General features: G+C 41.5%; 3 protein-coding genes and 1 pseudogene across 4 annotated transcripts; all 4 read left to right on the forward strand.

The window, feature by feature from the left end:
* The first annotated feature begins 25,134 nt into the window (after window positions 1-25,134).
* On the forward strand, window positions 25,135-25,738 carry LOC147452796 (uncharacterized). The gene is made up of 2 exons (XM_086519299.1): window positions 25,135-25,272; window positions 25,346-25,738. Exons 1-2 carry the CDS (start codon window positions 25,135-25,137, stop codon window positions 25,736-25,738), a joined length of 531 nt encoding a protein of 176 aa, XP_086375425.1.
* A 9,480-nt stretch (window positions 25,739-35,218) lies between these two features.
* LOC147452797 (uncharacterized) lies at window positions 35,219-35,780 on the forward strand (annotated as a pseudogene).
* On the forward strand, window positions 35,219-50,609 carry LOC147452798 (uncharacterized). The gene is made up of 3 exons (XM_086519300.1): window positions 35,219-35,845; window positions 45,618-45,620; window positions 50,038-50,609. Exons 1-3 carry the CDS (start codon window positions 35,791-35,793, stop codon window positions 50,607-50,609), a joined length of 630 nt encoding a protein of 209 aa, XP_086375426.1. The 5' UTR covers window positions 35,219-35,790.
* A 10,474-nt stretch (window positions 50,610-61,083) lies between these two features.
* LOC147452799 (uncharacterized) lies at window positions 61,084-65,045 on the forward strand. Of its 2 annotated transcripts, none has more exons than XM_086519022.1 (4): window positions 61,084-61,192; window positions 64,174-64,364; window positions 64,449-64,588; window positions 64,687-65,045. In XM_086519022.1, exons 1-3 carry the CDS (start codon window positions 61,093-61,095, stop codon window positions 64,560-64,562), a joined length of 405 nt encoding a protein of 134 aa, XP_086375148.1. In that variant the 5' UTR covers window positions 61,084-61,092; the 3' UTR covers window positions 64,563-64,588; window positions 64,687-65,045. The 2 variants fall into 2 exon arrangements, with proteins under 2 accessions (XP_086375148.1, XP_086375150.1); XM_086519024.1 differs by having other exon boundaries at window positions 64,497-64,588.
* Window positions 65,046-72,089: the final 7,044 nt, after the last annotated feature.

The raw sequence follows: 72,089 nt of genomic DNA on the forward strand, positions 1-72,089 counted from the left end.
AAAGTGAAAAGAAAAGGGCACGCCCTTGGGCTTGGGAGAAAGGGAAAAATGATAAAGCAAATTGATTTTTTGTGGATTGCAACCTTCTTTATGTTTGTGTTTAATGGTCCACTATGTAGAATGTAGGTGTGCCAAAGGGAAAAATCGGCAGATGCCGCGTGGAGGGGAGAGAGAGAGAGAGAGAGAGAGAGAGAGAGAGAGGCTGATTGTATTTCCATGCGTCAAAAGGTACCGCAAGATAGATATTTTCTCCTTTTGCGTACGTGTTGCAGTATAGCAGAGTAGAGATGTGTCGTTTGAGCAGATTAAGGAAGGAGTCTCTCTGTCCGTGTCCACGTTTTCTCACTATAGGGGAGAGATGACGTCTCCGTCAAGAATGGCAGGAGACAGAGGGAGCTAGTAGGCAGTCTGTGTGTGTGTGTGTGTGTGTGCACGCGCGCGCACGCGTACGCCTTGTAGGTGTGCAGGCAGCAATGGAGATGCTGTGTGTGTGTGTGTGTGTGTGTGTGTGTGTGTGTGTGTGTTTCTGTGTCCACGCTATAAGAGTGGAGCCGAGAGTGAGTGGAAACCATTGCACCACACGGGTGCTAAGCCAAGCTCCAAGGCTTCATGGTGAATCTAGAGGTGCTAATCCAGACCTATAGAAGTTGTGGTTGATGACATGGGCAACACGGAATCACTGGCGTATCCAGTGAAAGGAGTAGTAGTTGGTGCACGAGGGGGGGGGGGGGGCACGTGGGGGATTGGCCGATAGGTCTGCTCACATGAGATGGGTGATGGAAGGCGAGAGGACGGAAAGGGGGGAACGAGGGTGTGGAGGGAATGGCATGGGACGTGCCAACTAGAGTTTTCCTTTTGTCTTTCTATTGTACGTGGATTATTAGCAACTAGTACGTGACCCGCGCGTTGATGCGGCCAAAGAAACATTGAAGCTATTCTCCTGGGGCTATTTTCTCTTCCAAGTGGAATACTATTAATACTTCCTTCCTACATGTATAGTCTATTGCAATTTTTTTAACAATTTGAGTGTGGTGATGGTAGTAGGGAGAAACTTTACACATATCATGTACAACTGCTCACTGTTGTACATTACACCTTCGAGGGGTAATTGTGGGAGCCACCTCCCAACAGGGAAGGAGGATACACCCAAGAGAATGCAACCCACAAGCCCCTCAAACCCTCATCCTTTGGGTTACTTCACAAAGGTCTCACCAACGGAGCTACACTTCCTACATGTATAGTCTGTTGCATTTTTAAAACTGATGCGTGACACGACCTCTTGATAGATTCTAATAAACATGGTTATATGTAATCTGATGTGTCATAAAATCTAATATCTAACCAACCCAAATGATTTTCTCATATTAAATTGATCACTTAATGTGGGAGAAGAAATGGGAACAAGTGTTAAGATATAGATATGTGCTTATAGATCTATCTCAACACGGGGCCAATAGTAAAGGGGCCCGAATGGGAGATGGTCTATCAAGAGCAAGGCTAACCAATGGAGCATAAGACCTTAGGGTTAGCTTCATTGAAGACCTCCAATAATGTGTGTAAAAGTCCTTTGACCTTAGGTAAGCTAGGGCTGAGCTTGAGGTGGGAACCCGGCCCAAGCTCGAGGTGCTTGTCGTGCTTGAGGTGCTTGTCCTGCTTGAGGTGCTTGTCATGCTTGAGGTGCTTGATTAAGATGCTTGAGGTTCTTGACTGGCTCCATGCTTGAGGTGCTTGACTTGGTGCATGATTAAGGTGCTTGAGGTGCCTTGAGAAGCTTGCCTGAGATGCTTGTGGGAACACCCCCTACTTCAAGTTCTTAGTCATGCTTGATGACTAAGGGGCTTGCTCATCCAAAGTCAAAAATATCCCTACAAGGAGGCGGGCGAGCCTACAAGGGTGGGGGGATGAGAGAGAACACACACACACACACACAAGGGAAGCCCCAGCTTGAAGAGGCAGCAAGGACACTTGTCAAGTTCCTTCCCATGTTGCCCTCATGGTGTGCCTGAAGCCTATTGGTTGGCCACCCAAGGGGTCCAATGATAATTTAGGATATTTAATTAATTGATTTTGCATTTATCAAGTCCTCTCTCTCAAAGGGGAAAGGGGGACACTTGTCCCAAGGCTACCCATGTTGCTTGTAATGGCTCCTGCTTGTGATTGGCTAGGCCTGGAGGGGTCCAATGAGCTTCAAGCATGAGCTACAAGGGAGGGTCGACCCAAGCAAGCTAGGGGGGTGCTTAGGGGGTATACTCACCCACACACACTCACAAGCACTCTCATTGTGTACTATGCAAAGTGCAAGAGCTCCCTCTCCTTCTCCAAGCAAGTAGAGGTTGAGAGCCTACACCAACACTCTTGGCTATGGAGTGCAAATCCAACCAAGAGCCATGCTTCAATGCTTAATCTTGCCATCTCCTTCTTCTTCATTACTATGCTATTATGTATGCTAGCAACAAGAGTATGATAAGTGAGGAACTAATTCTTTCTCCTACGAAATGTTTCTTCTTCCTCTTCCCTACCCTCATTCCCTGCTAGCTCTCTCCACCTTCGAAGGTGTTTGAGGTCTTGGGACTGAGGCTTGGGATAGTTAAAGCTTTCTTCAATTTTATGTTATGTTTGTGATGCATGAAGCCTTCCATCTTCATGGCATCACCTAGGTCACAAGGAACACAAAGGCTGTATTGTAACAAGTCTCTCTTTATGGGAGAAATCATAATACAAATTCCTATTGGACGGGGGATCGGCTCCACATAAATCCGGTCCTCAATTGTTGTCATGTTCTCTAAACTCTCTCTCTTGCAAAAGTATTGTCTATGCCAAGTTAACTAATTGCTATGATTATGTTGCTATCTTCAATTATGTCAACCTGCTATGCTCACAAAATCATTTCTTGAAAGTACTCTCATTAAATTCCGCTACTCTCACATTGAATAGGAAAATTCCATTACATGATGCAAAGCATTCTTTGATACCAAGTGCTTGGGAGCTTCTCATAGGCATTATTTTTCATGAGGTGCTTGACAAACTTAGGAGTGCTCTACTTCTATTGAGAGAGAGAGAGAGAGAGAGAGAGAGAGAGTCCTCCTTTTGGTCTACCTTTGTCTAACGATGTTACCAAGCTTGATTATATATATAAGATAAGTTAGCATGGTGTTAAGAGATGAAATCTAAGATAAGTCACTCAAAATTTGTTTGGAAATGGAGGAGGCTCTAGAATGGGTTTTAGCAATGGGAACAAAATTGGATTCACAGTCTCTTCTCCACTCCCTTACTTGATTCTATCCTTGTGTCTTTCTTGTGAGCAAGGCATGGTAGTGGTGCACGTCATAACCTCCTATATAGAAGGAAGTAAGTCTTCCCCTTAGTCTACCTAGGGTTGGCAAAGTGCTACCAAGTGAAAAAGTACAAACTGAGTAAGTTAGCAGGTTTTGAAAGATGGCATGTAACTATAAAATTGTTCGTGTCTAAGAGTGGAGTTGTGAAAATATTAGGGATCATAGTCTCCAATGTACCATAAATGCTTCTCAAGTTTCAAAAAGATGAGGTGGATTTCTTCTAATATCAAGAATGTGATTGACCCTTCTATCTATGTTTCTCTTTGGATGCATCACTTGCTTGCATCTTTATCTATGTTTTTTGAGCAAGCATGGTAATGGTGCTCATCTTTATGTAATCAAAATAGTAAATTAAGAGTCTAGTACGATAATGTGCACACTGTTTTTTCACGTACACTTTCACTCCATTTGCACCTTAAAAGTGATAGAAAGGAAATCAAAATAAGGTCGTTCAAATGCTTATTTTGTAGAAGTTTTGGCTATTATGCTAAATTGAAGGACATGGTGCAAAATGCAGTTTATGACCTACAATCATTCAGGTCATTAATCTCTCTCCCCCCAAATTACAAAAGCATGTCCTCTTTGAGAGAGGAGATTGTATTCAACCATTTACATGCTTGAGCCTAATGGAATAGGTCATTAATCTCTCTCCCCCCAAATTACAAAAGCATGTCCTCTTTGAGAGAGGAGATTGTATTCAACCATTTACATGCTTGAGCCTATTCCATTAGGCACAATCTATACCATGAAAACCATTTGGCTTAGCTCTTACTTTCTTAAATGTGAGACAGGACATTAAGGTAGTGTAGGAGAGCCTCTTTTAACATACACATTATGTCCCTTGAAAATTTGAAGAGTATGGGTATCATACCCTCCTTGAGTGCTCAAATGTTGATCGCATCAACCTTGCTTTTCTAACATTTTAGTAATAGCCCTAGACTACATTTGTTTCTCTCCTAGAAACCTCATGGATTCAATTTATCCATTGCCTACGTTACATACATAGTCTTCAAGCATGCTACATGTTGTAGGTGGTCCCATAGGTCAATTTAACATTTGAGGTCATTGTGATTGTTTTCACAATATTAAAAATCCCCCCCCCCCCCCCCCCCCCCCCCCCCCCCGCCCCCTCCTCTTGAGAAAGTGAGCAAGCATCTATACATGCATTCAAGAATCAAGACTCATGGGTTACATTTTTAAGGTCTCTTGTGTACTTCTTCTTCATGTTACTTTTTTCTTCTTCTTCTTTTCTCTCTCTCTCTCTCTCTCTCTCTCTCTCTCTCTCTCTCTCATATATATATATATATATATATATATAAACTCACTAGATACTATTTGTCACTCAATTATTTATTTTGGTGATGTCAAACATTCTCTCCCCCCCTGTGTGTGTGTGTGTGTGCGTGAGCGCGTGCACGTCCATGTGTGTGTTTGTGTGTCTTATTTATGTTATGCAACATGATAACTCTTTGCCAAAGATGTTTTGAGAAGGTTTGCCTAATCTTAATTGTTGAGAGTCTAGATTGGCCAATTTCAAACCAGATAAGCCAAAATTAAAGTGGCTAAAAATTAGTAAAAAAACTCTAAAATTATAAATTTTATTAGTACTTTTGGTGTACTTCTAAATGGAGAGGAAGAGTCTTAAGGGCTTGGAGAGAGAGAGAGAGAGAGAGAGAGAGAGAGAGAGAGAGAGAGAGAGGTGGTCCCATAGGTGAATTTAACATTTGAGGTCGTTGTGATTGTTTCCACAATATTAAAAATCCCCCGCCCTCTCCTTCCTTGAGAAAGTGAGAAAGCATCTAACATGCGTTCAAGAATCAAGACTCATTGGTTACATTTTTAAGGTCTCTTGTGAACTTCTCCTTCGTGTCCTTTTCTTCTTCTTCTTCTTCTTATCTCTCTCTCTCTCTCTCTCTCTCTCTCTCTCTCCCACAAGAACTCATTAGATAGTATTTGTCACTCAATTATTTATTTTGGTGATGTCAAACATTCTTCCCCCTCCCTGTGCGTGTGTGCGTGTGCGTGTGCATGTGCGTGCGTGTGCGTGCGTGTGTGTGTGTGTTTTATTTAAGTTATGCAACATGATAACTCCTTGCCAGCAATGTTTTGAGAAGGTTTGCATAAGCTTAATTGTTGAGAGTCTAGATTGGCCAATTTGAAACCAGATAAGCAGAAATTAAAGCGTCTACAAATGGTCAAAAAACTCTAAAATTATAAATTTTATTAGTACTTTTGGTGTGCATCTCAATAAAGAGGAAGAGCCTCAACGGCTTGGGTGGAGAGAGAGAGAGAGAGAGAGAGAGAGAGAGAGAGAGAGAGAGAGAGAGGCACATCACCAGTCAAGTGAGACACACACAAAATTGCCCCTCTTTGTTGTTGTTGTTTGTTTTTTTTTAGCAAAACTCACAATTGTGAGTGATTATATTGAACAACCCAAAAAATTATAAGGTCTTTTCATGCTCTTGTTGAGCCATGACATCATCCAGGGACTATAATTACATCGGTGCAGCCAGCCCCCCAACCCACTGCCTCCTCCTCGATACACAAGGTCCATTAACTTGTCCTTATGAGATCTTTTATTTACCGATGGCCAAGATTTTCCCCCGTCCTAGGAATTCCATCTGCTGACAACAAGGCACAAGTAGTCCTAGGCCAATCCTCCGAGTGTTGCTTGTGCCCGACCGTCCATATTAGCACTTTTCTTTCTTGAGTAAGTTCTGCAAAGCTTGCCACCTTAAAACCTCCTTCAAACACACGGTGGTTCCTTGTCTGTCATACATTCTGTAAGAAGAAGTATGAAAACCGCTCGCAGACATATAGACAACACAATGGAGATTCATTTGGCAATAGGGCAAGTCATAGAGCTTGCTCACAATGCATATGCCTTGTGAGCAAGCTTTATGGCTTGCCCTATTGCCAAACGGATCGCCATTGTGTTGTTTTTAGGGACATGAGGTAATTTTAGCGCTTGAAATCGCTCGCAAACAGATAGACAACACAATGACCAGTCGTTGGCAATACGGCAAGCCACAGAGCTTGCCCACAATGCATATGCATTGTGGGCAAGCTCTTTGGCTTTTCGTTTTGCAAAACGATCTCCATTGTGTTGTTTTTAGGGCTGCTTAGCTATTATAGGGCTTGAAAACTGCTTGCGGTCCTAAAAACAACACAATGGCAAGCATTTTGGCAATACGGAAAGTCATAGAGCTTGTCCTCAATGCATATGCCTTGTGGGTAAACTTTATGGCTTGCCGTATTGCAAAAAGGATCGCCATTGTGTTGTTTTTAGGGACACGAGGCAATTTTAGCGCTTGAAAATCACTCGCAAACATATAGACAACACCATGGCGAGCCATTTGGCAATATGGAAAGCCATAGCATATGCATTGTGGACAAGCTTTATGGCTTTCCGTATTGCCAAAAGGCTTGCCATTGTGTTGTTTTTAGGACCGCTTAGCTATTTTAGGATTTGAAAACCGCTTGCAGACATATAGAAAACACAATGGCGAGCCGTTTGGAAATACGTCAAGCCATAGGGCTTGCCCACAACGCATATGCATTGTAGGCAAGCTCTATGGCTTGCCGTATTGCCAAACGGCCCGCCATGGTGTTATTTTCAGGGCCGCTTAGCTATTTTAGAACTTGAAAACCGCTCGCGGACATATAAACAACACAATGGCGAGCCGTTGGCAATACGGAAATCCATAGAGCTTGCCCACAATGCATATGTATTGTGGGTAAGCTTTATGGCTTTCCATTTTGACGAACGGACCGTCATTGTGTTTTTTATAGAGCTTACCGTATTGTCGAACATAGCTTAACCTAACATAACCTAATGTAGCTTAACCTAACCTAACCTAACATAGCTAAACCTAACGTAGATCAACTTAACATAACCTAACATTTAGGATAACCTAACTTAACTTAACGTAGCTTAACATAACCTAACTCAATATAACTTAACTTAACATAGCCTAACTTAATCTAACCTAACGTATAAAATAACCTAATGTAACCTAACTTAACCTAACATATAACTTAACCTAACAACGTAACTTAACTTAACGTAACCTAATGTATAAGATAACCTAACATAACCTAATCTAACTTAACTTATAACCTAAACTTAACCTAAAACATATACCCCATCAATTGCATAATTTCAAAAACAACATAATTCAAAACAAGATTTTTTCATAAACCAAAACAAATTTTTTTCATTATTTAAAATGAAATTTTACATCACAAACCATAATTTCTTTTAAAGCATTGAAGATTTAAAGCATTCAAAGTTTAAAGCATGAAATTTTCTTTTATTAATATACAAAGTAATTTAAATAAATATAATATGCATATAAAGGTTCAAGCACTCACATTCGTCGTATTTGAGCAATGAAAGTTGTTGTAAAAGTCCTGGAACCTGCAAAAATGCACACACAAACACAAAGTTAAACCTTAAACCCTAAATCTACAAGTAAACATGAAAACATCTCACCTTAGTGTTATGCGCTAACCCACAAGCAAGATTAGCACTTCCGACGGCTTGTTTCGCACCAGAGCTATTAGAGATGGGGAAGAAGAGAGCTTGAGAAAACGCGCAAGAATAAGAGAAATGCGCAAAGAAAGCCCGCGGTTTTCTTTTTTGCAGGTGTCATCGATACAGATGTCGGCTTAGGCGTCGGACCAGCTATCGGAATAAGCATCGGAAAGTCTATTCACACTCACATCGGAATACGCGTCGAAATATACGTCGAAAATTTGAAAATCAAATCTTTTAAAAAACTTTAGCTCCTCCAGATATACACACATATATACCGACGGCCGCCAATGATGCCGGTGATGTGGCACCGGAATTTAAGTGACCTCTTGTAGTGTATCTAATTAACCCAAATGAATTTCTTATATCAAACCAATCATATAATATGGGAGAATAAATAGGGAACAAGGGTCAAAATATAGACACGTGCTTATGGATCTGCTTCAACACGGGGCCAAGGTTAAAGGGGTACAAATGAGAGATGGTCTACTAAAGAGCAATGCTACCTAATGGAGCTTAAAGACCTTAGGGTTAGCTTCATTAAAGAACTCCCCCAAGCTTGAGGTGCTTCTCATGCTTAAATGACTAAGTTTTTTGATGTGTTCAATTCAAACATAATCTCTTAAGAGGCATAAACAATTTTCATGCTTAAATGACTAAGAGGCTTGAAGTGTTCAATTCAAACATGATATCTTAAGAAGCATAAAAGAAATATGTAAGGATTCTTCCCATTTGGCCTAGCATGATGTGCTTGAATCCTATTAAATAAGTTTAGATGCATAAAAATAAACAATTAAGTTCTTTCTCTCAAAGAGGAAAAAGAGGACATATGTCTAAATGATATAATTAAATAATATAAGAGACAGAGAGAGAGCGAGAGGTGGACCAAGCAAGAAGAGGGGGTATACTCTTCCATTCTCTCTCTGTCTCTCTCTCTCTCTCTCTCTCTCTCTCTCATTGTGTGAAATGAAAAGTGCAAGAGCTCCATCTCTTTCTCCACGCTTGTTGAGAAGTTGAGAGCCTACACCAACACTCTTGGCTATAGAATGCAATTCCAACCAAGAGCCATGCCTCAACGCTTAAGCTTGCCATCTTCTTCATCTTCATTACTATGCTATTATGATATGCTAAGAAAGAAGAGTGATGATAAGTGAAGAACTATTTCTTTCTCATGTGAATGATTCTTCTTCCTCTTTCCTACCCTCATTCCCCACCTTCGAAGGTTTTTGAGGCCTTGGGACTGAGACTTGGGATAGTTAATGATTTTCATAAAGTTTATGTTAACAAGGAACACAAAGATTGTATTGTACCAAGTCTCTCTTGATGGGAGATCTATAATACAAACACCGCTAGCTCTCTCCACCTTCAAAGGTGTTTGAGGCCTTGGGATTGAGACTTGGGATAGTTAATGATTTTCGTAAAGTTTATGTTAACAAGGAACACAAAGATTGTATTGTACCAAGTCTCACTTGATAGGAGATCTATAATACAAAGGCCCGGCTCCAAGTAAATCCAATCCTCAACTATTGTCATGTTCTCGAATACTCTCGATTGAGAGATTATTGTTCATACCAAGTTAATTAAGTACTATTTTTATGTTTCTACCATCAATTAAGTTTACCCTCTATGTTCTCCAAGTAGTCTCACAAAAATGCTCACTCTAATTCTCTTAATTCCGCTATTCTCAAAGTTCATAGGCCATTTCCATTACATTGGTATCAGAGCATTTCGTTTCTCTTTTCTTGCTTAAGAAGAGAGGTACTTAAATATCCTATTAATGGTTGATTTTTTTAATTATATTAGGGTAAGTGGGGCTGGGATCTATTATCGGTCTTGTTGAGCCCACTATGTTAGATATGGTGCACACCTCGAGAGCTTTGGTCTTAATAATGGGGTATTTTTAGACATGCCTACGGCTTTACCGTTATTGAGCCATAAGAAGTCCGAAAGGAGCTAACCCTTGGCAATTCTGCAATATTAGAACCACTTACAACTTTCTATAATTAACCAATTCGAGCCGTGGGTGTAGATACTTAAGTGCTTATTTTTAAAGGCTAAGAGAAGTAGCAACTAAGGTTTTGACTTGCCACATAATAAACTAAGTAAACATATAAGTATAATTAGCATGGATGACAATAACCAACAGAGTAGAATAAACATTGATAACTTTGATTTTGCACATGAAGTTGCTAATGATGATGCCCCCATGTTTGTCAATTATCTTGTTACTAGGTTGCAACAAGCTATGGGCAACCCTGCTTTGCAAGCCCAAGTTACTCAACAACTTCGTGCTTATGGGATTTCCCTTTCTCTCCAACACGAGAGAGAGCTTAGGAGGCCTCTTGATGAGACCCCCAAAAGAAGACTCGCTTCCGTACGAGAGGAGGAATCCAAAGAACAAGAAAGTTATGAATCCCTAAGTTCCTCTGAAGATGTGGCTCCCGAAGACACCGGTCTAAACGGTCGTCAACTCATCCCAAGAGGAAAGGGTCAACCCATAGTCCTTCTCCTCGTCACTCCAAAAGGGAAGAGAGGAAACAAGGAAGAAAAAGGCAAGAAAGAGTTCACCTTCCTCCTCTTCCGCTGAAAGCAAAAATTATTATCCTAGAGAATACATTAGGAGAGGACATTGCAAAACTTACGTTGCATGGCAAAGGTCCCAAAAGCTCAAGAAATTCAAAGAGGGAGGAAAGAGTATCTCTTTTCTTACCTATGATGGCACCTTTGGTGCCATTGACAAAGTATTGGCCTGCATTCAACAATTTGATGCGGCCTTTGGAGACGAGGGCTTCACGGAGTCCTCTAAGCTACGCCATGTAGCTATGCACTTCCAAAAATTTTCTCGTCAATGGTGGGCTAGCCTTTTTGAAATGGTGAGGCCCCCAAAGACATGGAAAACTCTACAAGTTTCCATCATTAAGAAATTCGTTGCAAGCGATGCAAAGGACAAAGTGCTTAATGAATGGTGGAGTTTGAAGATACTCTTCAACGAGTCTATCCACAAATATGCAGACAAGATTTGGGATTTACATCTCAAAGCTATAGTCTTTCAAAGGATAGACTTTGCCAAAATAAAGTAATAATTTTGTGTGGGATTACTTGAAGAAATGGCCGATTATGTCAACTCACAACGGCTTCTCACTATCACTGAAGTCATCCACCACACTATGGTTGCTTCAAGGATAAATTTCCAACAAGGGCGAGAAGAAATTTCAAGCCCATGGAAAACAAAGATCAAAATGAATCCAAAGGGAAGAGCAATGCTAAAAACTCATCCCAAAGCAACACCAACACCAACAACAACAAGGCCAAGGAGAAAGGAGCTTACAAAGGTAAAAATAATCTCTCTCCCAAAGAATTAGAGGCCTTTCATAAAGACCATAAATGCTTTAAGTGTGGGGAGCAAGGACATGGTTTCGTTCTTGCCCCAAATGAAACGTACACAATGACACTCCTAGTGCTTCCATGGTTGAAGCTCCAAAAGAGGATACTCATTGTGCAAAGTATCATTCTCTCCTATTCTTGGGGAAAGGTACGGGAACATGATGCCTTCATCTTGTTTGACCCTAGGTCTACTCACAACTTCATATCAACAGAGTTGGCCACCAAGTTGGTCATTCAAGCTTTTGAGATGGGAGATATTGAACTGCACACAGCTTTCAAGGGACAGCAAGCCTCCATTACTCCCTTGATTGGGAAGTTGAGGCTTCATGTCCAAAGCTATGTCGACAAAGAATAATTTTTCATCCCTCGTCTCCAACATGAGGATGTTGTCTTAGGGGCACCATGATTCAACGGCATGGCTGCCAACATGAAGTTTCCTGAGAGGAGAATCTACTTCACGTACAGGGGAAAGAGCATGTATATAGATGCTAATGAGTTTGGTCGTACTATACTACTTGTAAATTCACCGACTTTTGATAAGTCAATGAAAAGCTCAGTTTTTCCGTACATTATTTTTGTCAAAGAATCCACTAATGATGCTAATGATTTATCAAATGAAAATGCTAGGAATCAAGAAGAGTTAGAGCTGTTTACTTTTCTAAATGGATTCCAAGATGTTTTTATCGATGATATCCCTATGGACTTACCTCCAAAACGAGGGGATGATGACCATCGAATTGAGATCCTACCAGGAAGCTCACCGCCTAACAAGCCTCCTTATCAAATTTCCCAAGCTCAAAAAGAGAAGATTATGAGGCAAGTACAAGAATTAGTAGACAAAGACATGGTGAAGCCTAGCTCCTCTCCTTTTTGTTCTCTAGTCCTTTTAGTGCAAAAGAAAGATAGTACATACCATATGTGTGTGAACTATCGAGCACTAAACCATATCACTATCAAAAACAGATTTTTCGTGCTTCAGGTAGAAGATCTGTTTGATAAGCTACAAGGCTCTACCTACTAAGTAGGATTGACCTTAAAAATTTCTATCATCAAAGAAGGATAGTGGATGAAGATATCTTAAAGACCGCGTTTCGTATAACGTTTGGTCTTTATGAATATCTAGTCATGCCTTTTGGCTTGACCAATGCACTAGCCACATTCAATTGTTTGATGGAGAAAACATTCAGACCCTATCGCAAGTTCACTGGAGTGTTCTTTGATGATATCATCATCTACTCCAAGTCCTTGGAGGAACACTAGCAACATCTCCAAGTGATTTTTCAAGCATTGAGGGAGAACAAGCTTTTTCTCAACCAAAAGAAAAGCGAATTTTTCCTTCAAGAGATTCAATACTTAGGTCATATTATCTCTCAAGATGGTATCCATATGGATCCATCAAAGTTAGAGGTAATAAAAGCATGGCCTAATCCAAGGAATCTACATGAGCTAAGAAGCTTTATTGGTATGTGTGCATACTATAGACGTTTCATAGAAAAATTTTCTCAAATAGCAGGACTAGTACATGATTTAACAAAGAAAAATATTAAGTATTCATGGACTGCTAAGGAGAAAAATTCTTTTGACAACCTCAAAGATAAGCTTACCTCTCAACCAGTCCTCATGCTTCCGGATCTCTCAAAGCCATTTGAGGTCCAATGTGATGCTTGTGGTGATTGCCTTGGAGCGGTCTTGCTTCAAGAGGGGCATGCCATAGCATATGAGAGCCGAAGCCTTAATACGGATAAACGGGTCTTGGACATTTATGAGAAAGATCTTTTAACTGTTCGACATGCCCTAGACACATGGAAGCACTATTTATTGGGGACTCCACTCATTTTACAAATAGACCACCAAAGTCTCTAGTACTTCATGATGCAAACCAAGCTTTCCGACAAACAAATGAGGTGGGCAAATTTTCTTTCGTAATTTTATGTTCATATTGATCCATTGCTAGTAAGCACAATCAAGTGGCTGATGCGATTTTACGACGACCAAACGTTAACGGCGTCTATAGAAACTCACAATGATCTATCTTCTATGATAGATGAGTATGCGACTGACCCTGACTTGATGTAATGTCAGCCCTTGTTATGTTGCTACCACTAATTAAGTTCACCCTCTATGTTCTCCAAGTAGTCTCACAAAAATGCTCACTCTAATTATATTAATTCTGCTATTCTCAAATTTCATAGTCCATGTCCATTACACACTCTCTCTTGAAGAGAATAGCTACAACAACATGACCACATGGAATTTCAAATGTTTCCACTTATTATATGAGCATGACCTTGTAGATACATCAACCACACATGTTTTTGTACTTGTCAAGATCTCAAAAACCATATCACTAGAGGGCAGATTTGGTATTTCCAAGCAATATTTTCAACCTTGCACCAATTCTGCTCTACATTTACAACCAATATCTACCAAAGACTCACATGCCCTCTTTCCCTCCATTCCACTTGCATAGAACCAAGTTGTTAGCTGGGGACAAATGATATCAAGCATAGATATGATAGTCTTATCTCTACCCTCAAGCAACCATGCATTCAATAACTTAGCAATGTTGGATGTAAGATGCCCATAACACTTTCCTTTAAAGTGTGTCGTCACCTAATGAGATGGGGGTGAAGTGGTCAATAAGCAGGAGAGAGAGTGAGAGAAGACCATCATCAAGATTCAGATGTGCAGTAGAGAGAGAGAGAGAGAGAGAGAGAGAGACAAAGAAACCCATCATTGCCATCGATCATATGTGCAATAGAGCGAGTGTGAGAGAGAGAGGGGGAAAGAGAATCATGAAGCATAGGGGCATGGCTACCAAGTTACAACACAGAGTCCATTTCATGATTCCCTTTTCATCGAATAAATGGTCGCTAACTCCTTCCACCAATAACATAATTAATCAATTTTTAAACAAGGTGAGGAGTCACAATGGCCTGCAGAAGGTTGGGGGGGGGGGGGGGGGTGGGGGGGGGGGGGGGGGGGGGGGGGGGGGGGAGAGAGAGAGAGATTTGTCAGAAGTAAGTCTTAATCCGTGTACAATTGTATTGTTTTAACATAAAATTATATTATGCATATACACACATAATTACAAACTAGCAGTTACAAACCGTCCTACCGGTCGATCTGGCCCCCACCACTGCCTTCAATGATGGATTATGGATATGGCATTTTCCCTTCGTCCCCAGTCCCCCACACACAAATGTACACACATCTACATAGAGGAGAAGGGTGGATGCATGAATAGGTGGACCAAAAACCTTGTTCTGGACAGAGGTTTTATAACCGGTACATAAAACCATCTATATTAGTTCAATTCGATATATTCTTTTGAACAGATTTTTAATTAAATATAGAATTTCCACAGCTTTTTGTTAAATATAGAAGATGTCTCTGTACCTCTGAACTATGCACGTTAGCCAGCTCTTTACACAATTACTATTTCCACACCTCTTTTTCAAATATAGAAGACGGCTTTGTAGCTCTTAACTATGCACGTCAGCCAACTCTTTGTCTTCCCGCTCTCTCGTTTTCCTATCTCTCTCTAACTCTCTGTGTAGGAGCACAGATTTTTGTTTTACTTTGTAGGCCTATCACACATCTATTGCTATCATATACTGCTCTTGCTCTCTGTAGGCCTATCACCTCGCTCAATCTCTCCCTCTCTAGCATGGAGCAAGAATCTCACACTGTATGTGATTGCTCTCAGCCTCACTATGAACTGTGTGCTAGGTATGTTGTTGATGCGGTCAAGGAATATCATGCTAGGAGAAAGAGGGAGCAGCGTGCTAAGAACAAGCTTGAGCAGGTAGCACGTGAGGAAGATAATGATCAAAATGGTGCTGATGATGCAAAGCGTCAAAGACTTTGCAATGACCTTGTTATGCTCTTCAATTGGTGTACAAAGGCCCTCGATGTTGCATCACGCTCAGATATTTTGTGCAAGTTTGTCAATCATCCTTCTCTTGGAGACCTTGAAATGCCCAGGGCACAAACAACCTTCGTTGAAGCCATACACAACACGATAGATGAAATCAAATTACCCAAGAGCGGACAGGAGCTCTTTCTTAAAAGGTTCATCACCACAATGCTTATGAATGTTGAGTGTACATCTACCTCAAAAGTGATTTTTTCAGCTGCATCTAAATTGCTAAATTTTCACAAGAGGAACTTCATAGCTGCAAAGAATCGGTTGAGGGCAGCAGGTGATGGCAATTTGCCAATCTCTTTGTGTGCTCGACAGCCCATGGATCGTGGTTTCATAACACCTGATGAGAAAGAGTTGATCTTCTCTTTTTGGATGTCTAACACTCGTGTTTCACCCAATAAGAAGGATGTGTACAGAAAGCGTATTGGAAGAAATTCATATGTCAAACATCCTGTGCATCTCTTGAACAATGTCAGGTAATAACTTGCTTCACTATATCCATTTTTGTTTTCTAATATTTGCATTCATGACTTATATTCACTATAATTGGGTTGATAAGAGTAGATATGAAATCGGATATGACGGAAGTTATAAATAGAAATAAGGGGAATCTGTATTTGTTCCTAGATTAAGAGTAGATAAATATTGGATGTGAAGGAGAATATAAATGGAAACATAGTTTTTATCATACGCGTATGTTTGCTGAAACATATGTTTGCAGACGCATACTTTCACACGCGTATGATATGTATAAACAAACGGGACTAAAATTAAAAAACCAAAATTTCCTAGCTTCGCAGCCTTGCCTCATCTCTTCCACATGGTAGTTGCTCCCCAATATTGACAGGTCTGAGTCAACACTAGTAGCGAATTCAGTATGCAGGTTTGTGCTAGGTTCTTTGTGCTAGGTTAACCTAACCAGTTATGTAATAACTAATACCGATTTTAAATGAAAAATTTGTTTTACATAGCCAGTAGATTAATTTTAGCTGGTTAACACTTTTCCCACTAGTATAGAACTTGGTCAAGTGTATATATGTGGTATGTGAAAGATGTACTAGTTAACCCGACCAATTATGCACTTACTAATACCGGTTTGAAATGAAAAGACCGGTTATATAACGAGTAAATTAATTTCAATTGGTTAACACATTTTCACAGTAGTTTATAGCTCGGTCAAGTGTATATGTGGTATGTAGTAGACATACTACATAACTAGTTATATAAAAACTAATAGCGGTTGATATTACAATACCGGTTTACATAACCAGTAAATAGATTTAAAACTGTTTACGCATTTTACGCCAGTAAACATCTTGGTCGAGTGTTCACATGTACTGTTTGTCATACCAGCTAGGTAAAAAACTGGTTTACATAACCAGTGAAAAACTTTTAACACTTATTTCTCACTGGTATACATCGTGGTTAAGTGTTCACATGTACTGGTCGAGTGTTCACATGTACTGTTTGTCATGTCAGATAGGTAAAAAACATATCGGTTTGAAAGGAAAATATTGGTTTACATATCCAGTAAAATTTTTTAACACTTCTTTCTCACTGGTATACATGGTGGTTAAGTGCTCACATGTACTGGTTAGGTAAATAACATACCGGTTTTAAATGAAAAGACTAGTTTACATCAGCAGTAAGAACATTTCAACTGGTTGACACTTATATACCACTGGTACGTACCAAGGACATGTGTTCAGTTTTTTAAACACTTATTTCTCACTGGTATACATCGTGGTTAAGTTCTCACATGTATTGGTTAGGTAAATAACATACCGATTTTAAATGAAAAGACTGGTTTACATCAGTAGTAAGAACATTTGAACTAGTTGACACTTATATACCATTGGTACGTACCAAGGACATGTGTTCATTTTTTTTAACACTTATTTCTCACTGGTATACATCGTGGGTAAGTGCTCACATGTACTGGTTAGGTAAATAGCATACCGGTTTTAAATGAAAAGATTGGTTTACATCAGCAGTAAGAACATTTGAACTGGTTGACACTTATATACCACTGGTACGTACCAAGGACATGTGTTCATATGTACTGGTTTGCCTAACCAATTAAGTGAAAAAAAATACTGGTTTGAAACAAAAATATTGGTTTATAGTAATGTAACAGTTTTCTTCAAAGATAATAAAAACCTGCAGTTTTCTCCAATGTTCTTTAACCATATATGTTTTTCGTTGTAGGTGGCGCTCTTTCTCAACTTCAAAGAACAATACCCTGAAATTGTAATAAGGCAGCGTGCGTTTGAGTACATGAAGCCATATTTTGTGCGGAAATTGAGAGACCGATATACTTGCTGCTGCATTTCACATGTTCAAATGTCCTTCCTACAGGATGCCATAAATCACATGCAAAGTTCTATATTCGGTCTACATGGAAAAGCTTGCCAATGTCAATGCAACATATGCAAAGACAATGGTGGATGCAAGGCACCAAAAAACCCTATCAAGAGTGTAACAGCCTTATTGGACTCTATACTGTGTCCAAAATCAAATACGTCCACCTTCCATGCCCTTGCCTGCTTGACTGGTCAATGTAAAAGGTGTGGCCCAGATAAGTTAGATTTTTGTGCTGTAGAGGCTGCATTTATTGCTAAAAATATTGTGGTGAAGATTTTTGAGGACCTAGAAGTAGGAATTGCACGTGATGGTCAGAAGAAGAAAAGGAAAGTCTTGTCGCATAAGGAAATATCATGCCAGGATCTCTCAATCATGTTCAAAGACCATCTTAAACTACATCATGCATAATTTTGTATATAGTTTGCAAGCAGAACAATATAAGGAATGTATACAAAGATTTCCAGAAGATGTTGTTGTGTCAGTTGTTGACTTTACTGAAAATTATAGTTTCAAAGAACACAATGAGATTCAGTCCATGCACTGGTATTCAAATCAAGTAACTATTTTTGTGCACATAACATATTTGTGAATTGCAGGTAACGACATCACCCTAGATCAGTATTATTTCTTTTGTATTAAGCCTTCAATAATTTATGATTTTTATATTATGCAGGTGACATCCACAAGAGAATTCACTTCTTCATTTCAGATGACAAGCAACATGACACACATTTTGTTCAACACTGTTTTCTGAAACATGCAGAATGGCTAAAGCGATTTGGTCTAAACATAAGGTGTCATTGGGTATGGTCTGATGGAGCCGCTTCACAATTCAAAGCAAGAAGAACATTCTATTTCCTTGCCAGGTATACCATGTTCTAACAAACATTATCTGAAGGTGGTTTTAATATAGAGATCTATAATATTGGCATTAAAGTTGTAATAAAATGCTTGTCTAACATCAATATATTATAATACGTGTTTTTTTTGGTAATTTTATTGTGCCAAGAGTATATTAATCTTCATCTATCCATTGAATAAAATGCAGATACAGTGTTTTTACGGGATGGAAAATGTCTTGGAACTTTTTTGGATCCGGCCATGGTAAGGAAGAGCACGACGGTGCGGGAGCAGTGATAAAAAGGTCTTTAACTCGCAACCAAACCGCCCAAAGATAGACTGTGCTGCAGATGTTGTGGCATTATTGAGATGGACCTTGTCAGATGGTGCTAAATAGCCACCTATGCATCCCAGGCCCGTTATGTAAGCAGGATTTTTTGGGTGATTGAATTGGGGGATGTCAAAAGGGGAAAAAATTGGGATGTGAAGGCTATAAAAAATACCCGCTCAATGCACTCTATTTCTGCATATTCAGAGCATGATACAACTGCTTTGAGAACACGTTCACTGTCTTGTTTCTGTAGTGCATGTAAACGGGAAAAGTGGAGGAGATGTGTGAGCAAGTCACACGTTCCTTTCTTGACATACCTTATTTTGGAGCCTAGAGAAGAATGGGAAGACGATGATGACGAAATAAATGAGGATGCAGCGTATGAAGGACACTATGACACCCTCAGTCAAGCTCTTATTGTTGGTGATAATTTGTTGTTCCCGCACCAAATGAAAATGAAGAAAAAGTGGATTTCTATATAGTGAAATGCACTGCAACTATTGAACAGTTTCATTCAGACGCTGAAGATGACTGGGGCAATATCATTGGGCGAGGATCCTATGCTATCAAAGGGTTTTACTATCATATGATAAATGAGTAGACCTATGAGCTTTTGGACAAAAAGCCAGAGGTGTTCATATATTCACATCTTGTTCGGGCAATCAAAATACCCATGATACCCCATCCCAGCAACTCAAAACTATATACAATATCACTTGATGTCAGTGAGTCTATCTACAATAGTATGCCTTTTGAGTTGTAACCATCTTAAGAAATACATAATGCATAATTTTGTGTATATCTGCCTTTAACTATAAACTGAATTGTGTTTGATACCGGTATCATACAAGTCCCTCTCTCTCTCTCTCTCTCTCTCTCTCTCTCTCTCTCTCTCTCTCTCTCTCTCTCTCTCTCTTTGTCATTTCTTAGTCACTTCTCAGTATCATACCGGTATCATACCAGTCACTTCTCATTATCATACCGGTATCATATCGGTATCATACCAATCATTTCTAAGTATCATACCGGTATCATACATTCCCTCTCTCTCTCTCTCTCTCTCTCTCTCTCTCTCTCTCTCTCTCTCTCTCTCTCTCTCTCTCTCTCTCTCTCTCTCTCTCTCTCTCTTTTTCACTTCTCAGTATCATACCAGTCACTTTTCAGTATCATACCGGTATCATACCAATCACTCCTCAGTATCATATCGGTATCATACAAGTCCCTCTCTCTCTCTCTCTCTCTCTCTCTCTCTCTCTCTCTCTCTCTCTCTCTCTCTCTCTCTCTCTCTCTCTCTCTCTCTCTCTCTCTCTCTCTCTATCACCTCCCAGTATCATACTGGTCACTTCTCAATATCATACCGGTATCATACCAGTCACTTCTCAGTATCAGACTCTGTGTGTGTGTGTGTGTGTGTGTGTGTGTGTGTGTGTGTGTGTGTGTGTGTGTGTCACTTCCCAGTATCATACTGGTCACTTCTCAGTATCATATCGGTATCATACCAGTCACTTCTCAGTATCATGCCGGTATCATACCAGTCACTTGTCAGCATCAGACTCTCTCTCTCTCTCTCTCTCTTTGTCCCACTCCCTCTCTCCTTTTATTTGCAAGATACTTCAAATATAAAATACAACGTATTTCCGTAAAACTTTCTTGTAAATGTATTATACATGAATTCGGTTACATTGATTGACAAGAAGGCTGAGTAATTTTCCATTTACATCCATCGACAAAAGTCGCCCACTTCACATACTTTATGAAGCTTTTTTTATATTAAAAAAATTGTTCCTTTCTTCTTGAAAAAGTCAATCCTCCATTTCCAATAAGAACGACGCACATAGGTGTCGTCAGGTTGTCCGTCTTCACAAATTATAGTCCTCTTTGTATACTCAATTCTGTCCTTAGAGATCAACCAGTGTGCCAGCCAGTTTATGACAGTGGTTGACAGAAAATAGGCGCGTACTTCTTTAGACTGCTTTTCTAGCTTGGGAAAAACAAGAAATTACCCCAATGGATTAAACATTAGCTTATATCCAGAATCATCAAAGATAAGTGTGTCAGGTGGTAGGTCAGGAAAATTTTCGAGATTCTTGTGGAACACCGGTTTATCTGTCACGCCCAATTTAAAAGGGGCCCTTGTGCAACTCGTCTGACTTACCACTCTATTGAATCTTTTGTGGTGGTCAGGGAACACTGTCGCTAGCGTGCATTTGAGCTTCTCAAACTCGCAGGAGCTCCATATCCACACTTCGAACCATCTGAAACAAAAAATCAGAACCACTTTTGCATCGGGCCTTACCCAAAACTGTGTATCCCCTTCAACAACATACCGCATTTCTGGCCAGTAGGGCAATTCTTCACCATATTTTTCATCAAGTTTCTTGAGCAGTAATCCATAAAGGTCCAAAATGGAAATCCTACGTAGGACGCTCAACGTAGGTGGTGGCCTTGGCCATATCAGTGGGATTCTTTTAATTAGTCTATACCATAGAGGAAATACGAGTACTGCAGGAGACAACACACAATTCCATATTGCACGAATGTCAGCCCTGCCATTCTGCTTTTCAGCCCTAAACCTATCTTCAAGGCGCCATTCTTCAACTGAAAACATATTTGCAGATGCAAAATTACACAAGACTCAAATTTAAATATGCAATTAGGACATATCTACAGATTGAAATCATACAATAAAAATACACAATGTTCAAAAATTAGGCACAAGATGAAAGAGACGTCGAATGGGAAAGAAAGTTATATTAATTTCAGAAGTGGTTACATAAAAAGAAACATAGGGGGGGCAAACTATAATCTTTTGCAGGCTCTGGATGTAGGGTCAGAACTTGTGTCGGTATTTTGCATCTCCTTAGTGTCTTCTATGTCCATCTCCTCTTCTGGCTGCCCCTGGGTCTCTTCCTCTTCCTTGCTTTTTTGCTCCATTTCAGGATTCTCATCTGCAGTCTTCTCGATTTTATTCTTTTTTTCCTTTCTTATATGCTGAGCAAGGGTCTCCTCGGGACTTCCCTCCAGCCTGACATCTACACGACCATCAGCTTTAGAAAGCTGTGCAGCAAAAGATCACTTATTAGAGCCTTAATCAATGAAAAAACTTACTCTTGCCACGTCGGCCTCGTTTTCTCGGGGTCTTTGATCTTGTCACCCGCACGCCAGTGTCTAGCAACACATCGTCTTCCTCATTCTGGGTTTTCTCTTCAGCACCAGTCGTACTCTGCTCCTTTACCTCAAAGTTTTGTTCTTCTTCTGTTGTTTCCAAAATAGGTTTCTCAGCATTACCAGGGACACTTTCATCAAGCAAAACCTCCACAGGTGTCTTGTATACAGGCGTCACTGCATCGTTCCCTGTGTCTTTACCGGCAGTAGTCCTAAAGCAACTTGACTCTGAAAAAACATCAAAGAAGACAAAAATCAACCTGATTAAACAAATGGTGTGTTTATTACCCATTGAAACAATTTTCTCATCTATTTTTGGGCATGGTTCAACTAGCTTCTTCTTTAGAAGGGATTGGTCTTTTGTAGAATTAACTCCGGGGCAATCCTTAAGCAGGAACTTTCCTTTCTCAGCCAAGTGAGCATAGCAGAATGCATGGTATGCATGTGAACAAGGCCATAGAACAACATGGCTTGAGCGATTGTGATCATGAATTTTTACACCACAAGCATTGCACACATCAATGAGAACAACACTATGTCCAAGAGCTGAAACTCGTGCAGGCAAGACTATGGTTTCAGGTAGCATTGGTTGACTAATCATTTCTGTCACAAACGTGACACAAAGACCAAAGGTTTCCTCACTCTCCAAGCATTTGGATAATTCTTCCTGTAAGCAAGAGACCTCTATTATCAGACAATGTCAAACAGGTATAAAATCGGTATGAATGCTTGAAGATCGATATAATGATGTTATCATACTGGTATGATGTTATCCCACCGGTATGATGTTATTATACTGGATAGTATAACATCATACCGGTAGGATAACATCCAGTAACATCATACCGGTACGATAACATTATACCGGAAGCATAACATCAAACCGGTTGGATTTTATCATAGCGTTAGGGTGTAATCATACCGGTCGGATCATACCATACCGGTCGGATGTAACCATACCGGTAGGATATAATCATACCGGTAGGATATAACCATACCGGTAAGATGTAATCATACCGGAGGATATAATCATACCAGCAGGATGTTATCATACCAGTAGGATTATATCCTACCGGTATGATAACATCCTACCGGTCTTGTCATCTACCCTTACCGAATTGATGTTATTGACATACTATTATGTTTTTTTATTATTCGGTTTTGTGGTACCACATTCTACCCATCCCGGTATGATAGAGCCATAATACCGGTATTGTAAAACTTATAATACCATTTTCACTATTAGAGTTTCAGTATAGTATGGTTATTATAATCATATCGTATGGTACTTTACAGGTATTATACTACAATCAGATGGAGTTAAAAGCATACATGTGCCTGCTGCTGTAGGGTGGCTTTTGCTTAGTCAAATTTTTCTTGGAGGCTGTCAAGCAAGCCTGTTGGTACATTGGCATCGTCAGGGAAGTGCATTCGGATGGTGTCAAGGGCATCCTCGCAACGGTGCACATCAGCAACAGATTTGACCACAGTATCCTTAGCCTTCTGACACTCGGTTGATACATTGTCATGAGATTTTCTAACCTCAACAAGTAGTTCTTGCAAGGAAGTGGATATTTCAACACTAAACGCAGACTGAGTAGTCCCAAAAAGCCCACTTTCGGCTGGTGTACTTTCGGCTGGGGTATTTACTAAGAAGATGGTAGAACCACTTGGGGTTCCTGTGAATACTTGGGAAGTCTCTAACTTCCATTGTTCTCTTTTCCTATCTAAGTGACCTTCATTGGTCCCATTATTCACCACCTCAGATGCAAACTCAGCCCACTTTACCGGACCTGTGCATACAAAATAAACATATCCGCGTGCAAACTTGACTCCCAACAGATAGTTTGGTGGTTTGGATTGGTACACCTGCTTGTAGAGCTGGTAGAGTGCCTTGTAGTGATCCGGCCTTGATGTTTTTATCGACACTTTTTTCTCCTTCACTGGAAGACATGTGAAAACTTTCATCCAATCGGATATGGGCACATCTGCATCTGTCAACTTCCTAACATCTTTCCCCTCAAGACTTAACCGATATTCCCTGTGAAAATCCTCCTTTGTCGTGCAGAATTCCTTTAATGGCACCTCCACATCCTTGGGATGAACAAAGCGGCTGATTTTGGGAGGAGGCTATAACTTCTGTCTCTGAAAGGAATAAATCCATATTCATTACTCAATGTATCCACATCCTTGGGGTGAACAAAGCGGCTGATTTTGGGAGGAGGCTATAACTTCTGTCTCTGAAAGGAATAAATCCATATTCATTACTCAATGTATCCACACCTCAATACTCTACTACACATACAGGTCCGTTGTACACAACACAGAGAGAGACAGAGAGAGGTGACATACCTTCGTGGGAGAATGTCGGGTCTTTGTGGGGGAGACCTGTCGGGCTGCATTCCTTGGGCTCTTTCTTAAGTTGCTATCCATAGCGAAGGATAAGAAGCGTGCACAGAGGGCTGTAGAGTGAGCTGAGAAAGGTGCAAAAGGAGAAAGGCACAGAGATATGGAGAAGTACAGTCACGAAAACATTCGACTGAACATTCATCTGACGTGGGCTCCACACGTGTTTTTGAATCCTCCACACGATTTTTAAGATTTTGTATCCTCCACACGATTATTTAATTCAAACAATTCTTGCCCATAACACCAGTTTCATACCCTGTAAATTTTAAGCCTCCAAAAGCAACTTTCAACCAGTTAAAACCGGACCACCTATTCATGCATCCACCCAAAAATGGTCAACAAATAGTGATGTTAAAATTTGGTGTAAATGTAAAACAAAAAGGAGACTTTTTTATGACCTTTGAAACGATAAAAGTGGAGTCACCCTTAAGTTGACACTCGGATGCCTAGAGGTCTCACCAATTTTTACAAGCTTCATAAAGAAGAATGCCATCATGTTGAGCCCTCACGGTGGAGCCTTGCTCCTTTGTGCTCTGTTTGTCAACAGCCGCAACATCTCCACACTCGATTGGGGGAGGGGGGGGCATTTGGTGGAATGTCTAGGGATTGTGGATGCGTGGGCGTTGGGCCTTGGGCGCACTGCAGGTGCAGGGACTGTTGGGAGGGTTTCGATTCTGTGTGCGGGGCAGAGTGCTCTAGGGACGCGATGCCCAACTGCCTCACCCCTCTTTGGTGTGTGAGGAGGGCTCAACACGGCAAATTTTTGCAGCTCGGGCTAAGAGCGCTGCCCCCATCTCTTGTGGAGAAAACATGCGCACTCTTTTTTATGCGTTCTGGCTTCATGCGTTTTGGATGTGTCTCTTGGCGTTGTATGTTGAAGATGATTCTGGTTGCCGTTAGTTTGGCAGGGATTGAAGGTTGCTTGGTTGGTGGATCTGTTGTGCATGGTTCATGGAGGCTCCTTGCATGTGGGCCTAGGGTACTGCATGTTGACGGATGTGGTTCTGGTAAAGCTGTCTTGTTGGCCTCGGATGTTTTTTTGCTTGTTTCAGCTTGGGTCTTCCGACATGGAGGGTGCCCTGTGGGGCAGAGGCTCCTCCCATGGTGGCAGCGGAAGTCTTTGTTTGACGGCATGCGCTCCCTTACTAGCCTGTGTATATGTGGATGGAGGTTCCGGTTTTCCTCTGGATGGTTCTCCTTGTCAGTTGTCTGTGCTTCACTATCAAAGTGATGGAGGTATTGACTCCGCCCTTATACGGCTTATGGTGTGCAGGTTGGGATCTTTACGTCCTTGTTTCTTTTTTGGCTTTGTAGGTTGGGTCCCTATAAAACCCAGTAGTTCGATGGTGTATGAGGATGGTACTGTGCTCCTTGATTTACCTGGAATTACCTTTGAATCCATAGCTTGGTGTGAGCATGGTCCAATTGTACTGTTTTGTGCCTAATCAACTTCTCAAAATTGTGTAATTAAACTTTTGCATCATCTTGTAACCTATATTGCAGCAGCCGCAACAATATAGCTTGGTATAGTATAATGCACAGTAAGCAATTGACTCCAACTTTTCAATAAACCTTTGTCCATTTTTATTAGGCAATCCATAAAACTGTGGGAACTCTTCTGTCATGTTTGATTGCCACAAAAACACTTACATGTGACGTCGGAATCTCAAGGGATGTCAATGGATCGCTCCAGTACCTAATCCACCTCACACTGGGTAGCCCCGCCCCCAGTGCTCGGCTTCACAAAATCTCACGAACCTCCAAAGTATGCAATCCAATTATACGACCGCCTCAAGTGCTGTCCACAATTTGCACATAAATAGGCGGTTGTCCATAAGGACCCACATCCCTTTTACATTCACTGCCTGCAAAATAGACATATTTCATACAAATTGGGGCATAGGAGCACTTGCTCCTCCATGGGGGCACCAAAACAATGTTAGCGTGCAAACAAAAATGAAAATGAGAACCCCTATAGCCTTGCACACACCACACCATCGGAAAGACACACCACAAAGCTGCAACAATATAGCTTGGTATAGTATAATGCACAGTAAGCAATTGACTCCAACTTTTCAATAAACCTTTGTCCATTTTTATTAGGCAATCCATAAAACTGTGGGAACTCTTCTGCCATGTTTGATTGCCACAAAAACACATACATGTGATGTCGGAATCTCAAGGGATGTCAATGGATCGCTCCAGTACCTAATCCACCTCACACTGGGTAGCCCCGCCCCCACTGCTCGGCTTCACAAAATCTCACGAATCTCCAAAGGATGCAATCTAATTATACGACCGCCTCAAGTGCTGTCCACAATTTGCACATAAATAGGCGGTTGTCCATAAGGACCCACATCCCTTTTACATTCACTGCCTGCAGAATAGACATATTTCATACGAATTGGGGCATAGGAGCACTTGCTCCTCCATGGGGGCACCAAAACAATGTTACCGTGCAAACAAAAATGAAAATGAGAACCCCTATAGCCTTGCACACACCACACCATCGGAAAGACACACCCCAATGCTGAGGAAAACACCTATATCGAATACCTGTAGAGTCGGGCAAAAAACAGCTCTAACCCGAACCATGATTAAAATTGATGAAAACCAAAATAATAAAGATGAAGCTTGTGTCATGTATACATCTGTAGAGTATCCATATGCTTGATTCCAACACCAGACGAGAGAGTTACAAGCTTTCGAAGTTGAGGTATCTTTCAAAAGATCCAAAAAAGCTAGTCTTTGTTAGGAAAAAGGGTGTGCAAGGAATTTCCGCCAGTAAAAGGGGATTTTTTTCACTCTTATCCCAAGGTATTTTCTCTCTCTTCTTAGCCAACGTCATTTCTCCCTTTGAGCACCTTTTAATTGGTCCATTTTAGGCCTTTTTTGGGTGAAAAATGAGCTGTCGCCCACTTTTTGACCAAGGCAAGTGGCGAAAGGGGATGTCCAGTGGACCAAAAAGGTGGGCAGGCACCTCGACAATTGGTGTGGACTGAAAATGGCACCCCCTCTCTCCCCCAACACCCAAAACCCCTCACAAGCAAGTCAAGGAAGCTCCATTAGCTCCTTTGATACACCCTTAGGGGATACCCACTCCCCCCCTTATACCCTCCAATTTTCACTTGCTCCCCCCCATGTGGGATTACTCCATTGCCACTTGGCACCATCCTCCCACCTCCCCATTTAAGCCTATAATTTATTTTTTTTGCTCCACACACTGAGCAATCTTGGCGGAGGTGTGGCGGGTAACACCGACCACCAAATGCAATTTTGTGAAGCCCGTTGGCTCGGAGCTTATCACTTCGGCTATTTCCAGAAATCCTCACCCACACATTTTCTATTGTTTTGTTTGGTGATTAATTCAATCTACTCACTCTGTTGAGTGAGTTTTGCAAAAAAAGAAAAAGTAGTAGGTGAGTACCCGTGTTTCGTTAGCAAGTATCTCAGAAGATACCACTAGTTGCATAAGAAGAGAAAAGAAGGCTTTTGGGTAAAAAAAGGGGAAAGAGTACATGTGCAGCGGAGAGAGAAATTGAGAGAGAGATGACTCACGAGTTGGAGACTGAGACTCGATAGTTTTTTTCTATCGTGCCGACAGAGCTACTGAGTCGTCAAAGATGTAGATAGCGACAATTGCACACATTTCTTTTGCATGGGAATATAAGAAGATGTTAGTGGGAGGTTTAAGTAAAATGTAAAGCAAATGAAAGGAAAAAGGAAAGGCGGAATGCACATGGCCAAAGGAGCTTGATGGAATGCCATGTGTGATGCCACACAAGAACGCAAGCAAAGAGTTGACGGGTCTAGCTTGCGCGTGGCAGCACGGACTTGCATCGACTTGCACATCCTACACTAGGCAGCAAGCTAAAGCAAAATAATTATTGCTGCTTATACATAACAAATTACTGCAAGAGAAAATCAACTTGCAAAAGCATACTCGACAAAACGTGTTACATAACTGCTTTGTTCTAAACAACCATTATTAAGAATGAACATCACACAAGAATAATCGAGAAAAAACCACTTTAGAAGAAAAACCCTTTGCATCTCTTGAAACCAGGGGACCTTTCCCCAAAAAAAAAGACTTCCCTCTCATGTTTGTGCCTACACCTCAAATCTCACCCCATCATTTAATTTGATTGCTTAAAGATTGTTCAAGCAGGGATCTTATATGCCATGAGAGATAAAGAGAGAGAAGTGAGATACCATGACTACCCAAGTTATTGAGAGAGAGAGAGAAGATGACGAAGGGAATTTTTTAAGTCGTAGGAAAAACTATCCCAAGCGATCTTAAAGATCTATTCAACGAGGAGAGTTGAACTCAAGACTTGTTATTCAAGAGAGAGAGAGAGAGAGACAGAGGAAAATTTCCATGCTTCTTTTAGGGAATTTTGAAAATGTGGAGGACTAAGGCATAAGTGAGTGAAGTTCAAATATTTGGAGCCGATTGCGTCTCGTTGCTGCCCGATTGCGTCTCATTGCTACAGATAAATCTTTTAATCATTCTTTAATTCTTTAAAACACCCCCCCCCCCCCCCCCCCCCCCCCCCCAAAAAAACAAACACAACACAGAAAAGAAAAAACAAAACCTTCTTTTAATCGGTCTTTGAAAGTTCCCAGTGTTAGGCAAAAAATGTGTCTTAGCTTGAGCCCCTCCCCCCCCCCCCCCCCCCAAAACAAAAAAAAAAAAAACTTCTTTTCATCATTCTTTGAAAGCTCCCAGTGTAAAATGTGTCTTAGCTTAATACCGTGCCGTTTTCTGCTTGAATTTCCTCTTGGCAAATTCAAGGAAAGGAATTGTGTATGTTTGGAATAATTAATGTTTCCGAACACTGCTTGGCTCTGTGTGAAGATGCTAAACTACTTGTACGACTACTACTGGGTCTAATTCTCAAATAAACGTATTAATTCTTCGGATTAGATTCCTTTTGGAATCTTCCAACTTAAAGAAAAATGAGTTAGAGGTGATTTTTGCGTGTCTTTACAGGAGCAATCTCCCGTCCGCTTGTTGCTCCTGAGTTTGCACTGCTTTGTCTCCTATCGGCCCTCAACGGACTGTCACAGTTTTCGTGTTGATGTTGCAAGCATCACAGTTGTCGTGTTGGTGCCTGTATGCTTGCAGAAGAGAGAGAGAGAGAGAGAGAGAGAGAGAGAGAGAGAGAGTCTTTGCCCCTGTCCATTTCTAGCAGCAAGATCTTGCTTGCGCCTCACTCAACACATCCTCTTTTCCGCGTCATCGCCACTAATCTAGCATCGACGAGATAGAGAGAGAAAGCACAACCACCAGAGACAAAAAAAAAATCACGGAGCTGCTACACTTCTAGTTGGCAAATTACATAGTGTTAAAATTCTCTTCTTCTTCTTCTCTGTGTCGCTATCATTGGCTCATCTCTGTTGTCCGCCTCGCAGCTCTCTCTCTCTCTCTCTCTCTCTCTCTCTCTCTCTCTCTCTCTCTCTCTCTCTCTCTCTCTCTCTCTCTCTCTCTCTCTCTCTCTCTCTCTCTCCCCGACCTTGCACGCGATTGCAGCTGCTCCCCCTCGAGCTCCCTGTCATGATCAACTGATGTAGCATCCCGGATCTCTCTCTCTCTCTCTCTCTCTCTCTCTCTCTCTCTCTCTCTCTCTCTCTCTCTCTCTCTCTCTCTCTCTCTCTCTCTCTCTCTCCCCGACCTTGCACGCGATTGCAGCTGCTCCCCCTCGAGCTCCCTGTCATGATCAACTGATGTAGCATCCCGGATCTCTCCTCTCTCTCTCTCTCTCTCTCTCTCTCTCTCTCTCTCTCTCTCTCTCTCTCTCTCTCTCTCTCTCTCCTAACACATGCACGCTCTCTCTCTCTCTAGCTATCTTTCAGGTCCAGACACGCTCCACCGCCAATGCTCTTTTTAGCCTTGCTGCACACCTCCGTGACTCCCTTTTCTCGCTATCGTGCCGGCTACCTTACCCTCTCAGGTGCAAACAGAAGGGGAGAGAGAAACAAAGTGGCCCTCTATGGTAGCAGCAACACTCCCTTTTCACAAACCGCCTATGTCTCCTCCATGTATATGGAGCTTCCATATTTGCTTCCTCCCTTGCGATGCTCTGCTCCCTCCTCACCATTGTCAACCCTGTACTGGCCTATCACCCTGTCGTGGTCTGCATCTTCTGCGATCTACCACCTGCAAGCCAATGGAAAACCCTGGAGCCGAGCATGATCACTTGCCAAGCCTGCTCCCATCAACGAGCTTGTAATTGTGTGTGTGTGTGTGTGTGTGTGTGTGTGTGTGTGTGTGTGTGTGTGTGTGTGTGTGTGTGTGTGTGTGTGTGTGTGTGTGTGTGTGTGTGTGTGTGTATGTGTGTGTGTGTGTGTGTGTGTGTGTGAGAGAGAGAGAGAGAGAGAGTTATAAGCGTTCACGAAAAACGTGCGCCAACTTAATATCACGCAATTTTCAATGTCCAAAATAGGAAAACAAACCTCTACCCCAAAATGGAAAAACAAGCCAATTTTTTGAAATCTCCTTTCGAGAAACTCAAGAAAAAGAGCCAACTGTCTCCTCTGCGTGTTCCATCTGTCACCTCCCCCCCTCCTTTTCCCTTCCCAAAACACCATCGGATCTCCATTTATTCCCCCTATAAACTCCTTATGAAAAATTGGTTGAACCTACTTGCCTTTCTACCCTAAATTTTGTTGGCCTCAAGTCCGCGGTCTTCTTCTTCTAACCATTCTTTAAAAGCTGGTCCTATAAATAGTGGCCCCCCTCCCTCCCCGCCTCAGAAAAAAAAACTTCATTTTTTTTTATAGCTTGGCAATGACAATGTCAGCGTTCGGCAAAAATGTGTCTTAGCTTGACATCATGCTGTTTTTTGCTTCAGGGCAAGGGGAAAAGGAGTGTTAAAACCCGAAAAGTAAACTTCATTTCCTATTGGCAAATTCAAGGAAAGTATGTTTGGAATAATATTTTTTCCAATTCTAAATTGACTAAATTTGAAGGTTTTCTTACTAAATTTCTATATATTTTGAAGGTCTTTTCACTTTCAAATTTAAAATGTAGAGATAAATCTCAAAATTTGTAAGTGGGATTACACTAATCGGCCTTTTTTTATCATGATGGACTTTGAAGGTTTCTACACTAAATTATGTTGGCATAGATAAAAATCCTTCTTACTCAAGAAGGAACTTACGCATCTTGTAGTCATGGACTCATTATGGATTGATGTTATGAAGAGTTAAGGGATTATGAGCATGTGTATGATAAACTTTGTGTGTGTGTGTGTGTGTGTGTGTGTGTGTGTGTGTGTGTGTGTGTGTGAGTGAGAGAGAGAGAGAGAGAGAGAGAGAGGAACTTTGGTCCCCATAAACGAACAAATCCTTCCCCGTGTCAGGACATATCAAACCTACAGACTTGGTGACGTTGCAATGATTGTTTGCCATGTGTTAAAGATGCTAATATTTTAAATCTGTACTATACTTTTGACTGTTCTTTGGTTGCTAGTTCAAAATGTCTCTTCAAAATCACTTGTCCACTAGGCTTCAAAAAGATGGAGAACGAGCTTTCTTTATACGAACATTTTCTTGTGAGCTACGAGAAGATCTAGCATCACAATATTGCCAAGATCTTTTGCAACGCTCTGAGGTAAAAGTGTTATGGCCAAAAATAAGATATAACTTATTTTCTAAGGGGAAAAAAGTTTGGAATATACAAAAGATTTTTCTTGATGGTTTGGTTGATTGGGATGGAAATTTAAACTTAGTGTTGGCAAAAGAAAAGTTAGGCCTAATCAAATATCACAAAATGACCCACTATGGAGGTGGAAACATGCCTTTATCATTGATGCACTATAGAATGAGTATGATAATCCGTCTCATTCCATCAAAACGACTTTGTACTTATGAAAAGCCCTGGTAGATTCAACATAAGTTACCTAGAAGAATGCTTTTATGAGATCATACTTCTTGTGAAGTTAAAGTAATTTATGTATTTTCATGTTTGTTTATTTCTCAGAGCATTGAAGTGCTTAACCTTGTAATGGAGAGAGAATTTGTGTTTGATGAATGGGCTAGTACCTCTTGAAAGCCATAGTTTATTTCTCTTAGAGCATGTTGTGTCGTAGCTTAATGGATATTACAAACATGGCTAGTTATTTTTCTTCGACAGTTATGGAGAGAACACAGTTTTGGAAGTGTGATTGCAATTATCTTTGGAAGCATTCCAACAATGGTTGGTGCCTTGTAGCCAAGTGTACCTTTTATCACCACAAACAACAAGATGTTCTAAGAAATCTCCATCCTTCCATTAGCAAAAAACAAAAAATGGATTCAGAACAAAGACTAGATCTTGCCAATGACCTGAGTGATAGTAGAGAAATTAACCATCTAGCCAAACACATTGATGGACCCCATAATGCAACACCTACCCGAGCCATGGGACAAGGCAAGAAGCCCAACAATTCTCAAAGAAATACATGGTGCACATGTAACATGTATTGTGCAGGTGGTAGACAAGTTCATGCATCAACCTATTATCGCCATCAAGCTTTGGCACATAATTTTGAAAGCTTCAAAAATAGTTTTGGTTTATCTTCTCCACTAGATTCATAAGGAGATATGGAAGAGAATGATGAACATCAGGCTCAAGTCTCTGAGGTTGATGATGATGGCAATGACATCATTGATGAGCCGATGTCTATTAGTGAAAATGAAGAAAATCAATCTTCTCCTCTATACTTGGAGCTAGTTGAGAGGATACTAGAGCTCCAAAATTTATGGGATGAACATAAACTACCAATAGGTGTGCAAGATGCATTGCTTCGCATCCTATTTGGAGACTTGGGGGGGGCTAGAGTGATTAAAAATGCTTCCAAGAGAAGGATGGCTAGGCTATAGTTCAACTTCCTCCTACATGGGAAGGTGACCTTGGAGGGATTCAAATTCCGGCTTGTTGGGATCAATTGCAAACCATGCTTAAAGGTCTTGGCATGGTTTCTTCCTTGCGCTATCGCATCTGCACAGGTAGTGATGTAGCCAAGCATCCACCCAAGCTTCTTCAACCAAGCAATGAGGACAACTTTATAGGAGAGGTTCTTAAGTGCACATGTGAAGGTGGATCATTGTCATCGAGGCTTAAACGTGATTGCTTGGAATGTTGTGAGAAGTGTCCAGTTTGTGCAAAAGCAAGGAAATCAATGCTTTCCTTTGACTACATTCCCATCGGGCCTCAACTAAAGCTATTGACAAAGAGTAGAACTTATTGCCACGAGCTACTATGTTTATGGAGGCACAAAGAGAAATGGCTCAAGGGAGATGCAATTAGCAACCAAAGAAGAATTGTTGATTTTTGGGATGGGCAAAAATTCCAAGAAGTCAAGGACTTTTGGGATCCATCAGCATCTTATGAGCTACCAATTGTCTGCTCTAATCCTCTTTGCAAGAATTCTTACACTACTTTTCCTACCAGTAGACGTTATAAAGCTCTTAAAAATGTTGTGGGAGAAGAGTACACCTTTTTCTGCATCGAGTGTAAAGAGGACATTGTGTGTAAAAAGAGCCTACAAAAGGTACATAGAACCATCACATTGTTGTTTTTTTTTTTAAGATCTCAGGATTTCAAACCCAACTTATTTTTTGGGTGGCCATGTGAATAGGGTGATCCTCGAAATGTAGCATTGTTGCTACATTGGAATGGATTTCAGACATCACAGACAACCCAAAAGAGTTGTGGGGTAGTAGAGGTCATGGTGTTGAATCCAAGAATCAATTCTTCCATTGATATCTTGCCAGTTCCGTTTATCCCTCAAAGTTGCAAGAAAATTATGAATGTTTCTGGTGAAGTTTTTGGGGCATTTTTGGAACCTTTTCTAGATGAGCTGGAAAGCCTATACCTAAATGGTGTGGAGGGGTTGTATGACTATCCCATAGAGAAGATCTTTGGTGCCAATCAACAAGGTCTTTCAAATCTATGTACGATACGCACTATGGTCATGATGCTTACAGGAGACCATCCGGCACAGTGAAAAATAGGCCTCTTCAAGAATGGAGGACAAGAGTTTTGCAGGCGTGATAAACCTCAAGCAACTCTAGTACAACCTGGTATAGGATCAAAAGAGGGGTGATACATCTATAATGAAAATCACCGACAAGCTAGATATCCACCTTCAAAGAGGACCATTGAGGATATGACAAAAGCTCTTAATGAAGCTAAACGGTGTTGCACAGACAAAGAAAAGGAAGCATCATGGAAAGAAGCTGGTCTCTCAGGAGAGTCCATACTCTGGAGATTATATGATCTATATGGATTTGATCTCTCTCTAGATTTAGTCTACGACCCAATGCATATCTTATCATTGAATGTATTCAAGAAATATATCTCACATTTATTTGAAAGTGTTGAGGCTCCTCTGAAGAAACAAATCGATGCTACTGTGTGTGTTGTTAAAGAGGCAACACCTTCCTCCATTCGATATGGACGTTGGCCTAACTCCCCAAGCATCTAGTTTGCAAGTTTCAAGGCAGAGGAGAACCAAAAGTTCATCCAGTGGTGTCTACCATATGTTTTGAGAGTTGTTAGTGGCATTCCTCCTGAAATGCATGTTTTGGGATTTTTGCTGATTGACATTGCACACAGCTTCTACAACCATAGTAGAGATCATGGATAGTCTGTGAAAGACATAGAAGTTGTGAAGACATTGCTACAATCATGGAGAGTTCAAAATGAAGAAATCTTTGGTGTGAACTCATCACCTCTAGAACATGTAGCTGGTATGTATATTTTGATTAGTTAACAATAAGTTTGATATATTTGTTTAGGAGAGTAATCTCTTGATAACTTGTTTATAGGTAATGGTGAGATGCTTGATGATGTCTTGCGCCATGGGTTGCACGACCGCTTTTGGTGTTACATATTTGAGCGTCTTGTAAAGGCATACAGCTCCATCAGAACAAATAACATGATCGATGAAGCTTCATTTGCAAAGTTATATTTGAGAAGGTTCTTCATAAGAGCTTTTCACGGTATCCGTGGTGATAGTGACAATATCTTACCTTCTGAAAGGTTTCTGAAGGACCTACATTGTGCATTGATTCTTTCTCAAAGCAACTCGCTATTAGCAGATGCTCCATCACATGATTGCTCTCCGTCACATATGGATGGACTATTGGTTGTGTCTTCAATTGAAAAGGCTAAATCTATGTGGAGTGATCTATTAAAATATGGAAGCAATTCACCATGCACTAGAAATCTTCTTCTCAAAGGGATTGCAATATCAAAGAAGAGATGTACTTATAGAGATCCTACTAGTGAGGAGAAAACTTATCCAAAGAAGTTTTGGAACATTCCAGAGCAGTACTTCCAATGTTTGGAAGTAAAGACATACCAAAAGGTCCTCTTTGAAGGGATATATTTAATGTGGGCACCAATGTCATAGCGAAGGTGGATACCGATGATGCAACAGTGGAACACAGGGGTCATTGGAAGGCTTATATAACATCCTTGTTCTCAACACAGTTTGATGGAAAGTGTATGATTTTCTTTGGTGGACGGTATTACAAGCAATGTATTGTGGGAAACGGGGACTGTTAACCCTCACGGCACACGGACAACCTATGATCTATAAACGTTGTATTGTTTAGAGTCAGGTACCAGGCTTGTCGGATCAATAGGAACATGGTAAGGGTGATCGCCGATGACAGGTGCACTCTAACTCGAATATTCAAGGAGTTAGTTGGCTAAGTATGGGCGCCCAAGTGTGAATGGGGTGAGCTCATATAAAAGCCACTAAACCTAATTTTTACTCATTCTCTCATTGTGCAATAGAAGTTGCTCTTGCTCCATCTCCACCATCTCCTTGTGTGTGTGTGTGTGTGTGTGTGTGTGTGTGTGTGTGTGTGCGTGTGAGAGAGAGAGAGAGAGTGAGAGTGTGTGTGCAATCGAGCGTTGCGGCGGCACGATGGCGGCGAGGCGGTTGAGCGCGGCGTAGCGGCGTCTCCCTCTTCTTCGCGGCGCGGGAATCCTTCATTCGCAACTACGCAGGAGGGTGAGTGACACACCATTCTTCCTTGTGAGCTTGTCTGTTGTATGACTGTGTGCTAGGAGCCTTTGTGGATCACACACGGCACGTAGCAAGTCCCTAGCCGTGACATTTTTGGTGCCGCTGCCGGGGACTTGCTACGCGCCGTGTGCGAGCTACGAAGGCTCCTAGCACACAGTCATACAACAGACAAACTCACAAGGAAGAATGGTGTGTCACTCACCCTCCTGCATAGTTGCGAATGAAGGATTCCCGCACCGCGAAGAAGAGGGAGACGCCGCTACACCGCGCTCAACCGCCTCGCCGCCATCGTGCCGCCGCAACGCTCGATCGCACACACTCTCTCTCTCTCTCTCTCTCTCTCTCTCTCTCTCCCTCTCTCTCTCTCTCTCTCTCTCTCTCTCTCTCACACACACACACACACACACACACACACGCATACACACACACAAGGAGATGGTGAAGGAGAAGGTGGAGATGGAGCAAGAGGAGCTTCTATTGCACAATGAGAGAATGAGTAAAAATTAGGTTTAGTGGCTTTTATATGAGCTCACCCCATTCACACTTGGGCGCCCATACTTAGCCAACTAACTCCTTGAATATTCCAGTTAGAGTGCGCCTATCATCGGCGATCACCCTTACCATGTTCCTATTGGTCCGACAAGCCCGGTAACTGACTCTAAACAATACAACGTTTATAGATCATAGGGTGTCCGTGTGCTGTGAGGGTTAACATACCCCCCTTCCTGATGTAGATTCCGTCCTCGGAAGCTATCCAGTTGAAGCTCGTTCGTCGAGATGGAAGAGCAGTCGACATGGATGTGCGTAGCCTTCTTCAATCACTGCAAAATCAAACAACATTGCCACAGTAATTGCATTCTCATATACAATTAAAAATCATATGCAATTTTAGACAGACAAATTGATTGGTAACATAATTTTAGACAATTTGTCAACAATAAACATTAAATTGCAATATAATCAAATGCATAAACAGATGTAAAGGTTAAAAATTAAACAAGTCCGGGGTCGCTAATTTAACGATCAAAAGGCACTAGAGCTCGACTATTAATACCATGGGTAACTTCTCAATTTTTTTTATTTTTATTTTTTTTTGTCAATTAAGTTGTTTAATCGCGAGAGCCAAGTATTTGATGTTCGAGGGCTGACTAGAGGCTATACCTAGAAGACCTTGTAGTTAAGCTACGATAAAAGGAATTTCTCATGAGATCATTGCCTGACTGGTTACCTTTTCTTTGACCCCCCAAAGTCTTTTCACATTGATTCAATTTTGATGTGTGTGCTTATTTTGTATGCCTTGGGTTTTTTGCTTTTCAAGGAAAAGCGCCCACACTGGGAACCTCTAGGGCTCTAGTACCATAGGCGATACATGTGAGTGAAGTACCAATTTAAGCAAGGATTTCTCTTCCAGCTTAAAATTTTACATTATGGCACTTTGATTTTTTGTTTGTTCATTTTCAGCATTTTAATTTTGTAACTTTGGGGGGTCATATAACATTGTTACCCTCGCCAGGCTCATCACATTAGTAAACTCCCTTTATAATACTTAAGCTAAAGGTCAATAGGGTTAAGCCCACTAGAAAGCCCTAGTACATTTCACACAATGCTGCCTAAATCGGATTAAGAACCTAAGTAACCATTGCGTATTAGGAAGGCATTCCCCATGGTATTAAGAGAAGATTTCGAATACCTAGCTTGGTCAAACCAGCTTAGTCGGACTGCTTGATTTTTAAACCTAGACAAGTGATTATGACAAAACATTACATTGAATTAAATGTTTGATACTAAGCAAATGCGTTGAATATTATGCTACCAATCACAATCAAAGCAGACAAACATGGATGCAAAAAGATAAGGGCAATGCTAATGGACATAAAACACCTGTTTGTGTTGATGGTCGCGCTTAATTTGAAGTGTGAACGAGAGAAAGGTTCCATGAAGGTCCAAATCCTATCAATAGCAACACGCTCCTGTACACACTAGGAAACAAAAGGAATACCTCCAGGAGGCACATTAGTGGAAAAAGGTACCAACACTTATTGAACACAACAAAAAACATAAGGAACCCTAACCTAATTATTTGCACTCCCCCTAAAGAGTCAAGGGAATAGGATATTGTAGAGGTTGGGGGGAAACCCTAAGGCTAAACTCCTATCCTCGTCGTCGAGATAAACAAAGTCATCATCCATGAGACCATATGTGCCATCCGTGTAGTCATGTAAATTTTCTTCTTCATCATAGGTGCCCATGTTTACTAAGAAGGTCACTAGACACCTATAGTCATCTTGGTCAAAAGGGTAGGCTTGTGCAATGGGAAAAACGCTCTCTACTAAGTATGGATCAGACGTGGTCAAGAGACGTATTAGCCATTCTAACTCCTCAAAATTCCTCTCACATGCTAGCGTACCTATCAAATCCCATTCACATGCAAGCACTGGAAAGACCATGTGAAATATTTGTGAAAAGTAACGAGGGTACCTCTCACCCAAGGCAGGAGCGGATGACTCTAGCGTACTAGCCATATATGTACACGCAAATAGATGATGGTTAGAGTGCAAATATTATAAGGGTCGTGTTCTTGTGCATAATTTGTTTTTATGATTTGTGTTATGGCTCTTGCTCTTTTACTTTTTTATCTTGTTTTTGTGAGTATAAGGCTTTATATATACATTCCCTAAGATCGGAGATTAAGAGGTCAGGGAGAAAGGTTGAGAGGGAAGCAAGTGAATGATGGATGTCCACAAACACTCCCCCCTTCCTTGGGTAGATCATACCGTTTGAAATGAGCTCGTCACCCTTTGAAACCAATTGTTCCAGTTGGTAATAGGTAAGGATTTTTGCCAGTAGTTTTTTATAACCCTAGGTGCCTCGTCAAGTTGCAAGGGTGGTAAGGTACTCTCCCAGGATCGAACTTGAAGTGGTTCATCAGGTACTTCTTGAACACTGGGAGGTGTGGATTCTTTTGTAGCTTCATGGAGGTCCACTACTATAGATGGAGGCTGTGTAGAAGCTTTTACCTCTATGGATGTATTATATGAGGAGCTAGAAGCTTCATGGAACTCCCCCCTTCCTGAGCGAGGTGGGATAAATTGGTTTTGCCTTGGAGCCCAAACTAGCTCTGGACTAGGTGTGTAGCATTCTGTGATCTTTCCCTTCCCACGGTCCGTCGTTGGCTTTAGCGTTACACTGTTTGACTCATATGGGTTATTTGTCGATAGGGAAGGACACATTTTACATTTAGGTACCCAGATTTGATCATTTCCTTTATAGTATCCTTGGGCTTTTAACAGTCGTTTAGGAATCCAGTGCCACGTTTTCTTACATTTCTTGGAGCGAGTGGGACGTTTCTTACGAGGCTTCCGTTTTTTAGCATCGGCCATGGTTACTAAAGAAGCTTTAGGGACCCACTTGTATGCTTTCTTTGTTATATTAGGATGGTTCTTGTGTGTCTCAAGCTTTCTTTCAACTACATCAGTTGAAGATCTAGAGAGTTGGGCTATGGGGACGTATGGTTCAACCTCCTGGACATGCAATGTCCTGGGTTTTATATCCTTAGGCAATATCTCAGGGACTATGGCTTGAGTGGTAGGGATAAGAGTTGGTTTTTGTGTTGTGACACCCCCAGTCCCCCAATCAATAGTGCATTTGGTGGCTATCATCCACGTGCGTCCTAGGTTTATATTACCCTCCATAGTTCCAGTAGGCATGACCAAAAAGTCTTGAGCTACAATTCCATTTTCATAACTGACAGAAGTGTGCCAGATTCCAAAAACCGTAGTTTTTTTCTTGTTGACACCCTTGACTTGGATAATACTCTCAGATAGAGGTGGCTTCCCTAACTGACACCACACCCCATAGGATAGCAGATTATATTTAGCACCCGTGTCCAATAAGGCGTTATATAGCACTTTTCCATAGGCACTATTTAACTCAATAGGGTATCGTAGAGGTGTGTCAGAGTCCAACCAATCCTCTTCGATTTCCACGTGGAATGCATTTGTGACTTCAAGGTTAGCCTCTCGTTTTTGTCTTATACGTTGTTGTCGCTCCTTAGCCTCAGCTTGAGCTTGTATCTTCTTTAACTCGGTTTGTGCTTTGGCGGCCTTCTTTTGATGAATAGCCCGTAGTTCTTCTTGGCTTAAAGGATCATAATATCTTTTGAATTTACTCCCATTGAGGAATCCAATGGTTTCAACTCCATCAAGAGTTTCCACACGAAGGGTACCTTGTGGGGTAATTTCACATACTCTAAATGGTCCTTTACCAGCATATTTCAACTTTTTCTTCTCTTTACGTACTCCATACATAAGGACTTTATCACCAACTTTGATGTCCTTGTCCTTCACATGGCGATCAAACCACTTCTTTCTCCTATCCTTTTCCACAAGAGCATTTTGCACAGCCAACTGTCTCTCTTCGTCTAGTTTTTCTAAGATATACAAACGCTCGGTTAAGGGGTTACCATTCCTTCCTTCTTGCGAAGCTACCCTAAGACTAGGAATGACAAACTCCCAAGGCATAACCGCTTCTTGGCCGTATACCATTTTGAATGGTGTAAAGTTAATAGCCACTTTATAAGCAGTACGATAAGCCCATAGAGCAGATGTCAACTTCAAATCCCAATCAATGCGATGAGCTTCTACCGTCCTGGTTAAAATAGAGATTAGAGTCTTGTTGGTGCTCTCGGCTTGTCCATTAGCTTGCGGGTAATAAGGTGTAGACTTATGGTGGGATATCATAAAGGTCATGGTAAGCTCTCTTATTACCTCATTTATAAAATGGGTACCATTATCACTAACAATTTCAAAAGGGCAACCAAATCTTGTGATAATGTTCTCAAAAAGAAACTTAGCTGTTGTCCTCGCGTCAGCTTTTTGTGAAGCCTTAGCTTCATCCCACTTTGTTACATAGTCCGTAGCAACGAGAATATATCGAGATTGAGTGTTGCGAGCTGCGGGACTAATTGGACCTACAAAGTCTAAGCCCCATTTTTCAAATGGTTGGGTTACTTTAATAGGATGTAAGGGCATTCTGTCTTTGCGCTGTGTGGTCTTGTAACGTTGGCACTCATCACACCCTTTTGTAAAAAGTGATGCATCCTTAAATAAAGTTGGCCACCAATAGCCTCATTGCAGCACCTTTCTAGCAGTCAGGTCTCTTGAAAAATGTCCTCTTGCTATGCCCATATGTGCTTCTTGCAAGATATACAAATATTCATCCTCGCGGGCACAACGCCTAAGAATATCTTCCTTGCCTAGTCTATACAGAGTTCCGGCAATCAAACAATAGGGTTCACATTCTTTTACTAGCCTTCGAGCGATATCCTTACGAAGTTCCTTGGGTGGAAAACCATTAACTAAAAAGTTAACAATGTTCTCACTCCATTCAGGCATAGTCTCAACTATGAATAGGGAAGTATCGGGTAATTCATCATCAACTCCTGTAGGGGCTTCACCATTGGGTATGCGAGACAAATGATCAGCCATGACGTGCCTTTTACCGGGTCTCACTACAATCGTGAAATCAAACTCCAGAAGAATTAACAACCATCGTGTGATTCTTCCTGTGGAGCATGGCTTGTTTACCAGATACAGCAACGCTTGATGATCCACATAAAATACAAACTTGTTTGCCAGAAGGTAGTAGCGAAATTTCTTTACTGCATAAACCATTGCTAAACCTTCTCGCTCTGTAGTGGTGTAGTTCCTTTCAGCATCGTTCAATTGACGGCTTGCAAAGCTAATGGGATAGTCCAATTTATGTTCTCCTGGTTGAGTGAGAACACACCCAATAGCAAAGTTTGATGCATCAATATGCACATGGAAAATGACATCCCAGTTAGGTGTCCTTAAAATCGGAGCACTTGCTAGTGTTTTCTTCAATTGTTCATAGGCCTGGTCACACTCTTCAGTCCATTTAAATTCAATGAGAAGCTTGTACAAAGGACGTGCTATCTCAGCGAAAAATAAAATAAACCGTCGATAATAACCCATGTGTCCCATGAACCTTTGAACTCCCTTGTAATTGGTTGGTGGTGGTAACTCTAGAATCACTTTAATTTTGCTCTCATCGGTTGAGATACCATTCTTAGATACTATATGCCCTAAAATAACTCCATGCTTGACCCAAAATTGGCATTTGAACGGGTTCAATGAGATACGATATAACCTACACTTTTCAAACACCTTCCGCAAACATGATAGATGTTCTTTCCAAGAAGAGTAAACACAAAGGTCGTCTAAGAAAGCTTCACAAAACTCTCTCAAATATTCTTTAAAAGCAGTGTTTATTAATCGTTGGAATGTAGCAGGGGCATTTGTTAAGCCAAAAGCCATCACACGAAATGCAAACACGCCAAATTCTGTGATGAAGGCAGTTTTAGCTTGGTCCTCTAGCGCTATCGTGATTTGGTTGTAGCCTGAGTACCCATCTAGAAAGCTATAAGCTTCCTTGCCTGCAACTCTTTCGAGTACATGTTCGGAATATGGTAGGGGGTAATGGTCTCTTCTAGTAGCTGCATTAACTTTTTTGAGGTCCACGCACACCCTGAGTTTCCCATTCTTTTTTGGCACGATAACTATTGGAGACACCCATTCAGAGTGTTCAATAGGATATATGAACCCACATTTGATAAGCTTTTCTAGTTCTTCTTGAATGATCTTTGCGTACTTAGGATTCATCGGGTAGGGTCTTTGTTGTACGGGCTTCGCAGTGCTAATCATAGGGATTGTATGTTGGACCACAGAAGGTGGAACACCTTTCATATCATGGTATGTCCAAGCGAATATGTCCTTGAATTCCTTGAGAAGCTCTTTGAGGACCGCCTCTTCAACTTCTGTGAGGTCTTGGGCAATAAAAACAGGTTTTGATTCTTCACGGGGGTCGGCTAATTCTATTTCTTTAACTATTGCCGGACCATCATAGATTTCATTATTCCCATCGATAGGTATTCTTTGGGCTTTTGTGTACACAACCTTTGCTTCCCCTGTGGTGTAAGATTTGAAATGTTCTGGTGCAGGATGCAAGTCTGTGGATTCTGGTTGTGCTTTGGTCTGTGCTTCTATTTCTGCTTTCTTGTGTTGTCGAGCTAACTCTTGGTTTTGACGCCTCCTTGCAGTGCGGCTCAACTTTGGCTTGTCTATGATCTCTAATTGGGCTATGTCATGGGGTCGTGGTCTACACCACATAACATTTTGGAGATATTCACCCCAATCGTCTACCAATTTTCGATGAGCATCACATGCTCCTATATAACTGATCCATTCTGCTGAGGATCTCTTCCTTTTTATCCTAGCACGTACATTGGCTCGATATCGACGCCTCTTAAAGTTTTTCTTTTTCTTATTTGAGACCTGCTTTTGATTTGCATTTAGATCTGGCTCACTAAAGGAGTCCTCGTTGGTGTCCTCTTCACTCTCGGAGGAGCTATCATCGGTTGATGTGCTCGGTCCTTCCGAATGTTTTGACTCTGAACTTGCTCCACTCTCTAATTCATGAGATTCAGAACCCGTTTCACTCTCGGAGTCAGTGTCTGAGTCGTGTTGGTCAAAATCTTCTATTGAGCTATCGGTGTCACTGTCAGATTGGTCTACAATTGCCTTGCCCTTAGAAGATGCATGTATGGCACTTATCATGTTCAGAGGTGCAATTTGTGGTACCTCTTCCCCCTCTGGTGTGACCCAAGTGGTTCCTCTATTTCCCCAGGTATCTATGGTTGCAGCTAGGTGTACCCAGCCTACATTGTTTGATTCCGTCATACCCGGTAACACATCCATGTAAGGAGAATCTTGGCCAATGTCTGTATCCTTCTTACAAGTGTAACAATATTGTAGTGGGGCCGAGTGAACTGTGGTGTCAGAGCGATGATCAATAATGGTTTTACTCCCTAAGGGGTGTACCTTACCAGTCACCAAATCCACTCTAAGGACAGAGTCTTGGAATTGCAAATAGACATGATTTTTAGACCAATCATGAACCATTTGTGCTTCCCTCATGAATGGTCGTCCTAAAATCATTTCATATGACATAAGTTGTTTAGAGAAATCCATTACAATGAACGTATGTCGTACCTTGTGTCCTAGAACTTTGATCTTAAGATCCTTGAGCATCCCCATAGGTTTGGCTATGGTACCATTTGCCATCTTTACCACAATGTTAGTAACACTGAGGCGGGGTTTTCCCATGGATTCCCAACAATCTTTTGTAACGATGCTAACTCCCGCACCACCATCAAGAATTCCCTTTATAGTTAATCCCTTGGTAGTGATGGGTAGGGTCGCATTAGACTCGTCGCCTTCAAAATACTGCCCTAATTCGTTAATGGGTACCTCGATCACAGACTCGTGTCCATCTAAGTCAAGTGATTGCACATGATTTTCCTCATCAATCATAATCGAGTCAGGCCTATTTGGTTGCGCAAACTGCGGTAATCCCGTTGTAGCTCTCCGTTAAGGAATGCTCGAAGTGCAAGGAATAACTCAGGATCTCCATACAGCTTTGCTATGATCGTGGTTCGGACCTCAGAAGACATGAAGTCCACTAGTTTGGCAACATTCATTGGCATTTTGCAGGGTGTAGGTCCTTGACTAGGAACTGGTGAGGATGGAATCTCATATTCCTCAATGGGATCAGGTATTCCTTCGTTAAACATCCTTTCCAACAAGAAAGGTGTATGCTCACTTTCTGATGTCCCGTCCTCACTCCCTTCTTGGATGATACTAGATATGGCTAACGGTCTATGGTTCATGTGGGGTGGATGAACTTGCGTGGGAAACACTGTGTCATGAATTTTGACATGCATGGGTTCTGGTTCTAGTTTCCTTTGAGTCTCCTCCACTAAACCTCTTAGATGTTTCACCTGCTCAATCTCGTCTACTGGGTTTGGGTACGTCCCAATCTTCTTTTTACGATTCTTCCCTTTTTGCCCCTGCGGTTTATCTTGGGGGTCTTGGATTGGATTTGGAAACACTTGTGGTGTTTTCAGAGGCTCTTTATGGTTTTCTCTTATTCGGTTTTCATTTGGTTCCATGTTACGGTTTTCTTTGTCGGTCTTTCCCTTTGTGGTATTGGTTCTAGTCTCCATTGTCTCGATTGAATCTGAATCATCCTCGAGGGTCATTCATATACACGGGGTCATCTCCTGTTCCTATGTTTGTTTTGGAACTTGGCTTTGAATTTCCCGTATTCTGCGACCTCTTCCTTCGTGTCTTCTTTTTCTTTGCTTGGATAACTGACGCGGTATCTCTCTCTTCGAGGATATGGCCTGGCCCTTGAAGCATGGACCGTGTAATCGCATAAGCGGGTGCGACGGGTGGTATTGGCGATGTCACACTAGCAATTTCGACCAAATTTAGGGGTGTGATTTTAGGCGCATTTGGGTTATAGGGGCATTGGGCAATCAAGTGATCTATGCCACAACGATTACATGTGAGTATTGGCATTGCAGACGTGCTCCCTTGATTCATTTGCATCTGTGCAGCATTCTTTTGCAGCCTAATAGGGCACTCCGCTCCCGATGTGGTCCACCACACTCGTAGCATTGAAGAGGTGGCCTCCTAGCCTGGGTGTTGATATTTTGACCTCTGGATGCGAGAGCAGCAGCTTGATAAACCGGCTTGACTTGCCCCCAACAATCTTCCATGTAGTATATAGGACACTCTTCCAATGTATCAAGTCCGTAGGCAATACTAGTGTCTATTTCCTCCTCACAGCCATCTGCATAAGCATTAGATGGCTCGCAACCCACTTGGTTCATAGGGGCGACTCTTGGATGCGGGGGCTGCGGTCCTAGCACAGGAGGTGGTAGCGGTGTAGCTTGTACAACATTTTGAGATCTAGGGACCATGTGTTGCGGTAGTTGCTCAACAGGTGGAGCAGGCATCAATACAGGAGCTCGAGGCGCATCCGTCCAGGCTACAGGTGGTCTATTTGCCATCATACGTTTGATCATTAAACAATCCTTAGCTTGGTGACCATACCTACCACATGCGTTGCAAGTTCCATTAAATTTTACTCTAAACGTAGGGCACTCACTAGTGCTATGTGGACCTAAGCAAATGGAACACCATTGTTGCTCCCTTCTTGGATACATGTGACTATTTTGAGGGGGTCGATTATCCTTAAGAGACTCTTGGATTGCCTTGGTGAGGTCTGTCAAGAATGTCTCAAATACCTTTGGCTCATTGGCAATGGGCTTTGCAGTCATGGGTTCATACTCAATGGCTTGTGAGCTAGTGGATCTCGTGTCAGTAGACACCCTCATGCCTGCTATCATCAAGTTGTCCTCTAATTGGATTGCATTGGCAGTGACATCTTCCCAGGTTGTGATACCTCTAATCACTAGTCCATTATAGATTCCTTCATTCCTCAATCCTCGAATGAATCGATCAAGCAGTTGGTTATTGTTGAAGCGCTCATTTACAGGGCAGCGAGAGTTTAAGTGCTTTAGACGACTAATGAAGTCCCTTACTGACTCTCCTTCCTTACGTTCGGCCTTCTGTAGCTGAGATGCTACACCCCAAAGCACACCTTCTCGTATGTACTCCTTTAGAAACAACCTTCGAAGGGTAGGGTAGATTGTTTTCTCGTCCACCCTTAGGGTTCTATACCAATCTCCAGCCTTCCCACTTAATGTCAAGCTTAAGGCATTGCACTTATGTAGTTCGTTGCGTTCCCCTAAGGAATCACATACTTGTTCAAACACTTCAATGTGTTTTCTAGCATCTTCGTCCCCATTGAATTTTTGCGTGAGTTTGGCAATTTGTACTGCCTTACTTCTAGGCTCTCTATCAGATGCATGACGCATATTTTCCGCGATAGATCGACCTATGGTTTGAGCAAACGCTGCCAAGTCACCTATGTGAGGAGGCAGGGCCGGTGGAGGTACTCTTGGAATCATATGTGGGAGAGGGACGGGTACCGGTCTTGGCATATGTGTGGATGATGCAGGATATGGAACATAACCGGGCATAGGTCCACTCGGATAAGGCTAGGGAGCGGCACTCGAGGAGCATAAACAAGTGGTACAATTGGAGGTGTGGGGGCCATGTGTGCATAAGGGGCTAGAGGCACATACGGTCGAGGCCCCATATTAGGTACTACGACACTAGGTAGTGGCACTACGCTAACCGTAGATGTCATCGGTACATTCTCTGTCAGGCTTATCCCTGGAGTGAGCACTGTGTTTTCCTTAATAGAGGGTTGAGCCAAGTTAGGGAAGCTAAAGTTGTCACTCGGAGGCTCAGATTGCATAGAGACCCCAGGTGAAATGACGTAAGATGGGTCCATGGGACTCATTAGAGGAGTCTCCATTTGTGATAGAGTAGGCTGTTGAGCCTTGCTCGTATCCAGAAATCTCATGGGGCCAGTTGAGAGTATATTTACCCCTCGGTTTTGCCTTTCTAATTGAATAATGCCATGGATAACATTACAGATCATTTTCTGTTGATCTTCGAGGCTCGTGGCACTAGAGGTGGATCGTACAATCTCTATCCATCCTACATGGTAGGCGTGGCCAGAGTGTATATCCGTCAACACCTCAGTGTGGAGGTCGTATGTCCAATGATCATTAATGAACAATCCTTCTAGAGTCGACGTGTTAACGGTTTCTTGTGAGGTAGAAGCAATGTTGCTCCCCGTGGATTTACTTGTCACCAACGGTACTCCAGAGGGAACTTCTGAAGGAGGCAGCTCAACAGGGCCTTCTTGGTAAGAAGTTGGCAGGATATCCACATGCACACTCTTTGGGGGTGTGGGGTCCACGTGCGATGTGAAAGGAGAGTCCACTTCCCCACCCCCTTCGTGTGCTTCATTTGCATCAGGTTCCGAGCGAGTAGCTCTACCTAATGTTTCCATGAAATGGCTAAACATACTAGTACTAGGCTGTGGAGCTTCGGGAGGTGCATGGCCTTCTCTCTCAGTGTTTTGGGTACGGTATGCTTCCATGATTTCTGAGTCGGAGGAGGAATCACTAGCGGCTATTTTAGGGTCTTGGGTGGTGCTACCTTGTGTCCCCGTTGAGGGTCTAGAGCCTATCGTGGATGGGTAATGGGTGTCCGAATGAACAGAGGCACCCTCAATATGCTCGTGTTCTAGCACCCGCCCAGAGCGTAAGTGCATGTGCTTTTGATACCCTAAGGTGTCAAAAAGCTGCTCTAGGAGGCCTTGTGACTAGTTTTTTGCATGTTTTTTGTTTGTTTTTTTGCTAGATTTTTTAGAGCGTGTCGTGGGATAGGCCGTGGGATAGCTCGAAACGAGCGTATCGCTAGGAGGGACGTGTTGTGCTTTACAGCCCACCGTTTGGTTCTATTTTGCTCCAGAAAAGCCCGAAACAGTCTTTTCCTAGTTGGGGAACTAGGCTCCAAATAGCAAGTCCTAGTGTGCAATGAAGCAGAGGAGAGTGTAGGACATATCCCACATTCCTCACTCCCTCCTTGTGAGTCTAGCCTATATATATAGGAGTGAGACCACCCTATATCATGAGACAGAGCCTGGGCCTGGGATTGGGATTGGGATTGGGATTGGGATTGGGTCAAATGATCCCGATCCCGATCTCACTTTTATACAAACCAACCCGTCCGTTTTTCTAACCTCCCCCTCACTCACGTTTTTATTTTTCGAAAAAAAGATCGATTTTTTTTAATTTATTTTTTTGGTACGCGTTTTGGTGCGCGTTGACCTCACCTAACTATTTACTGTCTCACCTACCTACTGACCTGCTAATCAGTGGTTCACCTAATTACTAACCTACTTAATTAACAAACTGTGCGCTTAACTGTGCACAAACCAGAAAACGCAGAAAATGCAGAAAATTGAAACTTGACAGAACTGTGCAGTGCAAACCAGAAAATGCAGAAAACGCAGAAACGCAAGAAATGCTAACTATGTAAGCTAAAATCTGAGCTTAATAGAACTATCAAAACAGAGCTTAACAGAACACAGAAAACTTGAATGCAGTCAACAACATTGTGTCTTTCTCTACTGTTTTTGCATAACAACAATAATCAAACTTAAGCCGCGCCTTTCCTACATAAAAAATAGCTTCAATACAATTTACAGGTCGCAATTGGAGCTTCACGCGTAGCAGCTCCCCGGCGGCGGCGCCAAAAATGTCACGGCTAGGGACTTGCTACGCGCCGTGTGCAAGCCACAAAGGCTCCTAGCACACAGTCATACAATAGACAAGCTCACAAGGAAGAATGGTGTGTCACTCACCCTCCTGCGTAGTTGCGAATGAAGGATTCCCGCGCCGCGAAGAAGAGGGAGATGCCACTACGCCGCGCTCAACCGCCGCAATGCTCGATCGCACACACACTCTCACTCTCTCTCTCTCTCTCTCTCTCTCTCTCTCTCTCTCTCTCTCTCTCTCTCACACACACACACACACACACACACACACACACACACACACACACACACGCACACACAAGGAGATGGTGAAGGAGAAGGTGGAGATGGAGCAAGAGCAGCTTCTATTGCACAATGAGAGTGTGACTAAAAATTAGGTTTAGTGGCTTTTATATGAGCTCACCCCATTCACACTTGGGCGCCCATACTTAGCCAACTAACTCCTTGAATATTCCAGTTAGAGTGCGCCTATCATCGGCGATCACCCTTACCCTGTTCCTTTTGGTCCGACAAGCCCGGTACCTGACTCTAAACAATACAACGTTTATAGATCATAGGGTGTCCGTGTGTCGTGAGGGTTAACAAGGACTCAGAACAATTCTTAATGGATCCAGTTACTCAAATGAGTGTGCTTGAGAAGGCCCCTTTGCCTTTCACATGGGATTGTGTTCGGCCCATCTACTCTGTACTTCACAAATTTATTCCATTGCCAATACCAAGGAGGCAGAGGCTCATTGCTTATGAGGTGAAGAATTTGAGACAGCGTGATAGCTTGTTAATGGAAGGAGGTTGTGGAAATGTTCCATTATGGGTGGAGGTCCATGATATAGTTCAAGTGTGCTTGAATATGGAGAATGCAATACAGATTCAACATGCTGTTGTTAGAGAGACTGATTATGAACGAAAAAGGGAAAAGCTTGCTTTATTGGAGCGTGATGCATATCAACAAAACACTTATAAATTTTGCAAAGAGGAGCATCAATGGAGAAGTTGGGATACATGTTCTATTCAAATTAAAGATTGGACAGTTACAAAACAAAAAGAGGTTATAAAGCCTGGACAAGCAGCTAGATGGATACCTATTGTTTGGCATTCTCCACAGACATATAGTTGTGGTAGCCCCTTTTATTCAATAACTGCTAGTAATCTTGTGGAAATATTTTAGAAAGACTATTGCTTCATGGATGACAATTTTTTTATTCATTGTTATGGTGTTCTTTACATATCTTTTGTATAACTTCACTCATATGGTATGCAAGCATGGCTAGTACATTTTTGGAAGTAGTTTAGAATGCTAGTATACTTGTGGAAGTAGTTTAGAATGACTATTACTTCATGGATGACAATTTTTGGATTCATTGTTATGCAAGTAGTATACCTATGGAAGTAGTTTAGAATGACTATTGCTTTATGAATGACAATTGCTAGCTTCATTGTTACGATGTTCTTTGCATATCTTTCTTAGAACCTCATCATAGAGTATGCTAGAACTTCTAGGAGACCTACTTTATGGATGAATATTATTGTACTTATTGTTATGGTATTATTTATATATCTTTTGTATAACTATACTCATAGAGTATGCAAGCATGGCTAGTATACTTGTGGAAGTAGTTTAAAATGCTTATTATTTTATACATGACAATTTTTGTATTCATTGTCACGGTTTTCTTTACATGTCTTTCTAAAACATTACTCATAAAGTAATGATAAGTGTGTTTATAATTTTTCAGATAAAATTTGTTACTTAAATGTCTTACTGCTCATGTGTGTGTTCAATGCTTTGTCTTTTCAGATATGAATTATCCACAGTCCTTTGTGGAGCAACTACTGTCTTTCTCTAATGAAGAGGCCCTCAAATTTTTAGATTCTTGGAGGGCCAGACATCTTGGAAATAAGAGAGTTGTTTCTTCTCCATCTAGCATCTCTATATACTAGCAACGCAAAAATATGACCCAACCATATATGAATAGGTGTTTAGGCCTCCACCTCCTAAGCTTAGAGAACCCAATAAACTCTATGGTAGGTATTTTCTCTTAGAAGAGGGTAATAACCAACATAGAGTTCTTTATTCAAACTATGGGTTTGTTAGAGGATGGTTTGCCAAACATAAGCCATTTGGAGACCTTAGAAATAATATGGAGAGAAAGAATACCGTGTTGGATGTAATACGAAAAAATAAAGGTGAGCTTAAGTCTGAAAGAGTAGCTCGACAAAATTATCATTGGAAAGAAGAGGACATTTATACATGGGCCATCAAGTCTCTTGCAGAAAAACGAAAATGGAGAAAAAAGAAACCAAACAATGAATCATCTTCTAGCACCCCAATGGTATGTGTCATTTTGTAGGATTTTCTCTAAGTGATGAACTTCTATTATGTCAAAGTATAATCGAAATGTTTTCATGAAATTAGATAGAAAAAGAAAAAGATGATGATGATGATAACCAAGAATTTCATGAGAATGATGGAGGAGAAAGTGAACTACAAGGAGAAATTGAGCTAGGAGAATATGGTTCACTTACAAAACTTGTGAGTAATCCTCTAAGGTATTGGAAATTTATATGAAAACTAAAGATGAAGAAAGTAATGCTTTTGTTGTTGGTGAATAGCTAAAGGATGCTTGTGCACAAGAAACCACTTGTATACCTATTGAAGAAGAAGAAGAGCAACCACAAGCTATTCATGTAAGCACTTTTATTTTAAAGTAACAATAATGTATGACCTATGATGATAAAATTTGTTATTAGGTGTTTAGACAGAGACGGAAGCATACGTGTCTAAGATACCATGGGAAAATCATGATTTACAAAGTGATGCTTATGAGGTATGTGTGGTTTACTCCTCTCTCTCTCTCTCTCTCTCTCTCTCTCTCTCTCTCTCTCTCAAGCACCTGTCGCACACACACACACACACACACAAAGATAGCAATTGAAATAATTGAGGTAAATTCAGCTAGTTTTGTGTGCGTGTGTGTATGTGTGTGTGAGATATCCAAATTCAATCGCTTAATGCGCAGGCATATAGAAACTACATGCAAGATGAAGAGTTTTTCCAATGCTATCAAGAAAAGGATATGGAAGTAAACAATGAATTAGATGAGTGTGAAACCATATCGCAGAAATGGTACAATTCTAATTCATGTATTTTTTTCACTCTAAAACTTTTTGTTGTGTCAATTAATATTGCACTCTTTTCTTGAATAATTTGTGAAGGAAAACATCAATGGAAGGACACAAATTATAAGTGGTGCAAACCAAGAACAAAAAAGAAAAAGCGCACAAAAGTGCAAGGTACTATTCAAAGATGCTTCACATGGAATATTTATTTAATGAAATACTTACCCTAGTTAATTTTAATGTTATAAAAAAATACTTACCCTAGTTAATTTTAATGTTAATTTTAATGCTTCACATGGAATATTTATTTAATGAAATACTTACCCTAGTTAATTTTAATGTTTTCCCACTTCTATAGGCTACTTCTAAGATTGAAGAGCTACTAAAGGAGAAAGATCAAGCTTCAAAGTTTTTGAAGCTTAAAAGAAAAAAGGTATTTTTCTTCACAATAATAAGATTCCTTAAATATTTTTTCATGTGGCTATAAAATAAAAGAGTGGACTTTAATCGTTTTAGGAGCACAAATCTGATGGGGGATGTTCAATGAATCAAAATCAATGTGTGTTGGAATCTCAGGTTTGCAATAAAAGCTAAAAACATTGCCTTACTTATGTTCACAGAAATAATACGTGTCACTTTTTAAACCATGTTATTCTGTTATGACAATTATGTAGGCACAAAATTTGTCCAGGGATGACAAAGAAACTATATTAATGAAGTGGCTAAATCTCAAGAAAGTACAAGACTTGTACCACATGATCAAGCCAACGTATTTTGCTATGCAGAAATCGAATAGTTTCCTCAAGAAGAGAGCAAATGAGGATACTAATACTTCCACTATGTGTGAAGATTTAGTTACATGGCTTTTGTTAGAAGGCCTGATAATTTTTAATTTTGAAAAAGTTGGCTCTTTATCCATGCAGAATATCATTGTAACAAATGACAAGTAGTTTTATAATCCAACCACATGATTTAAGAACTGTAGCATGTAACACACGTTATGTAAGCTTTCATTTGTTTTACTCATAGCTAACTTTATGAATTAGGACTACTTTAGTCTCCTAATGTTGAACTAATCTTTCCTAAATTGTTTGCTCATGGAAAAACTTCTAGATGAATTACTAGTTTGTGTCTACATGTTCCTTAATGAATTATTAGGTGAACTACTAGGTTGTTTATAGAAAAGTTGCTAGATGAACTACTAGTTTGCAAGCAACCGTCCTTATATATTACTAGATGACTTGTTAGGTCATAAACAAAAATTGCTAGTTGACTTACTAGTTTGAAAACACCGATATGCAAGGTCAAACTAGTAATTTTTACCATATTGAGACTTGAATTTCCATATGGCTATTCAACTCTCCATATAGTAACAAAATTACTATATGTAGCATCTAGGAGTTGTCTCTTTTTTACTAGTTTGCACTCTTAGTAGATGTGTGTATTGAAACTAGTGAATCATCTAGCAATCATATATTTTTTACTATATGGTAAGTTGTCTAAAGCCCCTTGTGATGTTAAGTAGGGAACGAATATGTGAAGATTCGCACTAATAAAAGTTGACGGAGTAGGGATGCCTTGTCTGTTACGATGGGTCCATTTAAACAACAAGCTGAAAAGATCATGTTGGCATTCTAAAATAAAAATAAAAAACTTTAAATAAAAACATCAAAATCAAAAGAAATAAAATAAAAACAACAAAATAAAGAGACCCCATTACAAACTAAAAGGTAGATACTCGTTTGCAAGATTTTGAATATGGAAACACCCTCCTCCCTATGCTCATTCAAAAAAATTTGTTCAAGTTTAAACTTCAATCAGTGTAATTTTAGGAGTCATGGTCCATCCAACTCCCCTTAGAAGTATCTACAAATTCACTGACACATGAATTTTTGACAAAATTTTCATCAAGAATTTAATTCACATCCAACTGAATATTGTTTATGAGAGAGAGAGAGAGAGAGAGAGAGAGAGAGAGAGAGAGAGAGAGATGAAATGATATATTAACGTCTTCAAAAGGCCAAAGTGATCTATGAGACAAAAGAGTTTACAAATGGTGAATCTGATACATTGTCTGTGTAAAGACTAAAGATTGAAAATTGAAACACCAAAAGTGAACTAAGCTAAAGTGAAATGGAACAAAATGAAATGAAAGACTGAGATGTCAAAATCAAGATCCTAACCTATGATATCCAGCATCAATCTTTGGCGAAGCTCATCAATGTCCTCCTCAATGAGTACTCTGATTGGGCATCTCCCATGTCGTGCCAAAACAGTCTGAACCCTCTGATCCAGCTTCCATCAATGTCTCGATGACCCTCGTAGTCATGGGCGTCTGGATCTCCCAAGCTCAATTTTGTGAAAATTTTCACTTGTTTTGAGAGAGAGAGAGAGAGAGAGAGAGAGAGAGAGAGACTTCAAAGGCCAACTTTTTTAAATTCCACCCACATCATCAACAAATATTGGCAAGTTTTGTGAAAAAATTCACTTGTTTTTAGAGGAATATGAATGTTTAAATTTTATACAAAAGTAAGTACAACTCAAGCATTGCTTTGCTTTTTGGGGCTAACAAAAATTTCCAAAAACATGAGTATGTCCCTCTAATTTTGCAAGCACGTCAAATCAGGGGGAATCTGAGGAGATCCCATGGTTTGGAAAAGGCAAGAGTGTCCAAACTTCAAAGTAAAGCCAAAAGGGAAGAGTGGGCAGGTCGTTGTCATGGAGTCCGATTAAAGTTTTTTTTGAATCTTTCTTAATGTCAAAGATCTTCGAGGTGCTCTGATTAAGCTTAGTGTCTAGCGACTCTCCAACGTGTAAGGCACGATGCCCAAGACGCTGCAGATGGCAGACGTGTAAGGAGGGGAGGACTCAAACGAGTGCAGGCAAGTCGATAGCGTATATATAGAGGCGGGGCGCGGCAAGACCAGGAAGGGAGTCTAACTATGGCGACTCGGCGCTCTCTCTCTCTCTCTCTCTCTCTCTCTCTCTCTCTCTCTCTCTCTCTCTCTCTCTCTCTCTCTCTCTCTCTCTCTCTCTCTTCTGTGCAGCTATTGCCGTTGCTACATGCATGCCAGTGTCAAGCCATGCATAAAGGATTCCTGCGGCGCAGAGAAAAGAGAAAAATGTCACGCATCACCACATGGATCAAGGGAGATAGGGAGATTTTCTTTTCTCTTGTCGATTGCACACCCATCTGTAGCAGACGACGCATTAAGTGCAAGAAATGATGACTCTTTCTCTCTCTTTCTTGTTCTTGTTCTATCGCATATGCAGCAGCTATGGGGGGAGAGAGATGCATAGCTGGAAGTCTCTCTCTCTCTCTCTCTCTCTCTCTCTCTCTCTCTCTCTCTCTCTCTCTCTCTCTCTCTCTCTCTCTCTCTCTCTCTCTGGCACTGTATCTGTCAAATGTGCCTAGTGCTTTTGGGGGAGCTACAGAGCAGGGCTCCATCCTCTCAAGAGGATGATGGAAGCAAAGGTTCTGCATGTAGTGCTTCAACATAATGTTTGCATTCTGAGGGGAGCTGGTGAGAGAGAGGTACAAAGCAAGAGAGGTGGGGGTGCCAAGGGGGCAAACTAGTAGTGGGGTGGCCCGCTTCTATGTGCAAACTTCTTTATGTTGCTCAAGGTAGCTACAAGGTGCACCCACAGGGGCTTCTGTGTGCGGTCCATGTAGATGTAGACTCAAGGGTAGGGCACAAGGCAGCAAGCCCACCACCGTGACCATGGCAGTGCAAGGCAAAGAAGAGGTGGAAGGTCGATGGAAGGACTTCACATCGCGAGCTTGCGACAATTGAGCAACTGTGGAGCCTTAGCAAGAAGATGTGCGGCATGGAAACGACGATGAGGAGAGTACATTGCGGATGATGGCGACATCTAGGAGATCCCCATACAAGTTGGAGAAGAAAATTGGGATGGCATTGTCTCCTGCAAGGTATGCACAAGCCCAGCCTGGTCTCTGGCGAGGCCATTGGTAGATGCCATTGGAAAGCTCCATCATTGCCTCTCCCATTAGAGGTGGGCTAGCAGGTGATAGCTGACGAGGGGAGGCCCCGAGTGCACCACACCATGTGTCTGTTGTTTGAGTGCATCTTGGAGGGGGGTAGGAGGATCTCACCATTATGAAAATCTTTGGCAGGCATAGCTGGAATTGGCACTAAACCAAGAGAAGGGAGACCTCGTTCGTCCTACGGCAGGGCGCTCAACCAAGGGCAAGAGGCAAGGATAGAAAGGGAGATGTGTGTCTACGCAAGAACAAGGGAGAAAGCGAACACTTTAGTTTTGCCAAACCAATGCGAGGGAATCTTAACGTTTAATTAATGAAAACTTTACAAATAGACCCAAGTAGGTCCAACCAATTTTTCATAAGGGGTTTAATAGGGGGAATAAATGGAGATCCGATGGTGTTTTGGGAAGGGAAAAGGAGGGGGGGAGGTGGGAGGTGACAAATGGAACATGCACAGGAGACAGTTGGCTCTTTTTCTTGAGTTTCTCAAAAGGAGATTTCAAAAAATTGTCTTGTTTTTCCATTTTGGGGTAGAGGTTTGTTTTTCTATTTTGGACATTGAAAACGGCGTGATATTAAGTTGGCACACGTTTTTCCTGAACGCTTATAAGTCTCTCTCTCTCTCTCTCTCTCTCTCTCTCTCTCTCTCTCTCTCTCAGTTACAAGCTCGTTGATGGGAGCAGGGTTGGCAAGTGATCATGCTCGGCTCCAGGGTTTTCCATTGGCTTGCAGGTGGTAGATCGCAGGAGATGCAGACCACGACAGGGTGATGGGCCAGTACAGGGCTTACAACGGTGAGGAGGGAGCAAAGCATCGCAAGGGAGCAAGCAAATATGGAAGCTCCATATACATGGAGGAGACATAGGCGGTTTGTGAAAAGGGAGTGTTGTTGCTACTATAGAGGGCCACTTTGTTTCTCTCTCCCCTTCTGTTTGCACCTCAGAGGGTAAGGTAGCCGGAACGATAGCAAGAAAAGGGAGTCACGGAGGTGTCCAGCAAGGCTAAAAAGAGCATTGGCGGTGGAGCGTGTCTGGACTTGAAAGATAGCTAGAGAGAGAGAGAGAGAGAGAGAGAGAGAGAGAGAGCGTGCATGTGTCGGGAGAGAGAGAGAGAGAGAGAGAGAGAGAGAGAGAGAGGGAGGGAGAGATCCGGGATCCTACATCAGTTGATCATGACAGGGAGCTCGAGGGGGAGCAGCTGCAATCGCGTGCAAGGTCAGGGGGAGAGAGAGAGAGAGAGAGAGAGAGAGAGAGAGAGAGAGAGAGAGAGAGAGAGAGAGATGCGAGGCGGACAACAAAGATGAGCCAATGATAGCGACACAGAGAACAAGAAGAAGAGAATTTTACCACTATGTAATTTGCCAACTGGAAGTGTAGCAGCTATGTGATTTTTTTTTTGTCTCTGGTGGTTGTGCGTTCTCTCTCTATCTCGTCGATGCTAGGTTAGTGGCGATGACGTGGAAAAGAGGATGTGTTGAGTGAGGCGCAAGCAAGATCTTGCTACTGGAAATGGACAGGGGCAAAGACTCTCTCTCTCTCTCTCTCTCTCTCTCTCTCTCTCTCTCTCTCTCTCTCTCTCTCTCTCTCTCTCCTGCAAGCATGCAGGCATCAACACGACAACTGTGATGCTTGGAGCATCAACACGACAGCTATGACAGTTCGTTGAGGGCCGATGGGGGACAAAGCAGTGCAGAATGAGGAGCAGCAAGCGAATGGGAGATTGCTTCTGCAGAGACACGCAAGAATCGCCTCTAGCTCATTTTCCTTCGAGTTGGAAGATTCCAAAAGGAATCGAATCCGAAGAATTAATACGTTTCTTTGAGAATTAGACCCAGTAGTAGTCATACAAGTAGACCCAAATATATGTATTTAGTGACAATTATTTACGAGTCATCATTTCATGATATAGCTACATGAAAGGTTCTATTGGCGGTTTAAGAATGTTGCCAAGTGTCAAAACCTTCCAAGAAAAAATCCTTGGAACTCTAAAGGATTGAAAGAACTCCATTATGTTTTCCACTATGTAAGAGTGCTATATGTCCTTGCCAACGGGAACTAGCTCGATTAGTTGAGCACTTGGACTTTGATACCAAGGTGATGGGTTCAACTGTGGCCAAGTGATGCTCGAAGGCACATCTTTGTACCACACCCACGAGAATGTGGGTGTTGCTACAAAAAGGAGTGCTTGTTCCTAATGTTTTGGGAAGTGCAAGCATTCTTGTCAATGCCAAGCTTTTTAATCGAGCTCCCTCCCGGTGGTAGGCATTGGACAATTGCATATAACTTTTGCTACGCTACTAATCAAGAGCATCTCCACTCATAATTGTGAGTGTGGAAAAAAGTGTTCTGTTCGTTGTTGTATTCTCACCTCTTTTAAAACATACATATTCTTTTTTTTAGGCTTATAAAATATAAGCCAATAAAGTAATTAAAAGACTCATAAAATAAGTTGCATGCAAATGCTTTGAGACTTTGAGTTTTCCACACTAGTGTTAACATTATATTATTACATTATCACACTCATAACAAATAACAAAGTCAGCAACGCATAAAATTATGAAATGATTATTTTAATCTCATGGGTACAAAGCCATTTCAATCAGTGCACATGCTTCAGAGTATGTCCCACTAATTTTGCAAGCACGTCAAATTAAGGGGAATCTAAGGAGATCCGGTGGTTTGGAAAAGGAAAGAGTGTCCAAACTTCAAAGTAAAGCCAAAAGGGAAGAGTGGGCAGGTCGCTGTCATGGAGTCGGATTAAATTTTTTTTGAATCATTTTTAATTGTCAAAGATTTTCAAGGTGCTCTGATTAAGCCGAGTGTCTAGCGACTCTCCAACGCGTAAGGCACGGCACCCGAGACGTTGCAGATGGCAGACGTGTAAGGAGGGGAGGACTCAAAGGAGTGCAGGCAGGTCGGAAGCGTATATACGTAGAGCCGGAGCACGGCAAGACCAAGGAGGGAGTCCAACTATGGCGACTCGTCTCTCTCTCTCTCTCTCTCTCTCTCTCTCTCTCTCTCTCTCTCTCTTCTGTGCAGCTATTGCCGTTGCTGCATGCATGCCAGTGTCAAGCCATGCATAAAGGACTCCTGCGGCCAGAGTAAAGAGAAAAATGTCACGCATCACCACATGGATAAAGGGAGATAGGGAGATTTTTTTTTCTGTTGTCGATTGCACACCCATCTGCAGGCGACGCATTGAGTGCAAGAAACGGTGACTCTTTCTCTCTCTTTCTTGTTCTTGTTCTTGTTCTGTCGCATACGGAGCGGCTATGGGGGGAGGGAGCTGCATAGCTGGAAGTCTCTCTCTCTCTCTCTCTCTCTCTCTCTCTCTCTCTCTCTCTCTCTCTCTCTCTCTCTCTCTCTCTCTCTAGCATTGTATGTGTCAAATGTGCCTAGTGCTTTTGGGGGAGCTACAGAGCAGGGCCCCATCCTCTCAAGAGGGTGATGGAAGAAAAGGTTCAGCATGCAGTGCTTCAACATAATGTTTGCATTCTGAGGGGAGCTGGTGAGAGAGAGGTACAAAGCAAGAGAGGTGGGGTTGCCAAGGGGGCAAACTAGTGGTGGGGTGGCCCGCTTCTATGCGCAAACTTCTTTATGCTGCTCAAGGTAGCCACAAGGTGCACCCGCAAGGGCTTCTGTGCGCCGGTCCATGTAGATGTGGACTCAAGGGTAGGGCACAAGGCAGCAAGCCCACCATCGTCACCACGGTTGCAAGGCAAAGAAGAGGTGGAGAGTCGATGGAAGGACTTCACATTGCGAGCTTGCGACGATTGAGCAACCGTGGAGCCTTAGCAAGAAGATGTGCGGCATGGAAACGACGATGAGGAGAGTACATTGCAGATGATGGCGACATCTAGGAGATCCGCATACAAGTTGGAGAAGAAAAGTGGGATGGCATTTTCTCTTGTAAGGTATGCACAAGCCCAGCCTGGTCTCTGGCGAGGCCATTGGTAGATGCCATTGGAAGGCTCCATCATTGCCTCTCCTAGTAGAGGTGGGATAGCAGGTGATAGCTGACGAGGGGAGGCCCGGAGTGCACCACACCATGTGTCTGTTGTTTGAGTGTAGCTTGGAAGGGGGTAGGAGGATCTCACCATTATGAAAATCTTTGGCAGGCATAGGTGCATCTGGCAATGAAGCAAGAGAAGGGAGACCTCCTTCGTCCTACGATAGGGTGCTCAACCAAGGGCAAGAGGCAAGGATAGAAAGGGAGATGTGTGTCTAAGCGGGAACAAGGGAGAAAGAGAACACTTTATTCTTGCCAAACCAATGTGAGGGAATCTTAACGTTTAATTAATGAAAACTTAACGAATAGACAGAGTAGAGTAGGTCCGTATGTAGTAAGTGACAAATAAATTTATTTCCATATCATCATTTTTGCATTTGTTTGATAGAGAATCTAGTAAGATCCTCTCTTTGAGTTGAAGTTAAAAGTCAAGCAATGCAAGGCGAACGGTTTTAATTCATATAGGAAATTGATATTTTTTGAGGACAAGGCATCGTGCCTCAGAAGAAAATGGAGGAGAATGACGCGTGGAGGAGAAATGGAGGTTGAGTGGACCGATCGAAACGCGAACAAGCGGCGCGGCACAGAGAGACACAAGGATCGGATTGCACAAAGGAGTGGTGAATCACTCTCTCTCTCTCTCTCTCTCTCTCTCTCTCCGTGTGTGTGTGTGTGTGTGTGTTTCTGTCCTACATCATGAGGCGATGCGCATCAGTGACGGTGATGGCGAGCAGTGGTGGCAAGGAGCCCTGGCACTTAGGACCATAGGCAGATAGCAAACAAGGTCTTGCATGGGATGCAGCTTGCGCATCAGCTCAGCCACAGCATGGCGGGACTTTAAGTGTCTCTTTGTCTTTCTCTTTCAACGGAGCACCGACAGGTTTTTATCTGTATGTGCGAGGAATGGATGCACGCAGGGGGAGGGAGCGATGGTGGAGGCGATCACACCAAATGGAAGGGGTTTCGGGCCGTGCTGCAGATGGTTAGGTCACTGCCTTGGCAAGAATGCACCCCAATGGGTTTTGCTTGATTTTGGAAGATTCCTTTTGGAATCGAATCCATAAAATTATACACTTCCTCAGAATGATATAGTTATGATTTATGAAAAGTATTTAATTTCAGTTCTCCTTGACAGCTTCAAAAACTTTGATTGATCAATGTATCAAGTTTTTTCGAGAAAGAAAGAGAAAATATAAACTTCATTCTTTCTATAAATAAGGTTATTTATTTATTTTTTTTGCAATCAATTCTCCATTCTTTGTATACCCTGCACTGAAATTATGCTTGAAGATTAGCTTCAACTTTCTACTTGCACTAAGTGGTAGGACCCCACAATTTTTGAAAGCAATTGTTTACGTAGAATCTAGTAGAATCTAGGGGGATACCTTGTTTCATGGGATATAAAAGTAAAGTGTTTTAGTTTTAATATGAAAGCAGGGAGCCGTCCACGTGCATGTTTGTGAGTAGGGAAGGACCCATTATTTTTAAGGGCAAATTATCCCTATAATTTCTTGAAATTCCCAAAATATCTCTCGAATTTCAAAAATTTCCAAAATGCACTTGTATCTATTTTTGTTGGATTGTTCAAGATTTTTTAATCTTTATTCCTTTTTTACGATTGAGATCCGTTCTTGTGTGCTTAGCATGTAATTTGTCACATAATACCTCGCAAAAGAAGGCAATTATGCCTAAAAATAATGAAGCAATTCATCTCCACAGCATCCAACTCAAATTCTAGTTTTAGCATCTTCTATGATATAAAACCAGTCTTCTTATCGAAAAATGCACTTGTATCTATTTTTGTTGGATTGTTCAAGATTTTTTAACCTTTATTCCTTTTTTACGATTGAGATCCGTTCTTGTGTGCTTAGCATGTAATTTGTCACATAATACCTCGCAAAAGAAGGCAATTATGCCTAAAAATAATGAAGCAATTCATCTCCACAGCATCCAACTCAAATTCCAGTTTTAGCATCTTCTATGATATAAAACCAGTCTTCTTATCAAAAACTACAAAAACATTTATTGTTCAAAGAATTTACTCTCACAACCAGGGGTATTTTGGGGAATTTTGGAAAATTGGAAGGGCATTTTGGGCACGTGGTGGAGAGAGAGAGAGAGAGAGAGAGAGAGAGAGAGAGAGAGAGACGGGCTGGCGGGGGAGATTTTTTCTACATTGTGTTGGCTCGGTAGCGGTTGGACAACATGTGCAAATGGCCCATCGCCATGCGTGCTGATGGGCGAGGCCCCGCATGGAGGTGTGTAATCTCTCTCTCTCTCTCTCTCTCTCTCTCTCTCTCTCTCTCTCTCTCTCTCGTTTCTCTGCAGGCATAATATATGGAAACCCTGTCTTGCTTGTATATCTTGATGTATTGAGGATGGTGACATCGAGAGATGTATTGAGGATGTTGGCAAAGAAAACACATAGGATGCGCAGCACCGGCCTTGGACAGCATGTTGTAGGGGAGATAGAGAGATGGAGATGGCATGAATGGCATCATACAAAGGAAGTCTCCAAGGGTCTTCCATGCAAGAGTTGCAAGGCTTAAGGAAGGGGGTATGGTACGCTTGCAGAACAAGGGAAGGGAAAGAGGGGGAGGACTATGCCAATGGCCAAGCTTTGATGAGCCATTGTAGTGATGGCAGCTTCACCGCTTATGGGAGAGAAGTATCAAAACTCCCTATAAGGCAGGAATCATTGATATGCGCACTCTCTCTCTCTCTCTCTCTCTCTCTCTCTCTCTCTCTCCTACCTGCACATACACAAGGAACCATTAGGATAAATATGGACCTTACATGGGCCTTGTAAGGAATCCTAACCTTTAGGAATTAAGGCTAATGTTGTATAGGGTTAGGGGGACAAAGGCATTCAAGAAGCTAGTTTTGAGTAGGCTTTTCCAGTTTTTTTTTTAGACACATGTAGGATGTGGACCTAAGAGGTCACTTTCTCTCTTTAGCTTTTTGAAAGTGAAGGGAATAAAGGAGTGTGACCACATCAGCAAAAACGTGGATCATTAAAAGCCAAAATTTGACTTTTTTTTCAAAAAAGGTTTTTATATATTTTTTACTTAAAACTTCCCCCCAACATATATACATATGAAAAAATCATTTTTTGACTTTTTTTTAAACCTACAAACACTGAAAGCCCACTTTTTCAAAACAAAATCCAAAAAAAAAAACCTTTGTTCTCTCCTCCTCCTCTCTCCTCTCTCCCTCTTCTCTCCTCCTCATCCATGCTCCCTTTTCTCCTCCTCCTCCCCTCTCTCTCCCTCTCCCTCCCTGCCCCCTTCTCTCCTCCCATGTTCCTCCCTCTCCCTCCCCCCTCTCTCTTTTCATCCTTTGCTTCCTCACGCAACAATTGCCATGGTGCTCACAGACATCACAAATCGTATGCCTCCTCCACCATGTACTCCGCACAACAAAAGCGTACATATTTGCTTGTCGACGGCGTTTACACCAAAGTCCGCACACGTGAGGGTGAGCAGAGGTCATCCTAGGAACGTCGTACCATCGGTGTGACGAATGTTGATGGTTCTTCAATATCTTGGAAGGGAAGAAGTAGGCTTGTTAAACTATTGCAATTGGTTGTGTATGGGTGCAGGTAAATCTTTGCATTTGTTGGATGCACAAATATCAAGCTCTTCAGCTCAAAAGAGTGGCATTACAAGACAAAATTGTTTTTTCAAAGAGGGAGGTGGAAACTCTCCAACAACAATTGCAAGAAAACGATGTGTACATTATGAAGCTTGCCAATACCATCACATGTTTAAAAGAAACACCCCCTCGTGCAAGGTAACAATATACTTCTTACTTTTCGTTGTGTTCTTCTTATCACAGACTTTGAAGTCTAAGGTGTTGCCTCTACTTGTTTTGTAGTGCTTAGCAAAAAGGTTGCTTTTGAATTTAAATAGTGTAAGGATGCAGGTTAGAGAGGTCAAGTGTCACCACTTTTTCTCTAAAATAGCCTTCTTTCTTACATCTTGCACGTAGGTGCTTCAAATCCATGCTTATTAGAGGTGGGTAATCTCATCCTAATATACATTTTAGGATTATTGGATGGAAAATACTTTCAAATTTGTACAGCATATATTTAACAAGTGTCTTTATTATACAGCTTGCAAATGTTGAATTCATACATGTCTTTGTTTGAAGACCATGTCTCTAACGCATCATGATACAAGGTGACCTCTTACTATTCTAGTTGAGTGGCATTGTTTGCAAGAATGGCTCAAGGAACTAGCATAACGCGAAGCTTTTACGATGGCACAAAGCTCTCCTCAAGCAATGTGGCTCCCACTACACCAAAAATCATTATGCTAACATGGAGAGATCCCTAGTAGGACAATACAACAGCTTTTCATCAGCAACACACCCTTTCCTAACATGAGGGTACCCCCACCAAACATATTTTTATGTCATAGGTCACCCCATGAGCATACCATGTCATGGAATGGATGTAAGAACTATGACCGCACTACCCATTGGAAGTGATTCACGAATGTATGTTTATCAAAGTTAATGATAAGAAATTTGGACTTTTTTGTTTGTTGATGTGTAAGAGCACTCTAGGTCTACCATACTTTAGATTGTTTGATAAGTTAAATAAGATTTGTAGTCATTTAAAGTGTAAATTTGTTTTTGTTTGGTAAGATTGTACATGAGAAGACATGATAACGTATAAGAGATCTTGACGAAAAAAACCTCGGTGAGATTCCTACCATGCACTTGTGACACCATACCTCTCCCTTCAACCCTTTGATTTCTATCGTAGTGGGAAGTCCATGGGAAGCTATTTTCAAAATTTTAGCGATAACGTTTTTTTGAAGAAACTTTTGGTTATTTTAAAGTTTGTACACAGTCTAAAAGTTCATTCTGATTGTTTTCCTTCAGTTTCAAATTTTGACCGAAGGCACTCCTTGGAAGCCACTTTTGAAGGTGTTAGGGCGATATTTTGGGAAAGTTTTGTATGTAGGAAATATAGCCCTTAACACAATAAAAAACATTGGTTCTTTGAATATTTTCAAATTCCATGGTTTTAATGCTCGTTGGAGACCCTAGATTAAGGAAAAAGTAAGAAATGTCTGTTTTACATCATTTTTTTAGAAATTGCCAACTTTCATGTTAATTTTTGGAGAATCCGAGCAAGATATGATTTTTTTGCATCACGCGATGGTCGAAGAGCACGATGAGATGAACAAATTCATGTGAGAAGCCCAAACAGATTCGGAGTTGATTAGAAGCTAGAAGCTGTTGAATGCAGCCTAAAAGTTCAACACTTCAATAATTTTGTACTTTTTTTCCACTTTAAAGACCCCCAGGGCCCTCAGCAAGACTGGCCACAAGGGCGCGCAAAAAGCCCATCCAAAAGTCCCGGATGGACATTTTGTGCGCCCTTGTGGCCAACCTTGCTGAGGGCCCTGGGGGCTTTTACATGGAAAAAAATTGCAAAAATATTGTGTATGAGGATGATATAAAGATGTTATGTTGGATGTATAGAGAGCAAGAGCTTCCCCCCCCTCCCCCGCCCCCCCATTTTTGTATGGCTTGGATGGCCATTCTCATGCCCTTGTGGCCCCTCTTGTTGAGGGTCCCTGGGGCCTTAAAATGAAAAATGCAATATTTTTTTATCCATGGCTATGAGATAGAAGTATGTAGTTTGATGTATTCATAGCAAACTCCCCCCCCCCCCCCCCCCCCCCCCCCCCCCCCCCCAATGGCAAATACCTAAACCTTGTATCACGCTCATCAACCATTTTTTGCTTCCTTGTGTCCACTACGCATGTTCTTGGTGTGTGTTTGTCATTATAAGGCCCCAGGGACCCTAAAAAAGAGGGGCCACAAGGGCGCGCAGAATGGCCATCCAAGGTCCCCTCTTTTTTAGGGTCCCTGGGGCCTTATAATGACAAATAGGGGCTTTTTTCAATGCATGTCCATGAGATAGAGGTCTAGAGTTTGATGTAATCAGAGAACCCCTCCCCCCCTTTTCTTTGTGTTCAAAGGTCCGGAACATTCACTATGTAAAATTTTCCTATATCATGTGTGTTCACCAAAATGGATTAAAAGTACCCCTTATAGGCCTTATTTACACATGTTTCTGTAACTTTACAAGAATATAAAATCCCTTCTATTGAACACATGTGCTATGTTACATATACTTTAATGAACTCCCCAGGTCAAAGGCCTCACAAATCCTGTGCACTAAACATTCAGCACTAGAAATCGACCAAACAAGGAGCCAATTTTACTTCCTTGTGTCCACCTCGTGTTCTTGGAAATGTTTTGGTTAAGCCATTTCTTTGGTATTCGAAACCACATGTGACCCCTATTGTTATAGTATCCAACCAAAGGTTTCTTGATTAGCGGTTACATAGGCTCGAGTGGTACATATCCTCTATGTTAAAAATGCATGTATCTATAATTTATGTTTACACTTTCTCTATCCAAATGAGCTACATAGTAAAAATCAAATCCGCAATTTAACAATTAAGTTTACAATTATAGCTATCGGTATCATCTTTAGCAATACCAAAGAGATAACTACCAATAGCTCATGAACAGGGATATTTAAGAAGATTTGATATCAAAAACTTGTCAACACTACTCAAAAAGGTGAAAACTCAAAGGCTTTACAATATATATATAATGAAACACGAATCAATAATAAGTCACTCCATACATCGACACCTCCATCTCAAGTTGTCATTTCTCTAAGTCAAGCTTGGCATAGGCATATAGTATGGAAACAATAACATGTTGGAAAGCAAGAATTTAGCTTTCTCAACTTGTGAAACGTTGCTAATGATATATATTAAACATCCCCAAATGAGGACATCTTGACAAAGATTGTGATCCACTTTAATAAAAATAACCATTGATGATTAAACTGAAATCAAAATATTGCTTGAATTTCTTCATGGTGGAGTGACTAAGACTTGAGACTTGAAACGTCTTACAAGAAAATCAAAATATCCATAAAGGTTAACAATATTTCTCAAATCTGTATGAAACTCCAATAATCTAAACTAAATACTCTCACTCAATGTGACACCATTTAACAAAAAAACATATTTATATTGCATTTATAGGGAATCCAGTCTCATGAAAATAATTACAAAGGGAGACAATGTTGTTGTTGTTGTTAGGCGTCTCCTACAAGTATTTGTCTTCCTCATATAGAGATTCATATACACTTGAGTGTTTGTGTGTCTATGACACTAGGGAAGATAGTCATACTATATGGATGGCTTTTCGAAGAGCTCCTAGAGAGTACCTATTGGTTCAAGATTCTATAAAAATTCTACTATTCTTATCAAAATCCTTTAACATGGTAGTAAAAGGTTCCTCACGGAACAAAAATAGAGTGATTTCCATCTCTGCACATGATTCCTTGCTCATGTCCTCTGAAAAAAAAGTTGACTCTGTAAGTAAACAATAGATTATGTGAGCACAAAGTTATAAAGTACAAAATGATATCATTCTAATAATCTAATGATAACTATACAAAGAATAAATTATAAGAAAAATCTTTCATGACTCTCCATAGATAGCACAACTTACTTGCATTGTGGGACTCAATCACATGCTACACAACTATAGATGGTGCACCAAAACCATCAACAAAATAGCACCACCCATGTTAAGAGGTGTGAAGCCTAAACATTGAAAGCCATAAAGAGGTTTGTTCTCTCCAGCATGATAAACTTAAAGATAGAGATGATGTTTAGCTCTGAATGTAAGCTACCAGGGTAGTTTTCTTACCATTCTATCTTTATGTTGGAGATGAACCCTTGCAATGCCCACACACTATTCACACCTCCTGTTGTTGTGGTATGCAAGTCATGTGAGCTCATACTTTTGCCACCTTCAGGAGTAGAGGTTTCCATGTAGTGTGAGTGAATGAAAGTAGAATGAGTAGAATCTTGTTTCACGCTATAATGGAGGTGAGAGAAGGGACAGGAGTTAGCTTGTTGTGAAACTATATGATGGGCAAGGGGAAGAGATGGCGGAGAAGCTTGCTTGGTGCTACAATGGAGGTGGGAGAAAGCTAGCAGAGAGATAATGCTGGACTATAGGGGGTGCATGTGGTTGTTGCAGCAATGGAGAGCTTGGAAAAGGATTTGTAGAGAGAGAAAATCACTTTTTAGCTATAGAATAGGTTTGGAAAGACTTTGGAGGGTGAAAAATGATGTTTTGAATTTTTTTGGAAAAAAATCAAATTTTTGGATTTTTTTGTGCATGTTTTTAACTTTTGGAGGTCAAAAATACTTTTTTGACCATGAAATAGGTCTGGGGACCTTTTAAGGAGGGAAAACTTGAAATTTGAAATTTTTTGAAAATTTGAATTTTTTTAGTGTATTTTTAAATCTGGACCAAAAAGTGGGGGAAAAGAGGTCAAAGTGGTCCCCCCCCCCCCCCCCGCCCCCCTTTCCCCTAGCCACCTCCCTTACCTTCTCACTAGGTAAGAGGCCATTAAGAGGTGTAAGGCTACCTTGTCCCCCTACTTTTTTGAGGGTATAGAGTATGTCCACCACCCTCTTCCTATTGGCTGGCCTCTAATTAACCTTAATCCCAAAGGGCCCCTATTTTTCCTAATGTTATCTGAGCACACATGGAAAGAAAGCGATTGAGAGAGGAGGACACAAAGCAGGGCTGCACATGCATGGTATTGCAGACAAACGGATTGAGGTAGTTGTAGGAGTATATTGTGTGTGGTTTGTTTGTAGCAATGGATGCGGTGTTTGTCAGAATGATGATAAGAAGGTGTTCTCTGAGGGTGCTCCCGATGATTGTGACAAGACGAGAAGCGGTGAGGGACAGAGTTTGTCGCTTGGTAGGACAAGCTAGGGTAGACACGAGGCAGGGTATGCTAGGCGTGAAAGAGTTAATGCGCGTGAATTAGGCTGCAATGCATTCTACTCGTCAATTTTCAAGATTCGACCGGGATCTTGATTGTTAATTAATTGTGTTTTTCATTGTAGAACAACTAGGCTTTTGTTATTGAAAAAAGTTATAAAATTTTTATTAAAAAAAACTCTGAACAATCCAAAAGAATTACAATTACTAGTCATGCTCGGGTCGAGCCATGACATCTTTCAACAACCATCATTATATCGATTAAAAGAAAGTGTACCTCCCGACAAAAGTAGAATACTTGGCTGGACAAGGAGCAGACACTTACCCATGTGGTTCAGATATTGCGACAGTCACAACCTTGTTCCACTCTTTAGAGTTCTTCCATTTCCCATTGGCTATAATCGCTTCCTTGCTTTCTTGAATGATCTTTGTCAACCTAGTTGTTTCAAGGACGTACTCGAATAGTCGACAGTTCTTGGCCTTCTAGACGTGTTTGAAGTAACAGAACCTGACAATTTGTGTATTGATTAGCAGTGGTTGGCTCTCAAACACCTTCCCCACCCATGAAGAGATCGTTCTTGAAGAACCCAATCTTCCATGTCTTTTGAATCCACTTGCATAACTTTCTTGCGAGGCCACAAATCGTCGAGCATTCCTTAAAAGGTGGGGGATGTTCTCACTTGCGGATCTGCATTGCGGGCATCTATCTGGACCAATACCTCTAGCTAGGACCTTTACCCCAATCGACAAAGCCCCCCAAAGTATCTTCCATTTAAAGACCTTCATCCCCCAAGCGGCCATTGTGGGCACCAGATGTTCCTTACAATTGTCACCCATCTTGTCTCCGGCCATTGCTTGCCCAACTGCTTGTTCAAGGGGGAGAACCAATCCAGTGAGACCATGAGGATATTGTATACATCCTTGGTGTGTGGTTTTTGAAAGTGTGTGTCTGTGGGTCACCGCTATGCTTTCCATTCAAACCCAGACTCACAGGTTGGTAGGCAACAATTGTCAATCCATTCTAAGACTCTATTTACCAGCAATATTTCAGTCCCGTGAGATGGAACTAGGAGGCAAGTTGGTTTGACCCTTTCCAATCACTTCTACTATGGTCCCAAAATTGGCCCAAGTGTTGGAGTCCTTTGTTGTTTATCTTTTTGGAAACCTCCCTCCAAGCAGGGTTCAACGGGATTCTTCCCACCTTAGATAGCCAAGGGGACCAGTGAGACATCGAGTTGTCAAAGTACCTAGTTACCTCTCCCCATTCCAAGGCCTTCGTTGCTTTGTTGCAAATTTCAAGCTAGCTCGCCTGTTAAGCCCCCAAGTTTAAGGTTAGACCACCAAGGGGCAAGTAGCTTGTCGTGTAGCTCTAGCCCTTTCCACTGGCCAAGCACATTTTGGCATTGTCCAGCATTGCCTTTGTCATAAAAGCCCATGCTTGTTATTGCTTCTTGATTGCAACCACAAACTTGGCACATTGGGCCTCCGCGTGACTACTAGGGTTGAGTATTCCAATACCACCTTGCTCTATCGGTCTCGCTATGGCATCCCAGCTTGCCGATTGCCATAGCAGTGAGTCTTTATGTTGTTTTTCCAAAGGAATCTTTTCACCAATTTTAAGAACTCCATTTGGCTATCTTAATCAGCCATTGAATGTTATAGAGGGGAGCATAAACGAATTGATCACTTTCAATCTGCTCAAGAAAGGGAGGAGCACATACTACCACCTACAAAACTTGCTCCTTATCTTATCCAACACCCATGAGAATCTTTGCTTGTGGGTTAGATCCACCCCTAGAGGGGCTCCCAGGTGCCTAAATACCATCTCTTTGGACACAATCTCCCAGTTCCACATTGTCGAATGGAACGAGTCACCTTTTGAGAGGGAGATCAATCTATATTTTTCAATATTGCACTTCGACCTTGATGTAATGGCATATGTTTGCACAATCTCTAGAGACTTCTTGATCCCCTAAGGACAATCTTTGAGGAAGAAAAGGTTATAAACTTTAATGACGATTAGAGGCCTTGAAATTTTCTAATTAAATGAAATAAATGAGGATCTCTTCACTAACATTTGTATAGTAAGAGCGACAATATTGAGAGCACTTTGGAAGTCCAAAAATGAGATTCTCTTTCAGAAGAAATGCAAGACTATGGGCACAAACCAGGTTCTAGAAACTTGTTGGTGGTAGCTCATAAATAGAAGAAATTAGATGTGCTCTTTCTCTTTTGAGATGCTTTCATGCCCTACCTAGGTAGCATCAATTGTGTAGATTGATAGTTTGTGAGAGATCTCTCGCTAGGGGCCATGGATTTCATATTCATGTGATCATGGTGTATTTTTTTGGTGATCATAACTGGTATTCACAAAACATCACATTTCACTATTTTCACCATTCACATAGGTCACCTATTGGGGTGACTTGGTGACCTCCAAACCGCACAATGATCCAAGACAAAAGCCCAATGGGACCTTAAGAGGCTACTAGAGGTATATATAGAGCCCTACTACTCACATTTTTAGGTTTTTATTGAGAGCTACTAGAGAGAAAGTGACATTGTCTAGTGATTTCATGAGACATTTTGTGTTCTAATTTCTTTCTTTTTTGTTGAAATATTTTCAACATATATATTAAAAAAAAGCCTTTCCTAATGGCTCAA

This window comes from Adiantum capillus-veneris, chromosome 8 (assembly GCF_014529385.1).
Source record: "Adiantum capillus-veneris isolate H3 chromosome 8, ASM1452938v2, whole genome shotgun sequence".
Classification (NCBI taxonomy): Eukaryota; Viridiplantae; Streptophyta; class Polypodiopsida; order Polypodiales; family Pteridaceae; genus Adiantum; species Adiantum capillus-veneris.

Excerpts from the sequence above, each read along its gene's own strand:
- LOC147452796 (XM_086519299.1), top strand. The coding sequence starts at position 25,135 with ATGCGTTTTGGATGTGTCTCTTGGCGTTGTATGTTGAAGATGATTCTG. Across the intron at positions 25,273-25,345 it reads TCCTTGCATGTGGGCCTAGG|CTTGGGTCTTCCGACATGGA; the intron begins GTACTGCATGTT and ends TGCTTGTTTCAG.
- LOC147452798 (XM_086519300.1), top strand. The coding sequence starts at position 35,791 with ATGATTTTCTTTGGTGGACGGTATTACAAGCAATGTATTGTGGGAAAC.
- LOC147452799 (XM_086519022.1), top strand. The coding sequence starts at position 61,093 with ATGACGCGTGGAGGAGAAATGGAGGTTGAGTGGACCGATCGAAACGCG. Across the intron at positions 61,193-64,173 it reads TCGGATTGCACAAAGGAGTG|GTAAATCTTTGCATTTGTTG; the intron begins GTGAATCACTCT and ends GTATGGGTGCAG. Across the intron at positions 64,365-64,448 it reads GAAACACCCCCTCGTGCAAG|TGCTTAGCAAAAAGGTTGCT; the intron begins GTAACAATATAC and ends CTTGTTTTGTAG.